Raw genomic sequence first — 56,798 nt, 5'->3', positions numbered from 1 at the left:
GAAGTACTGTGTGATACTGTTGACTCAGACTTCTACAAAGCTGTAAGTGAGAATTTTAACCCAATCCGGCTCATTACCTGTGTTTTTTATGAAGAATATGAATAAAGAATGTAAATTAAATAACGACGCGTCAGAATGCAGTCTAACGCTCTCACAATTTTATCATACATAGGGTTTTTCCCTGACTGTTTTTACTCCGGAGCTCTTGCAATATTCAGGCTTTTGTAATACTATCTGACAAACTTTTTACTTTACCATTTTACTTCATAGCTCAGCACTTCCCATTCTCTCTCATACCCTCTTACCCATTACATTTAAATGAAATACAACTAAATTTAGTTTGCGTGCCTGCATAATACTCTTTGGAAATTATAAGTGAGAATGTTCTTAGGTTTTGGCTCACTTCAAAATGAGAACCAATCGAACTGTCACAACATGAGAAAATGTATAACTAATAATTTGTTGGAACCGTAAGCAAATGCCAGCTGAAGGCGAGTAGGCAAGTGTGTTTAAAAGCATTAGATTATGCACGGAGATCGTACAGTTACTTGATAGATGATCTTTTCTCGAATATTGGTACTAGCAAAAGGGCTAGAAAAAGCAGCTATTATAATTCGTTAGGCATGCATAATGGCCCAATGAGTGTTACAAGAGAACTGGAGTAAGACAGGTCTTTCATTTTGTTTTGTCTCTCCTGATCGTTCGTAAGAAATGCTAATTCATGACCACCTTTTCCCAATTTGATTGGAGCATGCATTCATAATGGAAAATAGTTGACATAATAATCTATCCCCAGGCATTATCATACCAACATGTACTGATATATACATGTACTATATCTTTGTGAGACGTAGATATAAAATGTCTGAGGTTTTCGATTATAGTAATTTCGAGGAAATTTCTTTAATTTTTATCATATATTATGTAAACTTAAGGCTATTAGATTTTCATCCACTTACCTCTGTTCCTGTGAAAAAATGGAAGTGTCAACCTCAATGTCATCCACGAATCGCACGTACTCGGGCGGCCAGTGGAAAAAAAAAAAAAAAAAAAAAACACCGGTCACACGCGCCAAAGGCCATGGCATGCAGTGCCAATATAATAATAGCTCGCACAAATTGATACATAACATTTGTGTTTGTGTGCATGGGGACGATCCGATGGTTCATACAACAAAAGGGTTTCGTACAATTATTTTTAACATTGTTAAACGTACTCTTCCACATTTACGTAGCATATAATGTGTCTTTATATTTATTTGGATTGTTATCTTGAGAATTGCTAAAAACAGTTATTATGAAAAAGTGGACCTTTCAGAATTTAGGGGGGTGCGTACGCACCCGACGCACCCCCCCTGGCTACGGGCCTGCGTGGTACCATTCGCTCCATTCGCTCAATCATAAATATTGTTTAAAATACGTGATTTACTATCATATTGTTTCATCGCGTTCAACTGAATTTTTCTTTTGTGTACACGTCCTTTTAAGGTTACACTTATCTGAATTTGAAGGAAAATATGAGAAAGAGAGGACTCAAGCAGAATGAATAGTTGGAAGCTCATGTACGATCTCATAAAGAATGATTTAAGTGAATAGAGGATGTGAGAGAAGAAGATTCCGACAGGGAGATATGGAGAGAGAGAGGGAGAGGGAGAGGGCGAGAGAGAAAAAAACCTACAACACACCGGTACCGTTGAATGCATGAGAGGATGTACGCAGGATCGTCGCAGGTTGGTTGCTTGGGCAAACTAACCGTCTGACGACGACGGACTGCGCATGCGCCCTGTGCGAATATTTGGCTCGGCAAAAAGCGAGGAAGATGAGGGCTATACCGACCTGGGTAGATAAAGTTCAGGATAGGGACAGAGTCGAGCAGTGGTAAGTATTATCTCTACATGCATTTGTTGGATACTATCGAATGAATATCCGTCAGTCTATTTCTGCTTGTGCAAAGAATCATGTACGCTGAATCAAATAGTGAAATAGCCTTGAATCTACCAAGTGACATTTATAATAGTCCCATATATTGGAAACTGTGAGATGAAATTTCACTATTCAGTTTGTATGGTTGGACCTACTAACGTTACTCATCGACCGCCTTGTTTATTTGCTTGATAAGAATATTTAACACTGAAATTCACGTAAAAAACTTGACCTACGTGATTGAGAAAATCCAGCACTATCAAATGCCGTTGTTCCCTTTTTGATTCGAAGTTTCAGTGCAAAAATATCGCCGTCGAACTTGCGTGGCCTCGTTCCAGCTCCCCGCGGCTTGTGTTAAAGCGACCTTATTGAGATCGACCGCTGTTTTTGCATTACCATTGACAATGCACGCAAACCGAGTTGTATTGAACACCGTGTTGTACACTGGTTGTACAAAGCTTTCTAGAAACTTCCATAGACATTACATTACGATTTGGTGAAAATCGGTCACTTATCACTAGTCACCAGCCAGTAAGTTCAACTGTCACAACACACACAAATCACACTATTACTAATTCACATACTTGCACACTCATTCACAACAGGAAACTCCCTTAGCCCCCTCCAAAAATCCATCCAAAATCCCAAATTTTACCGTAAAAAGTGCAGAATCGGCGCTACTTTCTAAAAGCGCGCGCGGATAAGGCCCAGTTTTAAGAGTACGGGTCGCCGAAAAAGCGCTAAAAATCGAGAAATACGCCGTTCTCGCGGGATTTTTTGCTTATCGCAAGCTTGGAGTGTAATGGTATCCTCAAAAACGCAAAAGAAAAACAAAATGTCCGTACGTGCCGATACAGTGTCCCAGTGTACAAGGGTTGAATGCAAGTGCCGAGGCCCCAGTATTCGGTCACCAACGGTCGCCGCAACTTCCCCGGTGCAATTTTGCGCCAACAAGGTAGCGCGCGCGCTCGTTTTTCAGCTGCCTTGAACACGCATTGACTTTGAACGCGCACATCGCGTGACCGAATACTGGAGCCGATGACCGTATACTGGGGAATTTTCAAGGTGAAATATTTCGCGATTTTGTGCAATTCTGTGAGATATTTTACGAAATGAAAGTTGAGATTAAAGAAATTTGATATATTTCACATACATTGCTGTAGATATGATGTATGTATGTATTATTTTAGTTTAAAAAATATTGCAAAAAAGCTTAAGTGACCGCATACTGGGGATGTTACCCTAACGTTAATGACCAGTGAATTTTTGCGTTTTCCCACACTATCCTCATCAACGGTCAAAACCAATCCATTTTTATGTGCTCTGTGCGCAGTGAAGTGCGTACTAAGCGCTCTGTGCGCCAATGTATACGCAGTCGGTTTCAAAAAGGGTGGTCGATATGTAGTAGGGCTACCATACATTATCATTTGAGGTAACTAATTAACCAGTATGTTATCATGGTTATTATACACAGCCCACCGCTACTACAGCAGCGACTGGGCTGTGTATAGTTACATCATGGCATGGTTAATGCTGATGGAATCCCATATTAAAACGCATCTGTAGAATCACAGGGAATAATTTTTCAACTCGGATTTGATTAGCAATTTCAGCTGATGAACAGTATTTCAAATGGTATCCTGCTGTAACCCTAACACTTCCATGCACATGGAAGAAGACTGCTACTCAATAATGCTAACGTTAGGCCAACAGTAACTACACAAAAATTAGTTTGTGAATTGTGCAGGTCTACAGCGTTAACAAACCGGTTAGTACTAACCCACTAACAGTTAGTAATACTACTAGTAGCAGTGCCAGTGCAGTAGGGCCAAGTGGTGTAAAAATGCATAGAGTAAGATACCCCGTTTGCGGCAGTTTAAACTGTAAACAAATCAGGCAAATTATTTTAAACTAGCGTTCGTCATTCAGCACTAGATGGCGCTCTCGTGCATGTACAGTACATCGTTTTCTACACGCGCAGTGTGCTCAGTTCGCGACGATCGCTAGCTGTAGCAGTTATGCACTTGTCAATGTAATGACTCACCCCACTACCCCCAGACATGGGTGCGTCATTTCCTCGTTTGGTCCGTCAAATTTGTGACCCAGGTAGACCGGGGGCCCAGAGCATTTATTCAGCTGAAAAGGGTCACACTTTTTGATGGTCTCATCATATAAGGATGTGGCCAAGGGTCGATAAAATGAATTGCTGGCATGTCACATCCTGTACCGTAAGCCTAGGGACCACAAAAAGGGACCCCGAAAAATGGATTTATTCAGCCGAAGGGGGTCACGGACAAAAGTTGGTGGATATTGTTCCTTTGGGTGTACTTATCATGAAAACAGCAATGCCAGCTATTTTATCCTGTACGGGGCCCCAGACAGTAGCCCCAAAGGGCTCTACAAATATGGTGTTATTCAGCTGAAAAGGGTCACGGCTAATTTCTTTTGCAATGGAAGTAGTTCCCATCAGAGATATCCAAAACACCAATGCCAGCCATTTTGTCCTGTACGGGGCCCCAGACAGTAGCCCCAAAGGGCCCCACCCCCCCCCCCCCCATAGGCCCTACGTACAAACACACACAAACATTGATTTTATTCAGTTGAAAAGAGTCAGAATGGCTAATTTCTTTTGTAATGGAAGGAGAACCAATCAGACATATCCAAAACACCAAAGCCAGCTATTTTATCCTGTACGGGGCCCCAGGCAGTAGCCCCAAAGTGCCCTACCCCCTATAAGCCCTACGTATAAACACACACACACACACACATTAACTTTATTCAGCTGATAACAGTAATGGCTAATTTCATTTGCAGTTAAAGTAGTACCCATCAGAGATATACAAAACACCAAAGCCAGCTATTTTATCCTGTACGGGGCCCCAGACAGTAGCCCCAAAGTGCCCCACCCCCTATAAGCCCTACGTATAAACACACACACACACACACACACATTGACTTTATTCAGCTGATAACAGTAACGGCTAATTTCATTTGCAATGAAAGTAGTACCCATCAGAGATATACAAAACACCAAAGCCAGCTATTTTATCCTGTACGGGGCCCCAGACAGTAGCCCCAAGGTGCCCCCCCCCCCCCCCCCCCCCCGACACACATACTCACACAATAGTTTCATTCAGCTGAAAAGGGTCACGGCTAATAATTTCTTTTGCAATGGAAGTAGTACCCATCAGAGAAATCCAAAATACCAAAGCCAGTTATTTTATCCTGCACGGGGCCCCAGACAGTAGCCCCAAATTGCCCCCTTACCCCCTCCCCCCTCAACCCCCCCCCCCCCCCCCCCACACACACACACATTGATTTTATTCAGCTATAAAGGGTCACGGCTACTTTCTTTTGCAATCGGAAGAAGTATTCATCAGAGATATCCAAAGCACTAAAGTCAGTTATTTTATCCTGTATGGGACCCCAGACAGTAGCCCCAAAGTGCCCCCTACACACACACACACACACACACACACACACACGCACACACACACACATATTGGTTTCATTCAGCCGAAAAGGGTCACGGCTATTTTCTATTGCAATGGAAGTAGTACCCATCGGATATCCAAAATACCAAAGTCAGATATTTTATCCTGCACGGGGGCCCAGACAGTAGCTCCAAAGTGTTTTGCTTTATTCTCTTTATTGTTTGCATCTCTTCTTCTTCTTAGATATGCGTTCCTTCGTCTTCATTTTCGCGACAACGACAACGTCCTCCTCATCATCATCAGTTTTGCTGTTCTGGCAAACATTTTCGAGCGTATCGGCTACGTTTGATTTTAGAGCGGCGAGAGCGGAAGACATGCGTAATTGAGTCTGGGAAAGCATAGCGTAGGAACAGCATAGCTAAAGTGGCTAACAGCGTTATCGAAGCAGGAATGAAGCGTCGTAGGAACAGGCCTTGATTTTATACGAGAGTAGAGAACTTAGTGAGAGCGTCGTGCTTTGATCAAGAAAGCGGCGCAGCAGCGGGACCATGTCGTTGGTGTTTAGTTTAGACTACTTCCCGTTCTTGTGCCGCTGTTCCTACGGTCAGAAAAACCTGGAATTGTTACGCTCATCCCGCGGTATTTACACTGTCACTGCTCTCTCCCCGTTTGAGCTACGATTCAATATAGGTCAATCTTGATGGGGAGATGGGGAAGAAATTTTGAACCAGTTCAAAATTTCTTCCCGATCTGTAAAATTGCCAGATCCAACCCCATCACCCGAACACTGCTGCTACGATGCTCCTGGTCCCCGTACACTTTTGCCGCTCTCTCCCGATCTGACAGATTGAATAGATCGGGATGCAGATCTTGATAGTGGAATTACATGTGGGGACACTTTAGGAACACTCCGTGGGGCTATATAACTGGTTTCGGTGTTTTTGATACCTCGTTGAGTACTACTTCCATTGCAACAGAAATTATAGCAGTGATTCTTTTCACTTAGAATAAAATAATACGGGAGCACTTTCCAGCTACTGGCTGGGGGCCCCTTAAAGAATAAAAATAACTGGATGGGTTTGTGTTTTACGTATCTCAGCTGTTAATTCCACTGCCAAGGAAAATAGGCATGCATGACTCTTTTCACCTAAAAACGCTTAATTCATACGGGGTGGGAATACCTCGGGGCTATACCTGTCAAGGGCCCTGCATCTGGGTCAATTTCGCTCCTCTTTTAATCGAATTCTTTAATGTTGAATTAAATTTAGCAAACATTTCGCCTAGATGACATGGTAGTTCAATGTCATAATCTCTTCATTCAAATTCATTTTGAAACATTCACATGACCTCTAACCTTATTCTAAATAAAACTTTTTCAACTGAAATCCATATATAAGACAAGCACCATTCCACTATCCGTTCATTCATAAATTCATAGTGATATAGTCACGTGATCACATCCTGCGCTCATTCATTCAAATTGATTTCTGGCCATCTAATTTAACATGTTCTGTAGTCAATTAAACAGATATGTTCATGCTTGACCTCTTTCCTTATTTTCTTTCATCGTAGTTATTGTTTTGTAAGCATCATAACATTTCATGTTTTCGTATTCGTTTAAGAGACTTTGACACCAGTTTTTTTTTTTTTTTAACATGCTTTTTTAATCCGAAGAAGTAAGAAGCCACAAATTATCTGGCCGTTGCGAGCGCTTTATTACGAGCGGTCGGCCAGTTCCAGGAAGTCAAGGTTATGATCCTCAAATGTTTTTTTTTTAATAATTCTTTCTATGTCTTCTAGAGATATACGTCTGTATCTATTATGCTGTCATGACTATAAAAAATGAAGTTAATCTGCATTACTGGTACACGTATAGGCCTATAATGACATGTATATGAAAGAGAAGGAGCGTTACAGAACAACCAAATCCAGTTATACTAGATTAAAAAAAATATGATACTTTTACTGCTTTAAACGAAAGCACACATAGAAAGACACGTTAAAATGATCTGAAACAAAGAAATAGCATGATTTGAATTTGAATGAACATGTTTGGAATTTGACTGTCTTTCGCGAAATTTAATGACTGAAATACCCTTTTCGGCAAGTCAAGGCGAATTTGAATGAACGTAGGGTACTAGCCAATTTGAATACCCATTTTACGAATTTTACAAAAGTGCGAAATTGGCTGGGAAAACCTAACTGGCTTTGATGTTTTGGGTATCTATGATGTAAACTAAGGCCTACTTCGATTGTAAAAGAAAAACAACACTATGACTCTTTTCAGCTAAATGATATCATAATAATTATGTGGGGGAGGGGCACTTTATGGCTACTGTTCTAGGCCCAGTACAGGATGAAATGACTGGTTTTCGTAATATGGTCATCTCGGTTGCACACTATACAGAAGTATGTTTCCTTTGCAAATTTCTTGGGTGTTTTGCTACTGTAACCTATAGGACCCCGTATACAGGATAAGATGACTTGCTTTGGTGTTTGTGATATCTCTGTTCAGTAGGCCCTGATATTTACGTTACAAAAGAATTTGTAAGACCATTTTCAGCTGATTCACAGTACATGTATAATGGATGGGACACTGTGGAGCTACTGTCTGGGGCTCTGTACAGGATAAAATAACTGGCCTTTGTGTGTTGAATATCTCTGATAGGTAATTCTTCCAGTGCAAAAGAAATTACCCTTGTTTGGGGCTATACTGTCTGGGCCCCGTACAGGATAAAATAACTGGCTTTGGTATTTTGGATATCTCTGATGGGTACTACTTCTATTGCAAAAGAAATTAGCCGTGACCCTTTTCAGCTGAATGAAACTAATGTGTGTGTGTGTGTGTGTGTGTGTGTATGTGGAGAGGGTGGGGGACACTTCGGGGCTACTGTCTGGGGCCCCATACAGGATAAAATAACTGGCTTTGGTGCTTTGGATATCTCTGATGGGTACTATATACTTCCATTGCAAAAGAAATTAGCCGTGACCCTTTTTGGCTGAATGAAACTAGTGTGTGTGTGTGTGTGTGTGTGTGTGTGTGTGTGTGTAGGGGTGCACTTTGGGGCTACTGTCTGGGGCCCCGTACAGGATAAAATAACTGGCCTTAGTGTTTTGAATATCTCTGATGAGTATGCCTACTACTTCCGATTGCAAAAGAAAGTAGCCATGACCCTTTTCAGCTGAATAAAATCAATGTGTGTGTGTGGGGGGGGGGGGGGGGGAGGGAGCAATTTGGGGCTACTGACTTGGGGCCCCGTGCAGGATAAAATAGCTGGCTTTGGTATTTTGGATATCTCTGATGGGTACTACTTCCATTGCAAAAGAAATTAGCCATGACCCTTTTCAGCTGAATGAAACTAATGTGTGTGTGTGGGGGGGGGGGGCACTTTGGGGCTACTGTCTGGGGCCCCGTACAGGATAAAATAGCTGGCTTTGGTGTTTTGGATATCTCTGATGAGTACTACTTAAATTGCAAAAGAAATTAGCCGTGACCCTTTTCAGCTGAATAAAATCAATGTGTGTGTGTGTGTGGGGGGGGGGGAGGGGGCATTTTGGGCTACTGTCTGGGGCCCCGTGCAGGATAAAATAACTGGCTTTGGTATTTTGGATATCTCTGATGGGTACTACTTCCATTGCAAAAGAAATTAGCCGTAACCCCTTTTAGCTGAATGAAACTAATGTGTGTGTGTGTGCCGGGGGGGGGGGGGGGGGGGGCCTCCTTTGGGGCTACTGTCCGGGGCCCCGTATATACTGGATAAAATAGCTGGCTTTGGTGTTTTTTGATATCTCTGATGGGTACTCCTTCCATTGCAAAAGAAATTAGCCGTGACTCTTCTCAGCTGCACGAATAAAATCAATGTTTGTGTGTGTTTGTACGTATGGCCTATGGGGGTGGGGCACTTTGGGGCTACTGTCTGGGGCCCCGTACAGGATAAAATAGCTGGCTTTGGTGTTTTGGATATCTCTGATGGGAACTACTTCCATTGCAAAAGAAATTAGCCGTGACTCTTTTCAACTGAATAAAATCAATGTTTGTGTGTGTTTGTACGTAGGGCCTATGGGGGTGGGGCCCTTTGGGGCTACTGTCTGGGGCCCCGTACAGGATAAAATAGCTGGCATTGGTGTTTTGGATATCTCTGATGGGAACTACTTCCATTGCAAAAGAAATTAGCCGTGACCCTTTTCAGCTGAATAACACCATATTTGTGGGGCCCTTTGGGGCTACTGTCTGGGGCCCCGTACAGGATAAAATAGCTGGCATTGCTGTTTTCATGATAAGTACACCCAAAGGAACAATATCCACCAACTTTTGTCCGTGACCCCCTTCGGCTGAATAAATCCATTTTTCGGGGTCCCTTTTTGTGGCCCCTAGGCTTACGGTACAGGATGTGACTTGCCAGCAATTCATTTTATTGACCCTTGGCCACATCCTTATACGATGAGACCATTAAAAAGTGTGAACCTTTTCAGCTGAATAAATCTTCTGGGCCCCCGGTCTAAGGTGTTCATCATTTTACCAGCTTTGTCCGTCAAATTTTTGACCGAGGGGTGCGTCAAAATCACATCATTGTCGGTCAAATTTTTGACTGAGGGGTGCGTCATGGTACGTCACTTGGCTATGGAAAATAACACGCATGATTTTGAACCGAGGGGTGCGTCATGGTACATTACTTGGCTATGGAAAACCGCACACATTTTTATTGCACGCTACCAGTACCGGATACACGTACCGCGAGTGAAATTACAGTGAGCGCTTTCCCGCGGCAAGTGAAAATCAAAGTCGGGAAGCGTTTTGGAATAAGAGGGGAAAATGCTTGCCAGAATCTGGCAAGCAAATAATTTAAAAGCCACCCTTTCTCCTCACATTTTCCCTCCAACAAACCCATGAAATCATGCATACTCAATCTCAAACCAGGGACTGTTCAGCGATGTAACAATTTCAACCTTACTGTTGAACACTTAGTGCCTATTGCATATTGCGATGCAACACCAACACACATTGCTATCGAAGAAAGTTTGTTTATATTCCAATACAATGTGCATCTAAATAATGTTCTGTGGTGACAAAGGCGAATTTTTGACAGTAAAAGAAGCGGCAGCAGAAGAAACTGCCTGCCGCATGCCATTTTCTGCTCGCGGGATAGCCCGATCAGACGCGCGACGCTGTTATAGTACGCTGTGCGAATCTCTACGTACAGCGACTGGGCTGTACTGTATATACAGTAGTTACTCGTGGGAATGCCGTGGCGTGGTGTGTACCTGCGCTGCAGTATGCATCCACCGGACTAGCAATGGCCGCGCACACACAGCGCATCTGCACAAATGTGATTGTCATGTATGGATTGCATGCACAGAATACATGCTACTGTACGGAATATCGTAGCAGCAGCGTGATGTACGGTGAATGACGGTACGGTGCTTACAGGGCCAGGGTAAGGGAAACTCGCCGAAACTTTTACAAATTATGTTTACGAACCAAAAGAAAATGAAATTGCTTGAATAAAACGTATGCAAAAATCGTTTCAGTATTTTTGGGGGTCCGTCAAATGGGCCATCCCGTCAAATGTAACGAGGATATCCGTCAAAAAAGTGACCGATGTGTGCGTCACTTTCAACGTGTTGTCCGTCAAAAAAGTGACTGTGGTGTTCGTCACTTGCAGCGTTTTGTCCGTCAAGAAAGTGACTGTGGTGTCCGTCAAAAACCCCGTGTGGTCAGTCAAAAAATGACCATGACGCACCCATGTCCGGGGGTAGTGGGGTGCGTCATTACATTGACAAGTGCATTATGACAGGGGTGCATTGATATCATTCTTTTCAAAAGTAATACGGCCGTACTGCAAACAACATGTTCGAATCACAAACCTGAACTACTTTTGCCATCCTGTATGTGGGTTTGCGTCTGCTACATACCGCTAGTAGCCCGAGGAGGACGATCTGTTCGGCATGCTAAGTCGTGACCTTTGTCGTGACCTTGGGTGTATTTTTGTACTTAATCCACATTGCGCAAAATATGGCAGTATCGAAACTTCACTTTTTTCAAAATTGAAGTGTTTTCTGATTTTTTGAAAGGAAAATTTATCGACCTCACGTAGGCTCAGTATGTTACAACGGTACACGAAATGGACCTTGCAATGCCTGTTTCAGTGAAATTGGCTGGCCCGATCGGAGCCCATGAAGAGCTTTGCGGTTGCTGCCGCGGGAGTCGCTATGGGTGTTGTGTGATATACGACTGCCCGCGGACGCCGCGCGCTGGCTCAGCTCTCTACTTACGATGATTGGCAAATCAAAGCCACTAGGGCCGCTAGCGGCTGCTAGGGCGCTCACTACTACAATGGGAAAATCATAAACGTGAAAAGTTATTAAAATGCAAGATTTTTACAAGACAACGAAAAAAGCGGCTGATTTCAACACATTTCATGTGTATATTACGTATCAATCTACGGATAATTGATCTCATTTCATGGCTTGGTGTACATCTGATTTTTATATGAAAACCGCTACTTAAACCTTTTCACATATCATTTATAAACGCTATTGTTATCATTTAAAAAAAATTGACGAATGACAAATGCAGTTTTCATGATTTACCAGGGCAAAACCTGGCACAATTTTCACCGATATGCACTGTAGTAGCGTAGCTCTGCTTGCGACACAGTGTACAATTCCTATAGATGCAATACGTGCGTGCTCTGCGATCTTCAGCTGAATGCCTTCACATGTCTCGCAAACATTGCGTAAGCACCAATTCCCATTGCGAAAGCACGTGAAAATAGCAGGGGCACATGCGTGTACCGGTGGCAAACAGGGATTTCAATTCTTGCGATGTTGTTGATGTCTTTCTCATGTTTTTCTCATTTATTCTATGGAAACATCCACTTTCCGGAAAAAAATGGCGACCCACATCAGCTCACGAAAGTTCTATATTTCGTAAGGATATATTTTCAAAATCCATGAACATCAGGAAAACAAAAAAAAATCCACATTCTTAGACCCTTGTTTCTTAACTGTTATGTTAAGAAGTACCAAAAATAGAATTTTGGATGCGATATGTTGTCATTTAGGTGAGAAAATTTCACTTTTGTTGGAGATTGTGCCCATTTTATCGGTTGATTTTTATGCCTCCGCCACGAAGTGGTGCCGGAGGCATTATGTTTTCGGGTTGTCCGTCCGTCCGTCCGTCCGTCCTTCCGTCCGTCCGTCCGTCCGTCCTTCCGTCCTTCCGTCCGTCCGTCCGTCCTTCTGTCCGTCCGTAATGAATTTTGTGGACAAGGTAACTATCAAAACCTGTTGAGGTATCCTAATGAAACTTGGCATGTATGTGTATTAGGGGGTGAAGTTGTGCCTATCAACTTTTGGGTGCACATGCTCAAGGTCAAAGGTCAAAAGGTCAAGGTCAAATACATAAAATTTCACTATTTCCACCATATCTATTGAATGCCTGAAGATATTTTCTTGAAACTTATTGTATACATGTATTACCCAATTAAGATTCTCTGGTGAAAGTTTGCGTCATGAGGTCAAAGGTCAAAAGGTCAGGGTCAAATACATGAAATTTCACTATTTTCGCCATATCTATTGAATGCCTGAAGATATTTTCTTGAAACTTAGTGTATACATGTATTACCCAATTAAGATTTTCTGGTGAAAGTTTGGGTCATGAGGTCAAAGGTCAAAGGTCAAAAGGTCAAGTAAAAATATCAAAACTTCTTTTTTTTCTCCGTGCCTTGGAAAATTGTTCAAGGTATCTTCATGGAACATAGTATATACATGTACTGACTGGAAGTGATTATCTAGAGAATGTAGGGTTCATGGGGTCAAAGGTCAGGGGTCAAAGGTCAAGTGCAACACTTCAAAATTTTACTATTTCCCTCATATTTATGCAATGCCAGCAGGGTTATTATTTTTTTACACTTGGTGTATGCATGTGTAACCTAATAGAAATTCTCTGGAAAGTCTTTTTTTTCTTCTTTTTTTTGCCTCAAAGGTCAAAAGGTCAAAGATTAAGTGAAAGTGCTGAACTAACTTTTTCCTCCATATCTCGAAGTGGCTCAAGTTATCTTGAAACTTAGTACATATTATGCATGTTCTACCTGAAAGTGATTATCTTATGAATTTTAGGGTCAAGGGCCAGATGAAAATGGTAAGAATTTACTATTCAATTCAGAAATTGCACTTTTTCTCCACACCTGTACCTTGAAAATTACTCAATGCCTAAATGTATGAATGGGTCAAAGTCAAGTTAAAGTCCTTAAATCCCTAGATACATGCTCTCCTATTCATCCAATTAAACCTAGGTCAAGGAAGGTGAACATTCAACACATTTGTGACAAACTTGTCATTTCAGTATTTTGCCAATTTTGTGAAAATGTAATCACTCATTGTCCACATGTACTATCTAGACCTATTGGGAAAATCATGCATTATGGCGGAGGCATACCAGTCGCCAAAGCGACATTTCTAGTTGTTGATTGGTAGTGTGCTAGTACATGTGTAGTGTGCATGTACAGAGTGTGCCGCTGTGTTTAGCGGTATATTACTGAGTATGTTGTACCTGCCATGAATGGGCGCACGGCCGCATACTGCCACAGTTACTCTAGTATTAGTAAATTGAGATGCAATACCAGGAAAATTATTCCCTGGAATCATCCATTCTTAAAGATATATTCATTAAATTTTTACATAGAGTCTATAGACTAAAGTTCCACCCCACTCTCCCCAGACATGAGTGCATCATGGTTGTTTTTTGGACGACCATACAATGGTTTTTGATGCACCCCTCATGCTACCTCAGTTACTTTTTTGATGGACAAAAGTGCTGCACACCTCAGTCTCAAATATAAAGGCCATCCTTGGTGAGATGATACGCACCAGAGTCAAAATTTTGACGCACATCATCCGTAAATAAGGGAAATGATATTTTCATGCATTTTATTCAAGCATTTTCACTTTCTTTTTGGTTCGTAAACATAACTTCCTCTTTATATCCAAAATGCTGAAAGTGTTGATAAGTGTAAATCATTGAGACTGAAAACTTATCTATTTACTCAATCCTATCTTTTTTTTTATGCTGTATTTTAATTAAATATTTTTTTTTGTGTAATAATGCTCTTAGAAACATCATTGTTAAGCTCTACATTAATAAGTGTTATTTATTATTATTATTATTATTATTATTATTATTATTATTATTATTATTATTATTATTATTATTATCATTATTATTATTATTATTATTATTATTATTATTATTATTATTATCATTATTATTATTATTATTATTATTATTATTATTATTATTATTACTATTATTATTATTATTATCATACTCCCACCCCCACATAGTGTGTATGGGGGTATATAGGAATCATTATTATTATTATTATTATTAAACATAATTGTTAAAGTTCCAGTTTCCCTTAATGCCCTGCATGTACCGTAATAAGTCATTCTGCCACAATGACAACAATAATCCCTATTCTGTGTAATCCATATACATGTATGCCAGTGTGTGTGCTGATGTGCAAAAGGCATGCCTTTTGTGTGTTTCTTGCTAGGTTGAAAGCAATATGTTCGATGTTTATGGTCAACAAAACTGCATCTTTGGAGCAAATTTGGGGCAAAATTATCTCTCGTTAATGTTCTGAAAGATGGTATTGTACATGTATTGGGGGTAATGCACATTGAAAACAGAAGATAAAGCAACATCCCTGAAATGTAATCTTCTATTGTGGAAATGCCCACATCTTGCTCCGAAGACATAGTGCCTAGAGGTTGACTCATATGTTTTGGAGGAGGAGGATTAATGACAAAGGAGAGGCAGGTAAAGGGAAGCTGTAGAAACAATGTTCACAGGCAACCATTTTTTTGATATGCCTCCGCTAACGAAGTGGTGCCAGAGGCATTATGTTTTCGGGTTGTCCGTCCGTCCGTCCGTACATCTGTCCGTATGTCCGTCCGCATTTGTTTATGCGATAACTTGAGTAATATTGACTGGAATTTTACCAAACGTGGTCCAAGTATGAAGTATGATGGGGCAATTACTTGATTAGATTTTGGGTGAAATCGGCTAAAGGCCAAGGTCAAGGTCAAATCATGAAATTGTATTTGTTTACGCGATTACTCAGGACTGGATCAAGCAAATTTTACCAAACTTTGTCGGAGGATGATGTATGATGGGACAATTACTTGAATAGTTTTTTTAGTGAAATCGGACAGAGGTCAAAGGTCAAAGATCAAGGTCAAATCCTATGATTTAACTGTTTATGTGATAACTCAAAACTGGATGAAGCAACTTTCACCAAACTTGGTCAAAGGATAAAGTATGATGGGGCAATTAGTTGAGTAGTTTTTTAGTGAAATTGACAAGAGGTCAATGGTCAAAAGGTCAAGGTCAAATGCTAAAAATGTTGCTATTTCCTCCATGTCTATGCAATGCCCAAAGGTATTTTCTTGAAACTTAGTGTAGACATGTACTACTGTGTAATCATTCTCCAGAGAGAGTTTCATGTCATAAGGTAAAAGGTCAAAAGGTCAGAGGTCAGGTGAAAATGTTACAATTTCACTTTTCTCGCAAATGGTTCAATGTATCTTCATGGAACTTTGTACATACGCATGCATTGACTGGCAGGGCTTAGCTAGGGAATTCAGGGGTCATGGGGCAATAGTCAGGGTCAAAGGTCAAGGTCAACTCCTTAAATATTACACTTTTTCTTCATTATACCTTGATACTTAGTCAATGCATTAACTTAAAGTCAAGTAAAAATCCTCAATTCCCCAAATACTTGTACATGTACCTGTGCTCTTAGACAATTAAAGCAGACCTAGTTTAAGGAAAGTGAACATTCAAGACATTTCTGACAAACCTGTCATTTCATTGTTTTGCCAGTTATGTGAAACTGTCATCACACATTGTGAAGACATTTTACTATACACCTATTGGGCAAATCATGCATTATGGCGGAGGCATACCAGTCGCCATAGCGACATTTCTAGTTGTCTTTATTTTATCTGATAACTGATCGGTTAGTAATCATTGACAAATCACACAAGCTTGCAGTGTTGATGTGAATTTTCTGTTTCAGGACATTATCATGATTTGGAATCATTTCAAAACTATCTTAAATACTATTTTAATTGATTCACACTTGTAAGGTTTCAACTTCATGCATACAATGTATGAATGTGTAAAAAAAGGATTGCCACTTTTGGCATATAATCATAATCAATACTGGTCTTTTCCTTTCACAGTATATATGACCTCGCATTTAGACCTGATGGCTCACAGTTGATTGTTGCAGCAGGAAACAGAGTGCTAGTAAGTCAGCATTGTAATCTGCTTAATTTCTATGTTATTTGAGCTCACATACATGTACAATGTAGCTGCTGTGTGAAATTATGGAACAGACCATTTGATATTACAATATTTACTTTTGATACTTAATTATACCTAAGTGACAGTATACTGTAATAGATGTCTTTATCTTCGATTTTCCAAAATGTGACATAATGTATGTGTTAGAATGTTCATGTTCTGAAACTCAATAAGGGTGACATGCTGAAATGTAATAAAGGGGAGCTCTGACACGTTCTGTTGACCTTGTCTTATAGAACAAGAACCAAGTCAAAGAAACTAAACACCAAAAACTGGATAGAATCAGACAAACAGCAAAGAGGAAATTGGATTTTTATATTGAACATGTTTTGTTGTTGTTGTTTTTTTAAAGTGATATTCAATCCATCAAGATATATATACAAATAGGCAAGTCTGTGATATTATTCCCTCAAACTCTCCCTTTCGTGTAGTTCATTTATGTCCACTTTAAAACAAGATTAGATTTACCAAAAAAAAAAAAATATATATATATATATATACATAGAGTACAGTGTCAAGTATGATTTTGCCATCATTGAAAAATGATATGTAGACAAATGCCATAATGTAAAAACATGAAATTAATGATATTGATTTTGCAATTATTGTGAAAGAAGCATAAATTATACAGTAGGAGCATTGAATTCATAAGAAAAGAAAGGGAAACTCTCTCTCAGGCTATTTATCTATTTGTAACTTAATTACATCAATGAAGTGTTTATGTGATCATTTAGATTGCCTTAACTGCTCATAATAGTCTTGTGAGAATATTTCAAATTATTCCAGAAAACAGGAGCTTTATGAAATATAGAAGATTGCCTAAAAGATGTGCATTTTAGTGAGAGATGGACATTGCTGGTGTTATACAGTGTAGTTGTCAATGGAACTACGTAAAATAATAAAATGCTTAGTAATTCAGTAGGTCTCATTTTTTTCCCCTTCAAGAAATCATCTTTACTGAATTATTGCAAACCCAGAACAAATTTGATTTGAAGGATGATGCCACCTTGAATTCTTGCCCCCCCCCCCCTCCCCCCCCCCCAAAAAAAAAAGTAAAGATTTGTGTGTGAGAGTGTATTTAAGATCTGTTACATTATGAATGTAATTAATCATTATTTTCTGTGTGAATTATGCAAAAAGGAAAATTCTATAACTCACTTTTTTCTTCTTGGTCTTATCCTAATGAAACCTTTACTGGTCTGTTTATTTGATTCCACTTTATCTATTGAAATCAACTTAAACAAAGGAGTATTTTTTGTTGTAAGTTTGTTGTCTAATGTGGAAACATGCATGTCTTATGTATTATTTTGGTTGCCCGTGGTCGATTTTCACATCGATGCCACACTGCCTGAACAGAAAGTTGCAGCTTCGTAAAGGTCAGTAAGTTGCCAATGAGGTGCCCTTTGGGAAGTTGCCATTGAAAAGTAGTGTTCATTTGTATTCATTTGCTTCCGGGTTGATATGATTAATATAAATGACCTGTCTTTTCAAAGATGTGTTGTAACATAGAATTGATGTTTACTGTTTGTGACAGGTGTATGACACAAATGATGGAACCCTCATCCAGCCCCTGAAGGGACACAAGGACACAGTGTACTGTGTCAGCTATGCAAAAGATGGCAAGAGATTTGCTTCAGGCTCAGCAGACAAGAGTGTCATCATTTGGACCTCAAAGCTGGAGGGTATACTCAAATATACGTGAGTACCTAATTGCCTACAGGAAGAGGTAGCCGGCAGCCTATTTTACAGTACTTCTACTGTACATCACTACATAGTATTTCCTATTGAAGAAAATGAAACACTTACCCTAGTAACCATATGCAGCTTTCATGCACCTTGTGTACTGTCTGTCATAGCCAGGTGTCTAACTTCTAACTTCTATCCTCCAGTGACGAGTCGGATATTTCCAGCTAGCAGTACTGAAAGATAAATAACTTGTTATAAGCAAATGTCATGGTTCCATTCAATTCCCTTGCCTTGTCAGTGCAGTGAATTATGTTATCTTGCAATGAGATGTACTGATAACTTCATGTTTTGCAAGCGGCAGTGGGCTGTTTTGTTGACTAACGGGAATACCTATTTGGTACATGAAGGAGGACTTTGAGATATTCATACAGTGACTGTTTGACAATTACGTCTCAATCATGTACAAATGTTTACAAAACTTTTTGTTTCTATTTCACAGTTGTTGTTTTTTTTTTTCCTTCTCATAAAAATCAGCCTTCTTGCTATCCATGTCAATACCAATGTTGAACTTAGATGTTTGTCAGAAATAATCTTCAACATCTGTTCACATCTGTTCACATCTGTTATTTCAAAAGTCAGTTTAAATGTCATATTTTTGTTGGTTTGTTTTGTTTGTCTCCAAATCAGTCACAATGATCCCATCCAGTGTTTGTCATTCAACCCCATTACACATCAACTGGCAAGCTGTGCATTCAGTGACTTTGGTGAGTAATATAAAGTGCATCAGCCAGACATATTCTCTCAGTGTAGTTACTGCCTATTGCTACATATGCATAGCTTATGATCAGAAGCCGTGCAAATATCATCAGATGCCTACAACAGTGTAGAAGTGTCTTGTGTCCATTAAATAATGAAAAAGAAAAAAAAGGAACACACTATATGATTGATAGATCTGAAAATGAAAGACTTGCTTCATCCTTAGTTAGATGTGAGTGTGTGTGTGTGTAAACTTCTTTATGTTTGATAGCCCTAGGGTAGCTGTCATTTGTATTGATGATGGTACTGCCAAAGATATTGACTTCCTGCATCATATGTTGGCTGTGCTGGTCAGCACTGCGTATGGTAGTCACAATCACTGTGCAGTGTGATGACATCATTGAGATATTGTTTGCCTCATTCATTGACACTTGATATTATGCATGGGCCGTATAGTTTCTCATCTTCTCAAGAAAACATGTTCTGTTTCATGCATGCCATAAAACTTCAATGGCCTTCGATTGTGGCAATACAAATCTATACATGGTGATTAGACTCTTTCTATTTTCGAGCTGTAACATCAGCTGGTAAGAAGGGTAGAAGTGAAAAAGCAATTAGTTGCTTGATATGACAAGGGTGAACGTCAATGGTCAAGGTCAAAGGTCACCAAAATTTTTCCCGCCATAACTTAAACTATGTATGTCCTGTACAAATATTATTTGGCATTATACCACTATACCAGGTAGTCTCCCCAGTTAGTGGTCAAGATCAATGAGCTTTATCAAAATGTATTTGTGAGTGATCATGTATATGGCTAGATAATGATTGTGTGAGACACTCAAGTTGACAGTGCGCTGCAGTGGATATATTCTAGTTTACTGGCACAGAGAGAGAGAGAGAGAGAGAAGGATTAGAATATCAAAAATGTTAGATTGTGTTATACTGTGCTCTTGTACAAGTGTAGGTCATCATCGTTTGTGGATAAATCATTTGGCTAGAGACACATTGTATTCATTCAACATTACAGATTTAAGCAGTCATTATATGTCTTGTGTATTGTTACACATTAACACTTTCTTTAGGCATTGTTGAAATATACATTGAAATATTACCTCCCTTAATGCAAGTGCATTGAATATCGTAGCCAATGGGAAAATCGCCTATTTTTCTCTTGAATAATGATGATACTGCTTTCTCTTTCTATCATCGTGGTTCTAGATAGCAAATTTAACCCTTCCAAAATAGTTTTACAAGTTCAAATTCATGAAGAATTATACTAACAAAATATATGATGTATGCACGAGTGCTATTTCTATTTTTTTAAGCTATTAACAATTAATATGCTTTTCGAACAGGTCTGTGGTCCATGGAACAGAAATCTGTATCTAAACACAAGATGGCCAGCCGCATCACCTGCTGTTCCTGGACCAATGATGGTCAATACCTGGCACTTGGAATGTACAATGGCTGCATTAGCATCAGGACCAAGGTATGATGAACCATGGTCTTTTGCATCACCATAACCTCCATTCTTTGGGGGGTCTTTCTTTTTTTGTGTGTGTTTGTGTGGGGAGGGGGAAGGAAGGGGGAGTAAAAGGCCCAATGATGTGGATCACACTTTACTTTTAGAGAATTTTTACCTTCACTCTGTAGAGTAAGAACAACTTTAGGAGACTTATCAACCATCAACCCATTTACACTATTAAGCAGAAGTCGCGTTCTTAAACTTTCTTCAGCAGCCTTTCAGCTCAGTATTTATAAGTAGACAGAATACAGCAAAGGTGATCTGATCCAATCAGGTTCTGAAACTACCTACTGGGGGTGGTTCAGGTACAGTATGAATGCTACAGGTTATGAATTAGAAACAACTCTTTTGCAGACCCGGACGATATCACTGCAGGTCATTGCCTGCTAACATAAATAAACCAACCAACTCGACCAACTACCACCGATAAACATTGCACAGCGTGCACATTTTCACACTAATCAGTTTGTGACTGTGTAACAAGTAGTAGTCAAAAGTATACTCCATTTATTGAAGGTGAATTCTGTTACCATAAAAATGTAGCCAGTCAAGTCCTGCTTTGTCAAAATCAGAGCAGGTGGTGCAAGCATTCAATTTTTTGAAAGGGTACTGTGGTCAGAATTTCTCATTATCTATCAGTCTAGTACAGGTAATGTATTTTTTCAGAGACCCTTTTTATGCATACTCATGGTTATTTGTATTGCTCTGTGCATAGGTATTATCTAGTTCATGGCAAGGGGCACAACAGGGAAGTTATATCAAGGTAGAATCTATATTAATCTCATTTGGGCAACAGGGACTGTAGGGTCTTGTTTCTGTCTACAAAGATACCCGATTTGTTGTGATTTTGCTATAGTGACTTGAGAAGTGAATCAAACTATAAAGACTGTCTACAAGCGTATTTGATAAGTTGCAAAATATGCTATCTTGAACAATGTTGTGCAATCAATAAATACAATTGTCAGCATACAGATATCAATAATCTTTTCCTTGCCTTAACCTCCCTTCAGTTTTCCATTTACAGTACCAAATTTGTTCACTGGGGGAATGTATGTTTAGCTATTTGTGTGCACAACTGATTTCAGGTTAGAAAAAGACTTCTAGGTCAAACATCATTGGGCTTACAAAGTAAAAAGTATAAAGTCATATATTCATATTAAGTCATATTTTTGTGTGACCAAATTATGGTTTATTGTTTTGTGATTGATTTACACAGAATGGAGAAGAGAAAGTAAAGATTGAAAGACCTGGTGGTGGCCTTAGCCCAATCTGGAGTGTACAATGGAATCCATCAAAGTGAGTAAAAACAAGCAGGTGCTTGAATTTATGCTATAGGATCTCTCTCTCTCTCTCTCTCTCTCTCTGTCTCTTTTTGCCTTTCTATAGGTTTGTTTGTTTGTTTTAATTATTGTTTACAGTTAAGCACAGTAGCATGGCCGCAAAACATTACTGCAAAGTTCCAAAGCAGTGATTGCTAATGATGAGATGTTCTTCAGATCAAATTAGGACACTTCTTCTGGGGGTAATATGCCTCTTTCAATCCTGAAGAATCTGGCAGATATCCCCCATTCTTTGTTGTTTTTGTTTGGCCACAACAGCCACTCAATATCCACTCTTGTGGGTATTGTGTGTGGATGTGAAAAAGATATATATGCTAGTTTCTGAGGTAGCTCCATTGATGCAGTTAGCACTATCATCATTTTCTCAAAAGTACATTCTGATAAGCTTTGGCAGGATCGCCCTTGGGGGTAAGAAGTGCAAAGTTAAAGGGACTGTACAGTACAGGTTGATGTGAGGATTCAGCTTGTAACGTTTTGCGAGATGATTTTAGAAACCACTCTATATGTTAAAGAACATACAATTCTAAGGGGAATCAAAAGTTTATTTGATGAAAATTGGTTTTGAAATGACTGAGATATCTAAAAACAAGATAAAAGAAAGAGATCCTAATAAAAGTCATGGCCTGTCAATTTTATTACGGGATCGCTTTTTTGGATATCTCACCCATTTCAAGGCCAATTTTCATCAAATAAAAGTTGAATCCTTCTTGAAATTACATGCTCTTTCATATTTCATAAGCAGTTTCTCATTATCTCACAAAAAAAAAAAAAAAAAATGTTATAAACCTGAATCCTCACCTCAACCAGTACTGTACAATCCCTTTAAAAGTGTACATGTGGTCCTCATGGGGCAGGGCTATTGAGGGTCAAAACTTTGTAAAGTTCAATCATGATATCTCAGTCCAGTAGAACATGAATTTGTATTTTGTGTACAAACCCTTAACCCTATTCTAACTGGGGGGGGGGGGTCAAATTGACCCCCCCCTCGACGTTTCGCGCCACGATTTCGCAACGCGCAAAGATTTTGCCGCGTCGTTTCACGACTTTTTTCATTTGAGTCTCCCGCATATTTTGAGACCAAATTTGCAATGTCCGGATACACCGTTCTTAAGTTATGCGATGTTTTGCATATGCATGTCAACCCGAAAACCGCTCAAATTCATGATTTCGTGTGCAAATCCAATGCAAACTGTGGTTTTTTGTTTAATTGATATAAATTAGATTATTTCAACTTTTAGCCATTGAAATAAATCAATTCTAATGTAGATAAGCTTGAAAAAGTGCCTCCAACAAATTTTGGCAAAAAAACAATAGAAAACAAAAGATCGAAAAAACAATAAAATACATAAGAAATTAACAAAACAATAAAAAACAAAAGAAAATGATTTTGATTGCGCTATTTTTTTACAAGAAAATTGTTTGATGTGTCTTGAGGAACTTTGACACAAAAATTTAATAATCCTTCAGTCTTTCTGATGGAGTTATAGGTGAAAATATTATTTCATGTGTTAATTTGCATAATTAATTTATTAAAAAATATGAAATCAAAATTTTTCTATTGTATGACCATGTAATCTTGTAGTTGACATCCGGCTCTATGTTCAGGCAAAATTTTGCGGCGATCGCGCGATCGGCGGCCGAGATCTGAAGGGGGGGTCAAATTGACCCCCCCCCCAGTAAAAACTTGGTCTCAAATAGCCCAGTTAGAATAGGGTTAAGGTGAAGGGTGATACATAGTAATTGTTTTTATTACCTTGGAGATGTACAGCAATGATTTAGGTACATGTAATGGCATACCATCAAGGGGCATAACAGGGAAGTTTCATCAAGGGTGAATTACTGGTTCTGAAGCACAGATGTGCATCAAGCTACCATTGTTTTTATTTGTATACAAAATCAGTTTAGTTTGTCACATATGAAATCATTTATTTCTTAATATTCCTTCCTGAGGAGCAAATAGTATAGTAGGCACTAACACAAGCATTGTACAAGTATAACCTGTTATATGTGCATGCCTAAAAATATCAAACATATCATCACTGGAGCGACAAGACCTCGTTTCTACAAAATGTCAAATGCTCAGGAGAGCCAAGAAACATGGCGGCCAAAGCACTATAGCGAATGGGATAGCCTTTCCTTTGACAAGCTGTGGTGGCTTCATTTTTGGGGTATGATAGGTAAGATTCGGGCAGGACATCCCTTAACCGATTATTTGACCATTAATCAAAAAAAGTCATTTTCACCAAAATTTCATATACAAGGTCTTGTCACCCCAGCAACGATATGTACTTTACACATGCACTACTACATTATGTGAAATCACACTGATAGGCTGTAGACCCTTAATAGATACCTTCCGTTCTTGTGTGTATGTGAAGGTAATGTTTGTATTTGATACAAGAATCTGCATTATTGTGGTATTTAAATAATGACAACAAAATTGAACACAGCTTGTATCTAGTTCAAATGAACAGAATTGCATCTGTGAAGGAGAACAAGATGTGTGATTTGACATGATGATGATGCCAGATGATGAATAGCATTTATATAGCACCATTTATCTGTAGAACATTCAAAGGCAACATGATAAATGTTTTAATAAGCTGCTTTATAAGATATATTTATAAAGCGAATTCATGTATGTAATTGTAGAGAACGTTGCATGACACTTTTTTTTCATGGACTGAAATGGGTATCCAACTTTAAGAAGTAGAATTATTCCCTACATTATATATAAACTGTTTGAGAAATCTCTCTCTAGAAAGACTTATGAATCATGCTGATGCAATACACCTTGTTATGTTTTATAATAAGTATGTGCCAAGGTTTCATTGGGATGTCACAGTGGTGCATCATCATCATGTTGTAATTCTCTTTGGCAAACCTGAGTGCTGCAGAGAAAAATTGCTATCACTTAACAGAGTATTTGCTATCAGATAATAGAGTTTTTTATCTTCTCGTACAGGGAGGAAGCCTTTGATATCCTGGCTGTACTAGACTGGGGACAGAAATTATCCTTCTACTATCTCAGTGGAAAGCAGGTATGTACAATGAAGACTTGAGTTGAACTCACCTCGTTGTAGTACTCAATGATTATCAAGTTCTTCTGAACTGTATATAGTGGATGAAATATTTGTACCAGTATATAGCGGAGGTATTTCCAAGACTTTTGGGTCAATATTTACTGCGTACAAAAGTTGAGAACAAATGATTTAATATCTCATTGAGTGCAGTTTTGTATATTATGTGCATGAAAGCTATGAAATGACATGTAATAATTTTGGATTTTAAATGTTCTGGCATCTCATGGCCATTGATATTGGATATTGTAGATACAAGGTGTACAGTACTGAGGTACTTATCAAGTAGTGTTTCTTCTTCTCATTTTGATAATTGTGACCCGCTACAACAAAAGGATCCTAAAGTCGCTGACGGGTGACCAGAGAAAATCGAGTTTGAAGTCAGATCATCAAAATCCGTCGAAACATTTGGATTTCTGTTTTTGACATAATTTTGTAGTCTAATGTATCTTCTATCATCTGCTGAAATTTTGAAGCTAAATGATCAAAGGAAAGGCAAGAAAATAAAATTTTTCTGGGCCATGATTTTCCGATTTTCAACGGAACAGAAGCATGTCCGAAGATTTGGATTTAGTGCCGCAGCTAGACTCCGCTCCTAGCAACCAGGGAGTGATCTCATTGGTCAGTGCGTGGCATCCTGGTTACTGATTGGTTGTGCGTAGACCGCTGGCGCTAAGCTTGAATGAACATCGGGGAGGTTGCTAGGAGCGTACCTTCTATTGTCAAACGGTGAAAAATGTCTTGTTTCCCCTTGATCATGATAGCGTCGGAAGGAAAACTTTGAAGGCGGTTTTCTTGTTAGGCTGATTTCTTAAACCACTCGACATGCGCTAATAAAATCATCCATATCTCCACAACCGAATATTTTTATGAGTCATGTTATATGACATTCAAGTGGAAGAGTAAGGAAATAATGTCATGTCAATTGTCATTTTCAGAAAATTGTCCACCCCCGACTTTCGGATCGTTTTGTTGCAGCGGGTCACAATTATTATCAGTAGTTCTACATGTTAATATGAATGTCATATGATGGTATCAATGTTTGAACAAAGCAGAAGTAAATTGACAATTATCTGCCTGAACATATTGGTGATAGGTCAAAGGTCAAGGTTAAAGTCAATGAGCTTTTGTTAAATGTCATTCTCTAGCCTTATCTTTAGCTAGAAATGTCCATACATGATATTATTCAGTTGGAAGTGTATATATGAATGAGCACTTTATTGCTTGTAGTGGCAGTGGTGCAGGTTCAAAGGTAAAGTTCATAAGCCACCAAAAGTTTTATAACACTGTCAGTAATTCAGGATAGATGTCATGTTTGTGAATACAGATGTTCGAAAGCGCATTAAATGGGATGGCTAGTAACTGATCAGTGGGAATCAGTGGGAATGCTGGGGGATGATTGTTCCAATTCTTGTGGGATTCATTTAAGAGTACATTATGTATCTATTGTTGTGTGAAGGTTATTTGCTTCAGAACGGTCTCATATTCAAGTAATGTGCAGTTTAATGCCCCGTCACTGTACAGGCATGCTAGCCTGGAACCATTAAAATGCACATTACTTGAATATGAGACCATTCTGAAGCAAATAATTTTCACACAACAATAGATATATGATGTACTCTTAAATGAATCCCACAAGAATTGGAACAATCATCCCCCAGCATTCCCACTGATTCCCACTGATCAGTTACTAGCCATCCCCTTTAAAAGTATTTCATGTAAATAAACATGGATTTTACTTTTTTCCTATTGTTATATGTGTGTTTGTATGGGAGTGAATGCTTGTGTTTGTGATATCCATAGGCACAAAGCTCTTGCCTCTCAGTTTTTTATCGCTTCCCTGTGCTTTTAGTTGTTCTCATCTGTGATTTTGTTATTGTTTTTGCAAGGTTGGCAAAGAGCGCAACCTGAACTATGACCCTTGCTGCCTGTCCTACTTCTCCCGTGGGGAGTACCTGATCATAGGAGGGGCCAACAAGCAGGTGACATTGCATACAAAGGACGGTGTGCAGCTTGGAGTGGTGGGAGAGCAGAACTCATGGGTTTGGTGTGCCAAAGTCAGGCCTGATCAAAACCATGTCGTAAGTCATCTGTCCAGTTTTGCAACATTTAAGATAATCTCAGGTTACTTTGTTTTCTGACCTACTGTTGCCATGTTTGCTATTTTGAAATAGAACTGCAAATCCAGTGCCTGCTAGAATAATTCAAATTATTATATTGCTTAAGTGTTGAATCTATGCTAAGGATGGAAAGGATAAATGTTGTACTAAAGATTTTTGTAATCTTTTTTATTTTGTTCTGTTTTGCTTCTTTTATTCTACATGTAGGCTGTGGGCTGTCAAGACGGTACCATTGCACACTATCAACTCATCTTCAGCACTGTCCATGGCCTGTACCGGGATCGATATGCCTTCCGTGAGAACATGACTGACGTCATTATCCAACACTTGCTGACAGATCAAAAGGTCCGCATCAAATGCCGGGACCTTGTCAAGAAGATTGCGATATTCAAGCATCGCCTGGCTGTGAGTGAACAAGAATTGATATGCCATTTCTCATTGTTATGTCATATGCTGCCATATGCTTCTATGCTGGACTCTCTGTCCAGCATAGAATGTCCTGGATTGGTGATTAGGTACTTTTGCATCTCTTGATTGTGTATGGGGTACAACGCTCTGTAAAAGATATCTGGACTTTAGTTTTAGCCTCTGCATGTACAAATTGTGAAAAGTTTATGAAATGTTATCATCATTTAGTACCATGAATAAAGCATCAACTCATATTTGCTTCTCACACAAAGTTATGCCAATTGAATTAGTGAAATTCTTCCGTCGAGATGTTTTTTCTTTGCAACTGATTGACAAATTGCCCTACATCGATGTAAATAAGCACTGAATTGATCAGTCTTTTAGTAATAGCCATGATAAAAAAATGGACTGCACCAAGAATGTCACATGTTTTCATTGCAATTATGTGCAAATTCATGCTGAATTGCCAAGCTTAAAAGGCAGTTGTCAAGAATAATGTTACTATCTTTTAATTCATATGCTGCAACTACTGTGATGATGTAGATGTGGAAATCTTCCCTCATTTTGTGTCTGTACTGCATTTCTTGAATCTCTTTGCTGTGGCAGATGTGCAGTCAGAGGCAGTAACTGAATCATGGTGCTTGATAATGATTACATTCTCTCTCAGTCTTAATATTTATATGTGGAAACTGCCATTGACATTTACTGTTCAAGTCAAATGTAAGTGATAAGCGGACTTCATTGATGCATGCTTTCATAATACATCAGGTAGTATAGTTTAACCATAAATACTATCACATATTACTCTACTTCAATGTTACATTGTCTTATGTTGTCTGTCAGAAGTTTGTAAAAGGCTTCTTCTTCAGTACTTTGTGACCAAGTGTAGTCTTTCTTTTGTTTCAGAGGACAAGGGTTATGGTCTAAACATGGATCAAAGAAGTTTTGCCACCAATCTTGAATGTAGAACATGTACTACTCATGTTAATATTTATAAGTCAATTTATTGAAAAAAAAAAGATTAAAATCATATATTCAATTATAATTGAAAACAAACAAACATTAAATTCTCCAATAAGAAATCATCTGAGCATATTAACTTCCCCATTTATGTGTAGGAATTTATCTGAACTAATCTCACAGTCAGTCCTAACTGAGGAGCATGCATGGCAAGTCAGTAATTCCTGTCATTTCCCACATCCAGGTTCAACTCTCAGACAAGATTGTGGTGTATGAGTTGTACTCAGATGATGCCTCCGACATGCATTACAGGGTGAAGGAGAAGATCAACAAGAAGTTTGACTGCAACCTGCTGGTAGTCTGTGCAGACCACATCATCTTGTGTCAGGTAGGTTGACTCAGTGTCATTTCTGTCATTTCTGTCATTTCTGTCATTTCTTTGCTCTAGAATCAGCCCCACTGGACACATTATGATTGGCTGACAGTGCACCATCCCAAAACTGGTTTTACAATGATGATCATTGTGTCACTTGTTTGCCATTTGCAGCTGGTCAACACAGACTCAAATGAATGTGATATTTGCATATAAAGCTAGATATCCAAATACCACGGAACAGTGACTGTACATAACAAGAATACTCTCCAAACCATTCATAATGTCACTGCTATAGTGTTTTCATTTTGGATTTTACGGTACTTGAAAATCTTCATACTTATAGACAAGAGATATCGTGTCAGCTGCTGCTATCATGACGTGAGGTTTCAGCAATTTCTTGAGCATGAAAGTTGTGTGATGAATTAGTCTGAAGTTTCCTTGGGTAGCTAGAGGAGATTCTTTAGTTTGAAAGAGAAATATTGTAATATTTGCTGTGTAGGAGTAAATATTTTTGAGTTTATCTTTACCTATGCATCTTATGTCTTATCTCAGATTTTAATGATAGTTAGTAGTCAGGACTCAAGATTACTGTGATCATTAATATTATTTAGATCATTAACATGCATTTTGTTAACATGATTGTCGTGGATATCACCAATAGCATAAATGAGATTATGAGTTAAGCAATTTCTGATCCTGTTAACTTGTCAGAGCAAAAGATAGAAGCACAGGCAAAAAAGGTGTGTACATTTTAAACGAACTTCAAACAAATTAAAGCTGTGCTGTGATAACCTTGGTGCATCTGCTTGTAAGCATTCAGGAGTAATAAAATCAAGCCTTAACCTCTCTTTACTTACCAGGAGCGACGTCTGACGAGCCTGACCTTCTCTGGAGTCAAAGATCGTGAGTGGGTGATGGAAGCTCTGATCAGATACATCAAAGTGATTGGAGGAGCAGGTGGCAGGGAGGGACTGCTTGTTGGTCTCAAGAATGGCCAGGTGAGAAGAAATACCATTCCCAGCAGCTCATGTTTAATTTATATCATTCTTAATATTTATGAGGGTGTTATCTTCCTTGTAGACCAGTGGAAAAGCTATTCAAGTTTATTCAGCGACTTATGGCATTGCCTTGACAGATTTCCAAGGGCAGTTATTGTTCCATTTCTATGCCATATATGACCACACTTACTACCCTTTGCCAATGCATAAAGCTGGTTGAATGGGTAAAAGTGAAATGAGTGCAGTGTGGAGGGACCAGTGTATGCTTTTATGTAGACTTGCATTGCAAAGTCCCAAATGTTCTTGTGAGCAGTTTTGGTGTGTGTAGATGTCTTATGGTAGAGTTGGATGTTATTATCTTCTTCTTTTTTTCTTTTTTTTTGTTGTTGTTGTTAAATATTTCACAAAGTAAAAAAATTTCACATTGTCAAAGTTTTAGTTTTTACTTTTAGTTTCAAATATATATAAATTCTCATTTGTATTTCCAATATTAATAGTACTACTATGGTTAACCCTTTGATATGTTACTTGATAGACCAGGACAAAATTGCAAATCCATATGTTATATGATTTTTAAACTTCATCTTTTTGCCTTGCAGATTTTCAAGGTGTTTGTGGACAACCCATTTCCTATCCTGATCCTGAAGCAGCAAACATCAGTGAGGTGTCTGGATATAAGTGCCTCAAGGAAGAAACTAGCTGTAGTAGATGAACACAACACATGCCTTGTCTATGACATCAACACCAAAGAACTTTTGTTTCAGGTACCACATGCTATTGATGATTTTCAACTACATTGTATATTTATCAACTATATCACCATGGCTTTGTTTATGACCCCGTTTACAGTGCGAGGCTCGGCCGCGGCTCGGCCGCGGCCGTGCCCAGCCCCGCTTCAGTGTAAACGCGCAAAAGGCCAAATGCGAGGCCAAAATTGGCCTCGCATTTGGCCTCGCTCTGGAGGCCTTTTCTTGGTGTAAACGCAAACTGGGCCAAATGCGCGGCCAATTGCGCGGCCAATTTTAGTCTGGCTTCCAAACCCTCTGCATGTATCTTTCGCTATTCAGGATATTAACCCCCTCAACGTCGAAAACTAGTATAGTTTAAGGTGGTTTTGTCCTGCAAAGGATTCTTTCCTTCGGCAAAGGCCTTTGCCCGAACGGCGACTTCGTCGCCACGGAATTCATTTGGCAAAGGGTCTGAAAACCAGACAATACCAAATTGCATTTGTTTACAAGCAGAGCGCCACTACGACAAAATATTGAAAGGTTTGAATCAAAAGCGCGGCCGAGCCCGGCAGTGTAAACGGACAAAATTGCGGGGCCCGGCCTCGCAATTGAGGCTGGGCTCGGCCGCGGCTCGGCCCAGCCCCGCACTGTAAACGGGGTCTATGTGAATGCACAAGATTTGTCTAAGAGAATCTCATAAAATATGTTGTTTTCATGAAGTATGACATAGCAATGACATATACTTACTCAAGACTAAATTCTGATGTTCTGCCAGTTATAAAGTTCTTTGACAAACATTAGTAGAATGCCTACCTGCCATAATGTCTGATAACCCTTGATATATAGAAATATATATGTTTCCCCCTTAACAGGAACCAAATGCCAACAGTGTGGCATGGAACACACAATATGAGGATATGTTGTGCTTCTCTGGTAATGGCACACTGAACATCAAGGCCAGCAACTTCCCGGTGAAGCAGCAGAAGCTGCAGGGATTTGTTGTTGGATTCACTGGCTCCAAGATCTTTTGTCTCCACATCTATGCTATGACTACAGTGGAAGTACCCCAGTCTGCGGCCATGTATCAGTACCTGGAACGAAAGCAGTTTAAGTGAGCTCATTGCATGATCAGATTCAGTGCAGTTTAAACACCTGGGGGGGGGCATTTCATGAAGCGTTTTGGTCGGATATTTTTCTGACAAACTGTTACAAGCTACTGAAATTCTTGCATCTGATTGGCTGAGAGCAAATTTGTCCGACAACTTTGTCGGACAAAATGCTTCATGAAATGCCCTCCAGATTGTGACATGACGATACGTGATTTCCACCTACTTTTCAAAGTTACAACTATGAATATATTATAACTCAGTATAAGTACCGTGATTTAATCTCTGAAAGTTGTGTTTATTTCAATTACCTTTTATACACTCTATCAAGTACTACTAAGTGTAGAGACATATTGCATTTTGCTGATTTTAAGATTCAATGGAAGAGAGCTTACAATTCTTACTCAGATGAATCTTGTATTTTCTCTATTTTATATGCTGTGATTGACATCTTTTTTTTTAATAGGATGAGTAAAGACAATATTCATAGCAGTGACATTCATAGCATTTCAGTGAAAAAAAAAATGCTTCAAGGTGACAAGACGTATTCACAAGAATCTTGTAACTTCTTTATAACCTCCGCCAAGGGAGGAGGTTATGTTTTTGTTACCGTTGGTTTGTTTGTTTGTTTGTTTGTTTGTTTGTTTGTTTGTTTGTTTGTTTGTTAGTTTGTTAGTTAGTTTGTCCGTGTGCAAAATAACTCAAAAAGTAGTTAATGGATTCGGATGAAACTTGCAGGAAAGGTTTAGAATGATGCAAGTAACAGATGATTAAATTTTGGTAGTGATCCAAGAATTTGGGGGGAATTCATGAAGGATTTTTGATATTTTGGCAGGTAGGGTCAATGAACTTCGGAGTTCAGGCTGCGCGTATTTGAGGTTTACATGCGCGCACTAAAGTGCGTGCTCTAGTTTCTGCTAGGGCGAGGCGCGCCGTGCAGCTGAGGGTTTATGACGTAACAAAGGCTTCTATATTGGGAAATCGGGCGACTTTCAGCACACAATGCAATAAGTACGTACGGGTGGAAATCACTGATATCTCTATGGAAGAACAAGATCAGCGGTAGAAATGAGCTGCATATGCTTGGCAGAGGTCTGCGCTCTCAGAGTGCTTCTCTAGTTTTATATGCTGTGATTGACGTCTTGTAAGCAACAGTTTGTATACAAACGAGTATTGCACAAGCTCTATTATACTGATGTGATAAGACCAATCTTTTGAATGATGTAAGAGAAGATTTACTGAACTTGTCATTGATTAACTTTTTAATGGTGTGCCACATATTGCCAATTTACTTGTTTCTTTTGTTTCTCTGCTATTATGCAAAACAAGATTTATGTGCTGGTAATCGCATGTGAATGCAGAAAAAATAACAGATATTCCTGTTTTGCACATAAAATTGTTACAAGATCATCTGTTTTGTAGTAAGAAATTGCAAAACATAAATCTATTATAGTTTTATCTATTTGCAGTAGGAAATGACAAATATGTTTTACCAAGTTGCTGTTGTAAGCCCAAAGGTCATATCTGCAACACTGATGCATACCTTTTGCTGTACTGTGTAGTTATATGACTTAATAATCTGTACATCTCCTTCTAAAAATTGATCATAGCAGTTTGTTAGTGTAATTGTTATTCAAGCCATATTTTTTTTGTTCACTGGCAATTTCAGAGATGCATACAAAGTTTCATGTCTCGGGGTGACAGAGAAGGACTGGACAGCCCTAGCTCATGAGGCACTCCAGGGTCTTGACTTTGATACAGCCAAGAAGGCCTTCACACGAGTCAGAGATCTTAGATATCTAGAGCTCATTCACAGTATCGAGGTAAACCCTGCTTGCATGAGTTTATCTGTTCACATTCATGACATATATGTTATTGTTCTTCAGTGTTTTAATGTTAAAGTGACAAGTTCCCCCATCCCCATAAGAACTTGTGAACTTGAGAGTGGAGTTACTTTCATGCAGTGAATAGTGTGTCATTTGACAAAGTCATCATGTGAATACATTGTGGCTTGAGAAGTGACTGAAGGCTATTTGTGATCAGAAATAAGGGATGGGCAATTGAATTTAACAAACATTGAAATTGGTTCCTTGTAGGCCACACTAAATTCATTTTTTGTAATGTGGGCATGCCTGTGCACACATTGCGTATTGACTGAATGTCATACACTGTTCACATGCATGTTAGAGGTGTTCCATGTTGTGCTTTGATAGTGCTGAAACATTTTCAAGGTACATACTATCACAAGTGATGGTTGTATGCTTAATACTCAAGAACAACTAAAATACCATACTGGAGTAGACTGAAGGTTGTGATGCACATAATTGAATTTACTCCATGCTGCATGCTCAGATCATGCTAATGCCACTCCATGCTGCATGCTCAGATCATGCTAATGCCCCAGTCACATATAAACACGGATGCTCGAGGATCTACACGGTGATCCGAGGACGTCCGGGGATATCCGGGGAGATCCAGGATTTTGGTATGACTGTACACACGGTATCAACACGGCAGCTACATGGATAAGGCCGGAAGAGCGCGGCGTCTACACGGACAAACACGGCATCTACACGGATCAACACGGCAGCTACACGGCAGCCACACGGACCACCCCGGATTGCCAACACGGCAATCCCCCGATGACGCCGGATGTTTTTGACCTCCAGAAGTTGCCGTGTTGGCCTCCTGGCGTCAACACGGATCTCTCCCTGGATCAGATCCGGGGTGGTCCGGGATGATCCGGGATGTCTATGTGACTGGGGCATAATCTGAAGGAATTTGTTTTTGAGTGACAAAATTTGAAAGGGTTTAACTCTCTAAACTGGACAATACACTGTGAATACCAGTGGCTTCTGTAAAAGCAATTTTTAGAGTTCATATTTGGATAAAAACACAATGAAAGTCAAATGTCAAGGTTCGTGGCTGAATTTTGTTCCATTGTTTACAATAACTCAAGAAATCATTTGTTAAGATGCTATCACCAGACATAAACATTTGTAGTGTGCTATCAAAGTGAAATTCCACTTCATACCCAAATTGACTATGTGTGCAATGAGTACAAGGAAATCAAATGAAACTGCAGAAGTGTCACGAATACTGGACATAAATGTTTATTACAAAAACAGTAATATTGCTCAAAGTGATTTATGAAACTGAATTAGGTGGTGATGTTATTACCTCCCAAGTCATCCATTGACCTTTTACAAACATCTTTATTATTCTCTTGTTTCAAAGTATTTAAGATTTGTTATAAGTTTTCATTGTTGACCTTTGAAAATGAAATGGGTAATCATGTTGTCAGTGATACTCTATACCTCTGGGATATCTTTATTGATTCAAGTGACACTTTCTATATCAGGTCCAGGAGAATTGGATTTTAGATGACTTATTGCCAGTAAACCATACATGTTTGTGTTTCTTTGTCACAGGAGAGGAAGCGTCGAGGTGAGGTGGATGACCAACTGTTCCTGGCTGACATCTATGCTTACCAGGGCAAATTTGGAGAGGCAGCAAAGCTGTACAAGAGGGCTGGGCAAGAGCAGAGAGCCATGAATATGTATACAGACCTTCGTATGTTTGACCATGCTAAGGTAAGACACTCTCAGCTCACAAATACCCTCATGAGCCTTAAGGTAGTCCTATTGATGTTCATCTCAATGATATTTTGATATTTGTGGCACAGTGCGGAAACATTAAGTTTTGTATGCGTAGTGTTGGTAGAAAGAGTAAAATAGAAACAGTTTGCTTCCATGGCATACTTCTTTCATCCTTCATCAGGAATTCATTGGTTCAGGTGATCCTCAAGACAAGAAACTTCTCATCACGAAGCAGGCAGACTGGGCCAAAAATATCAATGAGCCCAGGGCAGCAGCTGAAATGTACCTGTCAGCTGGCGAGCATCTCAAGGCAATTGAGATCATTGGTGACCATGGCTGGGCAGACATGTGAGTAATGTACCATGATTGATGTGGCTTTGAGTGTCAGACAGTCTATCATTCTTTCTACACCAGGTTAAATGACATGAGACTGTAATCAAAAAGAGGTAAAGTTTAAGAAGAAAAAAAAAGTGTGCTTTATTCAAAAGTGGCAGTTATTGGTCACAAACAAAACTAGCAAAAAGGCAATTCCTTGCAATTTATGCATATATAAATGTGTAAAAATGACAAATATGTGAGTAAGAAATTTTAGTTGAGACTTTGGGAGACATCCTTCCCGGTTCTTTAATTGAACAAACAAGGCAATGCAGATTTGAGCTGTCAGGTTTTATTCAACTCACACAGTGTACACAGCTGAGACAGACAGTTGCAAAGAACTACAACCAAGATCAAGATTTAAAACACACAAGGAATCTGTGATATGTGTCAATAGTTAAATTATATACAGTTCTCAAAGAAAAATGCCTGACAGAAGTTATGGAATTCCATTGGGCAGAAACCAACAGAATTTTGTGGAAAGTGTTCACAAAAAACACATTTTTGTAAAACATGTCCAGCGTTAATCTGCAAATTCGTCAAGATAATTGAAAGTGCTTTTCCATTGAGATCATTAGATAGCTCTATCTTTGCCTTATATCTGAACATGGATGACCAAACAAGTCGAACAGGAGAAAGCTAAATCTTAAGTGGGAGAAAATACATCTTAGGCAGGAGGCACACAGCTAGAGGAGGAGAAATGTACAGGCAAGTGGTGGAGTGGGAGATGTTGAGAAAATTTCCTCAAAGCAGGAGAGTTAGATTTTCTGCAGAAAGTACTCTCTTTTATTAACACTTTGTCAACATCCTGGAACCAATTCATGGGGAAAGTCGAATACAGTGTGGGTCTCCATGGCACTAGATTATTATTCATTGATACTCATTGAAACGCACCATTAGTACAATGTTACTACTGTTAGCTGTAACTTGAGCATCAGTATTGGAGTATTTAATATAAAAATGCACTTTTAGTGATTGCACCATGTTATGTCTTGTAGCTCAAGAATGTAAAAGATACTTCATGTTGTGACAAGTGCAGAAAGGTATTTATAAATGTAAGTACAAATACACATCATGAAAGCTTTGGTATCAAACATTGTCACTAAGATGCATCTCTCTGAGTGATTATGATAATCACACTACTAGCAACAGGACATTCAATGTCAGGAATAGTGTTTACATTTAACAATTCTTTTCATATTGGTATCTCTCAGGTTGATTGATGTTGCACGAAAGTTGGACAAAGCAGAGAGGGAGCCTCTGGCAAAGTGTGCTCAGTACTTTAAGAAGATGGAACAGTTTGCCTATGCTGCTGAGACCTACACCAAGATGGGGGACACCAAGGCTCTTATCCTTCTTCACGTAGAATCCAGACATTGGGATGCTGCATTCACACTGGTGGAGAAACATCCAGATTTCAAGGTGACATCATGTTTTATAGCATACATACACTTTGTTAAGCCCCAATGCAATCACTGTGTATGTTTATGAATGCACTGTCACACAGTCTTATCCCGCTGAGGACGGACTGATTTTGCTACAACACGCATTTCCCATAGACACCTGCCCGAGTATACTCAGGACTCGTCCTCACCGGGTTAATAATGGTGAAAGAGAAAAGGTGATATGCAAAAAGTGAGACTGCTCTGACCGTGTGTGTGTGTGTGTGTGTCTGTCTGTCTGTCTGTACGCCTGTGTGTCTGTGTCTGTGTCTGTGTCTGTGTCTGTGTCTGTGTTAGTGACTGTTAGGCTGACAATAAGGCCTTCTCCCTAGCATACTGTGTGAGCCACAGCTTGCACACAAGTGTGCCTTAGACTTGTAGGATAAGTTGTGACAGCAGTCTTCTCTATTGTAGTCTAATGCATGTATGAATTTGTAATTGCAAAGAAATGCAAAGGAAACAAACTTTGAAGATGTTATCATCATGCTCCATGCATTCTGATATTCTGAATAACATTTTGGATAACACTTCATGCTTGTGCACCTTCCATGCCAAAGCATTGTTATGGTGATATGCGAGGTAAGGTAAAAGAGTTTGGACATGTCTTTCTTGCTTTGAAATGGGTAGTTTATGAATAACTATTATTTCCTGCCGATGGAAATACTTATATGTAGCTCTTTTATTGGATTACCATACCTCAAAGAGAAAAGAAACAATGGTAATCACATTGTGTATGGCTCCTCTTGGCCTCCAGCAATTCTCATTCCTAATTCCAGTCTTAGATTACCAGGGAACTATGTAAATTCAGATTGAATATAAAGTAGCAAGGACTGAAGTTTTAAATATTTCATGCAGAATGTTCATCATCATAAGCCCACTGCCTTGGCATGTTGTTGCACACTAATGACTGTCTGGAAAGTAATACAAGTATACTCAAATTGAGCATCAATGCTACTATATATGTAATTGATATGTTAATGTTTGTTTTGTTCATATTATTGTTTGTTCTTCAGGATGATGTCTATGTTCCATATGCCCAGTGGTTGGCTGAGAATGACAGATTTGAGGAAGCTCAGAGAGGTAAAACATGCTGCTTATATGAATGTAATGATAGCAAGTGGTTGCTGATTTCAAAGCCTCTAGAACTACATTATATTTATAATTTATGTCTACATGCAGATCTGTCATTTTGCAATGTCTCATGCATTCTCACTGACACCTACCCTCTAATGTCGACACACTTGTTTGCTTGCTTCTTTTTTTTTTCTTCTTCTTCTTTTTTTGGCATGCAGAGAAATGTATGGTGGTACACAACTACTAGAACAAGTATTATTTGGGATAATTCTTGTAGAAATTATATTGATGTAGATATTTTGGATAATTCTTTTAGAAATTGTTACATTCTCTGAGCTATGGGCATTATTTAGAACACCTGAATACCTTTCACAAGTATTGTCTTTCTGAACTATGATGACAGCCTTTGAGAGGGATGAATGATATCAACAGTTAACAGTTTTGATGCAAAAACTGATAGTAAGTAAGGGGTGTTTGTATAACAGATATTGTTGGTAAGCATGTCCTTGAACACAGGAGTTTGGATTTTGACAAAATTGTTTAAATTTTGTACAGACATTAGTAATTGTTTGCAAAAACTGGATTCCCTAAGTCAATAATTCTGCAAGAGTCAGAATGTCTTGACATTGACTATACAATCCTTGTTATTCTTAGTCATGTATTGTTTACTGGCACACTCACACAAACACACATACTATTATACTCTACCCAGCATTCCACAAGGCAGGAAGGCAAGATGAAGCTGTCAGGGTACTAGAGCAGCTCACCCACAATGCTGTGCTAGAGAGTCGCTTCAACGATGCTGGCTATTACTTCTGGATGCTGTCCATGCAGTGTCTTGAGATAGCAGGAGGTATGTTTTCGTTGAAGGAGTGAATCATCTTTTGTGTAGTCAATCAACCTGAACATTCTTAATTTTTTATTATTCTTTACATGATAACAGATGATAAATGTATTACAAATGTAGAAGAGGAAAATATAGAAAGTACTTGAGACATTCTCATGCAGTGGTGAATCAAATATGTACAAACTCGAAAGAGGAATTTGATGACAGACTTACACATGAGTCAGGGATAATGTAATTGCTCTAAACTCCTCTTGTCCTGTTCTGTTGTCATAATGCCAAGTGCAAAAAAAATACAATTTTGATTTTGCATCTTTCAAAGAAAGTCCAGTTCATTCTAACTTTGTGAGACACAGACAATCAGAAAGACAATGTCCACATAATATTTGCTTGCCAAGAGGTGAACATAAAGCTATGTTTCATGAGGAAGGTAATACAATGCTGGAGTGAAAATAATCTCGTCTAGAGGAGGGCAATAATTTATTTTTTTAAGACAGATCATGGCAACAACTTGTTGGAGGTAAGGCAGCTGATATCCATTATCAAACATGTAATATCGGTGCTCATGTTTGGGATACAGTAAAAGACAGAAGAGAGTGATCATGTACATGGTCTACAGCTGTGTTTCAATAGTAGTATAGAAATTGTTGCATAAAACGTCAGTGTTTCAAACTAACCTGCTTGCATTCCTGAATATCATGTCTCATTTCTATGTTCTATTTTTTCTGCTTAATGCATATTTCTCTCACATTCCTTGAAGATGACCGTGATAAAAGTGAAGAGATGTTGCGCAAGTTTCAGGAGTTCCAAGCCAAGGCTGAAATGTACTATGTCTACCACTCCATTCAGCGCTACACTGATGAGCCATTCACCTCACATCTTCCAGATGCCTTGTTTAACATGGCCCGGTACCTTTGGCATACCATCCTGAATGACATTCCTTATGGTATCAGCAAAGTGTATCCTTTCTAACAAAAAAGGATTTCTTTATCAATGCTCCACTTTTGAATGTAAAGAGTAAAAGAAGTTGCATGAATGAAACAGCAAATGCAGCAAGTATAAGGTAGAAACTTTAAAGGATACTCCTGTTCTGTTGGCAGTGCAGTCCACTTTTGTAAATTCATTTCAGATGATAAGGCTTTGCAAAGGTGATATTGCAAATGCTGGTTACTAACACGACTGCTCAACATGCGAGTACTATCTTGATGATACTTTTGACTTGTTAGCTATCTCAAATCGATCCACAAGCTCAAGAAAAACTTAGAGATACAAGTGTTCCTTGCAGCTTGAATAACAATATATGTTTAATAGAAATAAATTTTGCTAAAATTTGAATAGTAGGAAGCATTCCTGAAAGTCATTATCATGGTTCAATGATTTACCTTTGAAGAACCCAATATGATTTGCAGACTACTCACTGAAATATATAATGTATGATTAAAAAAAAAAAACCCAAAACAGTGCTACATATTTTTAGTTAAGTAAGTTTCCTGGAGACGGAGCAATTATGTGTTTTCACTCATTTGCTTTCTTACATACATATTTAAGTGAATTAAACATATAATTGGTACAGCATGGTAGCTTTCATCACAATGTCTATAAGAATAAAATGTATGTTCCCCTGTGTTGTCATTCTATTCCTTAATGGAGTGAATTCTGACCACACAGTAACACCCTGTATGCCCTGGCCAAACAGAGCCGCAATCTGGGGGCTTACAAGCTAGCTCGCTTTGCTTTTGAGAAGCTCCAGTCTCTGCGTATCCCACCCAGGTTCCAGGAGTCCATTGACCTGGGCAGCATCACCATCAGGTCCAAGCCCTTCCATGATGCCGAGGTCAGCCTCACACATTTCATTTCATTACCTCCGGCATGGGAGGAGGTTATGTTTTCGTTACCGTTTGTTTGTTTGTTTGTTTGTCCGTGTGCAAAATAACTCAAAAAATAGTTGACGGATTTGGATGAAACTTACAGGAAAGGTTGAGAATGACACAAGTAACAAATGATTAAATTTTGGTAGGGATCCGAGAATTTGGGGGAATTTATGAAGGATTTTTGATATTTTGACAGGTAGGGTCAATGAACTTGGGAGTTCAAGCTGTGCATTGTTGAGGTTTTCAAAAGCGCACTAAAGTGCATGCTCTGGTTTCTACTAGGGCGAGGTGCAGCTGAGGCGCAGCTGAGGGTTTATGACGTAACAAAGGCTTCTATATTGGGAAATCGAGCGATTTTTCACCATGTTTATCTATGGGTGGAAATCACTGATCTCTATGGAAGAGCCCAAAGAGCTTTTCCCCAGTGGTGGAGGGGAGAAAAATCTCTTTGGGAAGAGCAAGATCATCGGTGGAAAGTAGCTGCTTGGCGGAGGTCTGCGCTCTCAGAGTGCTTTTCTAGTTTCATTTATTTCCACATTAAAAAAATACAGTCAACCTCGCTTACCTCGACGTCAGATTAGCCGAATATCACTTACCTCTGGGGCAAAATGAAAGTCCTGATTGTTCCTATGGAGTTTCCGTGTATTAAAACTCGCGTAGCTTGAAAAAACTAACTCTAAGTTTGGTTACCTCGAAGGGAAATCTAATGTCCCGATCTTAATTAACTTATTTTTTTTCCCAGCATGTTACTCAAATCGAAATTGCAAACATCACTCAGCATTTCCGATTAAGTGCGCATGGACTGCAAAGACATGTCACAAATCTTTTCACACTTGATCGTGCGACCAAAGAAATACCTGGTACACAGCTGACTAGAAAAATCCCCAACACCTGCCTACACACGTACAGGGTATGCTTATAGCACCCGTGCCAATGGAGTGCTTACGAAAGCACTACGCTCTGCCCCATCATCTTCTTTTCTTTAACCACTGTGTTCTGATTTGCGATCATGATAGTCGTGCCATGCGCATAGATTTCCTTTTTTTTTCACCATCGTGGCGCACCTGCTTAGGTGTTTACAGTTATATCTTTGGCATTAATAACGGTCCACTGTCCAAACATCATTCTCCTGCTTCTTGTTTCCTTTCACAAATTTTGTTTCATTAATTCTCCCCCGAGAACGCAAGCACTGAATACTTTTATTGTTTTTTTCAGCAATGCGATTATGAAAATAGTGTGGTATACCCTAGCATAATAAAGAATAGTATAGATATGATTTAACAACAGTTTATTCTGATAAATTTAGATGTTACAGAATGACACGCTGTACGATTTTCAGACAGAAAAAAAAAAACATTATTTACTTTACCCCTCTTTTGACTTGAATGTTATTTGAGTTTTCGGTAATCTATTTTTTTTTTTCTTTTCCAGCACAATCGTATAGGCCCCCTATTGTTTCTCCTTTTTTATGTGAACAGTCCTCTCCGGTAAATGTTTATGATTACAGTAATAGCACTGTACTCAGAAGCCGTAGCCCGAATCTGATATTGCAATATTACTCACTACTGTTTTTTGGCAGCCAAGTAGCCCATCCTTCATGTGCTGCACTTATTCAGGGCTCGACACTAACCATGGCCCGGTGGCCCAGGGCCACAAAAAAAGGCACGTCGGGCCACCAAAAAAAGTTGGATGTTTGCCTTTACTTTTGGAGATGAACAGCGGTAACAATTGGCTCCGCATGATGCTAAAATAAATGTCAGATGTTTGCTTTTAATTTTGGAAATGAATAACGGTGATATTCGACTCCGTATGTTACTAAAATAAACGTCGGATGTTTGCTTATACTTTTGGAAATGAATAACGGTAAGATTCAGCTCTGTACGGTGCTTGAATTAATGTAAGATATTTAATTTTGCGTTCAGAAATGAATAAGGATAACTCCAGAAGATGCTGAAATAAATGTCGAATGTTTGCTTTGACGTTCGGAAATTAATAATAATAATATTCAACTCCGTATACGATGATAAAGATAAATGCCAGATGTTTGCTTTTACGTTTGAAAGTAAATTGCAATAACATTCGGCTCCGGAATATGCTAAAATAAATGTCGAATAATCCCTTAGGCGTTCGGAAATGAATAACAATAATATTTAACTCCGTATGATGATAAGATAAATGTCTGATGTTTGCTTTTATATTCGAAAGTAAATAGCAATAACATTCAGCTCCGAAAGATACTAAAGTAAATGTTGAATGTTTGCTTTGACGTTTGGAAATGAGTAACAATGATATTCAACTCCGTACGATGATAAAATAAATGCCGGATGTTTGCTTTTACGTTCGAAAGTAAATAGCAATAACATTCAGCTCTGGAAGATGCTAAAATAAATGTCGAATGATCCCTTTGACGTTCGGAAATGAATAACAATAATATTCAACTCCGTACTATGATTAAATAAATGTCGGATGTTTGCTTTTACTTTCAAAAGTAAATAGCAATAACATTTGGCTCCATATGATGCTAAAATAAATGTCGGATATTTGCTATTACATTTCAAAATGAATAACAGTAACATTCAGCTGCATTTGATGTTAAAATAAATGTCTGATGTCTGCCTTGACGTTCAAAAATGAAAAACAGTAACATTCGGCTCCGTACGATGCTATAATAATTGTCAGATGATTCATTTCACTTTTGGAAGTGGACAGCGCAGTAACATTCGGCTCTGTATGATAGTAAAATAAATGTCGGATATTTGCTATTACATTTCAAAATGAATAACAGTATCATTCAGCTGCATTTGATGGTAAAATAAATGTCTGATGTCTGCCTTGACGTTCAAAAATGAAAAACAGTAACATTCAGCTCCGTACGATGCTGTAATAATTGTCAGATGATTCATTTCACTTTTGGAAGTGGACAGCGCAGTAACATTCGGCTCCGTATGATAGTAAAATAAATGTCGGATGCTTGCTTTTACATTTGGAAATGAATAACGGTAATATTCTGCTCCGTACGATGCTAAAATAAATAACAGACTGTTGCGTTTACGTTTGGAAATGATTAACGGTATCAATCGGCTGACTGTGAGTGCTGCTGGTAGACACACGGAAGACCAGTGCGTAGCGGTGCGACATTGCCGTCACTCCCTGTAGCTCTAGATTTTCTTGGTGAGCTACATGTACACCCATAGTTGTGTGAAATATTAATAGTTTGCAAAGCTAAGAATGTGATTCTTGTGATTCTTGTGTAACTGTGTGCTTGGTAAATTTAGTTTGTGTTTCGACGGGTTTCTCCACATGACGTGTGCGAGTATTACGCAAATGCATACACAGTATTCCGTAGACACACCACGGTCATCCACACGCAATGTACATTCAGCACGCATGTTCTGCAACCCCGTCTTGCACTCGATTACGTAGCGGTATTATCTTTTTGTTTTTATGGTGATAAGTGATTTAATTGTCCACCAGAAAACAGTGTTGAAAGAAGAACATCGATTTTCATTCAATTCATTCATATTTAAGTCGATTCAAATCCAAGTGACAAGCATGCAAACAATCAGTAGGCACTATAACAGATACCATGTTGAACATCGATAAACGTCGGATAAGTCGAAAAAAATTTGACATACGCGGACCTCGAAGTTTGCGTACCTCGAACCATTTTCTTCAGTCCCGACTAATTCGAGGTATGCGAGGTTGACTGTACAAATGTATGTCAAATACATAGTAAAATTTACATTGGTTACAGTGAGGGACCAATAGAAGCCAGGAGGCTTGTTTAAAAAGACCCATGTACAATGTACCCCAAAATGCTCTGATTGATAGAATACACATGAGTAAGCATGTAATAAAACATACTGTGCAAGTATGATATAATAATGGTTATTTAGAGGAAGCATGATCGATGAGAGAGAGAGAAAGAGTGGAGAGGAAGAGAAAGGAAGATGGGTTGAAAGAAGAAAACATAGCAAGAATTGTGTACACAATTAGACTTTTAGCTTAGACTGTGGCTTACTTTTACTAAAGATGAGACTTTAAATTAATTTTTAGTTTTTTCTGTGATTTAAGCTTTAAAATCAATGATCAATTGTTCCATTGTACCATTACCCTGGTAAAAAAAAAATTGATGCTTTAGAAATTACTGTTCTCAAAAGAGGTGGATGGAAAATACAAGTACTTGTTCTCCTTGTGTTTGGACATTTGAATTCAGTTCAAAATTATCCTGAACAGAAACTTGAATTAAGCCAATATAACAAGTATGCATGAAAATACCAGTTTGGAAAAAAAAAAAATTATGGTTGTATATACAGGCAAAAATGCTCAATAATGGAAACACTTTGACAATAGTCCCTGTATGAGTTTGTATTCAAAACTAGAATAAACATAATACTTCCATAATACTGCCAGTGGAGAACTTGAAGAGGTTTGATTCTGAACAGATGTGTCTTGGCAGACATAGCTCTTACTCTTCATTTTCATCTTTATAGCACCACATGTAAGTATGTATTGCACTTATAGCACTGAGTTTGACCTTGCCAGAAGTCGTTATCATGAAGCATAGTGAGAATGTCCCTGTGTACGCCATGTGCTTTCAGGTGGCTTACAATACACATACAGTACCAATCTCTTGAGTGCCGGGACTGTTTCCTTGAACACTGCCCCTTTTAATTAACTATTTCTTTGTGTCTCATTCAGGATGTTCTGCCAATGTGCTACCGCTGCTCCACAACAAACCCCTTACTCAACAACCAAGGCAATCAGTGTATCAACTGCAGTCAACCATTTATCCATTCTTTTGCCTCATTTGGTGAGTATTCAACTCTTTATATTTGCCATGCATTACATGCCCCTTGTAAGTTTTATTGGTAATAATGATGAAATTAAATGCACTCATATGGAGCATGGAAATTCAAACAAATTGCACTGTCCTTGTGCATCACGCCCATAATCTCTTTATTCCATCAATGGCAGTTGGTAATTAGGAAGCATTTAAGAAGTTTCAGTTTCTGTGCCTTCTATTTTTTAAGGTGTGCTCCTTTGTCATGTAGTTGTCTTAAGCTAAAGGGCCTTATTTTGTGAGATAATGGTTTATTAATGATCATGACTTCAGTGCTGTGATACCTCTAGCACAGGAATTGTGGATTTACACATTTTCAGAATATTGTTTAAACAGATTTACAAGGCTGTCCAGTTTCTTTTGAAATGTTGCCAAAGACGGCATTTGGCATCAGTGCAGTAGTTGTTGGTATGCAGATTGCACTTCTCTTCAGTTTAGAAAGAAGATATGAAACTGACCAGAAATTTCATTTGTACTTCTTTGATCCTCAGATTTTCTTTTAAGACTATATGACTAAAGAAGTTCAATTCTTATGTCACCAAATAGTGAACCTAATTATGTTAAATAGGGTTAAGTGATACACTGCCATTATTGCACTGTAGAACAAGAGTATCTGAATCTTAGCACAGCTGCAACTTGTTCTATGTTTTAACTACTTGACCTACTCCACCATTACAATCCAGAGGTTCTGCCATTGGTAGAATTCCACTTGGAAGAAGGCATCAGTGACGAGGAGGCAGTACAGCTCATTGAGATGGAGCCCCTGAAAAAGGGACGTAACCAGGGAGACAAGTGGCGAGAGTCCAACTCGGGCAACATCCAATCCATGAGACTTGATGACTATGGCACAGATGATAATGATGTGCAGGATGACCCTTTCATGGCTCGGCTTCTGAGTTTTGAGGTAAGTCAAACTGTTTCTCATCCGTCAAGTCATTTATTCAGTGAGTCATGACATCAATCAGCTCAGTTGTTAGTACCTAGAGTTTTCTCACATGTTTGTCAGTAATTCATATCTCTCATTTACCCATTTCACTCTGCTCTCATGAATGTAGTCAAACAGTATTGCGTGGGAACTTCAACTTAATTTGAAGATGAATTAAGATATGTCACTCTTTTGAATACATTTTGAATCAACCAGCAAGTGATTTAATGATGCATCTAGCAAAGATTGCAGATCAAGGTTCAATTGCATTATGAGGGAGCAAATCATGACATGGTATTTAGTGACTTGATTTATGCTACACCTTGCATTGATCAAAGACCATGGAAATCTGAAGTTTATCTCCAGAGAAATATTAGACTTGATTCATTCCAGTTTGCCACATGAATAAGTTATACAGGAATGTGTACTCAATCAGCATTGAAAGAAGGTTTTCATGTCCCTGTATGAGAAATTATCATCAGATCAAGATATTTACAACCGAAGTAAGTGGTAGACTGCAAAAAGCCATTTTATATCACCTGCAGTTTGTTTTCTTTTCTTTGATCATGATGCTAGTGAAATCACTGAGATTACTACTGCTTAGTCCTTGTGTCCTTGAATTAATACCACTCATTTGGATTCACTTGCAAGTAAGATGCACATTTTGAGATTATGACGAAGAACATTGTTGCTGTAGAGGATGTGACTAGAAAATAGTTCTCTTTGTCAATACCACAGCAAGGAGGCAGTGAGTACATCCCTGTAGTGGTCAACAGGTCAGTCTTGAAATCACTGGACAGGAGTCATGTTGTGATCAAGAGATGGCCATCCCCTCTCCATTACCAATACTTCAAGTCCATCATGCCTGATGTATCAGTCACTGTGTGTCCTTCATGCAACCAGGTAAGAATCCACTAAAAATTCCCAATGGTTGCATTTTTTTATGAATCCGCCAACGAAGTGGCCGGAGGCATTATGTTTTCGGGTCGTCCGTCCGTCTGTACGTCCGTCCCGTTTTGTTTTTGTCGATATCTCAAGAACCATGAGGTGGTTTTGCATCAAACTTGGTATGAGGGTATATCCTGGGGGGATAATACTTTGTTTGGATTTTAGGGTCACGGGGTCAAAGGTCAAAGGTCACAGGTTATTTTGTGAAAAAAAGATTGAAATTTCATGTTTTTCTCCATATCTCGCAAATGGTTCAAGGTATCTTCATGGAACTTAGTATATATGCATGTACCGATGGGCAGTGATTATCTAGGGAAGTTGGGGGTCATGGGTCAAAGGTCAAGGTCAACTCCTCAAAATATCACTGCTTTCCTTATGTTTATGCAATGCCTGAAGGATTTTTTTTTACTTGATGTATGCATGTATAACCCAATATATATTCTGTGGGAAGTTTCTTGCCAAAAGGTCAAAGGTCAAAGGTCAAGTGAAAGTGCTAAATTGCACTTCTTCCTCCATATCTCAAAAGTAACTCAGGTATTATCATGAAACTTACATATTTATGCGTGTTCTACCTAACAGTGATTCTCTTTGGAACTGTGAGGTCAAAGGTCAAAGGCCAGGTTAAGATAATACTATTTTACCATTTGATACTGAAATTATACTTTTCTCAATACCTTGAAAATTACTCAATGCATAAACTTATAAAAGGGTCAAAAGTCAAGTAAAAAAATAATCAGTTCCCCCAAATACCTGCACTCTGACGTTTTAATCATTCATCCAATTAAACCTATATAGTTCTAGGAAAGTGAACATTCAGCACATTTGTGGCAAACCTGTCATTTTAATATTTTGCCACTTGTGTGAAACTTTCATCACACATTGTCAAGACATTGTACTATAGACCTATTAGGAGAACCATGCATTATGGCGGAGGCATACACCAGTCGCCGTAGCGACATTTCTAGTTTAAAACTTAGTATATTGTATGAAAACTGTTGCAATTGTTTGTCTTTTATTATCTAAAATAGATTATCTTGAATGTAAATTTACAGGTGATCTGGTGATTGTCCCTAGAACATGCGGCAGTGATGTCATTATTGAAACAGTGTATGCATGATGCTGCAGTATCACACTCAAATTTGTCAGTGTATTTCAATGTCTGTTCTTGTTTTCAGTTGTTTCACACTGATGAATACGAGATTCAAGTGCTTCAGAAGAATCACTGCCCTTTCTGCCGCAAAACATCCTCAGAAGCATGAACATCCATCAACACACAAGATGAAGATTGATGGCATGGCTCCCACAGTGTAACCTGCTTTTTGTGTAAGCTTGTGTACAGAGACAATCATGTTACCAACATATACTTTGCTGCCGCATGTGTGTAGAAGACCCTTCGTCAGCCAGTACAAGAGTGTTTTCATCAATTAAGGATTGTTCAAAGTCTGAAGTTAATTGAAATGAATATCATCAAAGCAAAATACATATCTTCAATTTGAATACACATATTGTTTTTGATATTTTATTGTTTTGTAGCTTTCTATTGGTGTAGTATCAACTCTACCAGATGTATGCAGTTCTTTTTTGTCAGTGTGAAGAATCTTTTGATATCTTCAATTTCTGCACGTCTAAAGAGTTACTACAACCTCACATAGTCTGGTAGTGAATGTCCGAGACTATGTTGAGTGTTTTCACCACTTATTCAAGTTTGTAGCATGTTTGTACCACCAAGGATTCCCATGACCAAGACCAGAGCTTGCATGAGGTGTCCTTGATGTACTTTCAGGATAGATCCCGGATGCAATTACTGCCACGCAATATTCTATCTTATGGATATGTATTTGGCTTATTGGGCCGAGTATACTCGGGCAGGTGTCTATGGGAAATGCGTGTTATAGCAAAATCAAACCGTCCTCAACGGGTTAAAAGGTGACTTTAGCTGTACTTTACCTTGTTATTAGAAGAAATTAATCTATGCTACCCATGACTATTGAACCACAATATACTTGGTCCAATCATTACACTACATTTATGACATGATTCATGTATCCAAGCAAATTTTGCAGTTGTTTATGTGCATAATGATGTGAGACCCTAGCAGCTGTCAGTATGTCAAATGTAATAACATCAAATTAATACATTTTTGAAAAGGAAATTGTACCATAAAATTCTAATGATAAAATGAGTAAAAGGCTGTTCTACAAATGTATGTTTTTACACTCTGTATCATGCCTTAACACTCACTCTCAACAGAGACATAAAAATATTTCATCATTCATGTAGTTCTGGATGGAATCTAAAAGTTCAAGACATTATTTTGGTAAGATGCTGGAGCTACCCGTTATGTGAGTTTGTTAGGTGTTAATCAATGTCATGTATCAAGGATTGATTTAACAAATGATATCCACACCTTTCTATTTCATGTTTATATATCTATCAGTCATACATGCCACAACAGAAACTTGTTAACTATTCAAGAATGTTTCTTTGCTGTAATGGTCAGAAAAATGAGGGACTCTCTTAAATTATTATTCATTGCTTTAAACTTGCACTTTACAGAAGAACACTGCTGCTGTCGGGGAAAGAAACAAGTAATCATACTTGGGCAAAGAATGATTTCCCACGTTAATTGAGAAGTCTCACGAATCCAGGCTTTATAACAAGTTAATTGAGAAGTCTCACGAATCCAGGCTTTATAACAAGTAGAGCTGAGATACAGAAGTAAACAAGTATTTCTTTCTCCTTTTTTTTTTTCTTTAGTTGGGATGCACAACAGCACACTGTTGAGGCACTATGGCTTCTGGAGTGTGCATTGAAAACAGTCTGATTTGTCCTTTTTCTCCAAAGACCTCATTTTCATTATCAAGAAGAACAAGTCATCCAGTTGGTACAGACATTTTACATGTAACTGGGAACTTAGAGTGGCATGGGCAAAAATCAAAGTTTGCAAATTGTGTTGTATCACGTGAGTGCCTCAAAATGGCTAACTGCTAGTCAACTGTACAGCCACATGACACTGCATGTTGATGCTGCTCCAATGGATGTAGATTCTATTTAATGAAAGATGTGTACAATTACATTGTCTCAAGGCATGCTTATTCAAGGACTTAAAACTTGCTATTCTTTTTTCAGTTTTGTTTTTTACTAAATGAGTCTTATGTTGATTTGAGTTTGTAAAATGTGATTTACTATCACACTTGTCAATTTTATTGGAACCGGTAATGTGTTGTTAGTTTGTCTTACAAATCTGAACATTGCACAATAACCCAAGTAAAAGTCCAAAAGACTGTTTTTGGAAAAACACGGCTTCTTAAAATGTCTGCTATCACTCCAGCTCTGTAACCTTGCAAAAATCAAGTGCAGTGCCTTCAGTCTGCAATGACAACTGCTCCTCTCTGAATTTCTACAGAGGCATTGTTCCCAATCAGCAAATTTCACTATTCATTCTGTGTATTCACACTGCAACACTTGTCAATATTGGTGAGTGCATGTTGTCACATAGGCATCAATTGTATTCATGTTGTGATCAGTTGTACAGACAAAGTCAATTTACCTGTGTGTACATTTGTATGGCCAAGATTGTATAATTGTTTATTTACCTGTAAATAAAATCAGTGACACCTTGAATGTATTCTTTACATTATTTTCTACAGAAATCTTTATTAATCATTTTGTAGAATGTTGATATAAAGTAAGTATATGGAGAGAAATGTTAGGTTTGTCCTGAACATTTGCTATCAAAGTGAGTGATAACAAACTTCAAAACCACTTCCATAACCATTTGTACATAGCACTAATTTTTGAGACACAGAATGTGACTAAGCTGATAGTTGAATATGTCATTCAAATACTCTTCAAGCCAGTCTTCAAGTCCTCTACGAAAATTACAATTTTCAAATCAGATGCCTCAACTCATCTGATGTAAAAGGAATTATAGGTTTTGTTTTGCTTAAGTCATGCATGATACCCCATTAACCTTTTGGTCGTGGTTGCTGAGAGAGCAAGTGTGTGTTCTTTTTCAGAGGCAAGGGGTTTTAGGTGGAACTACACTTGTCTCTGCAATCCAACAATCAGCAACACTCTCTTATTCCTGGTATAAGGGCATTGTTTTTGTGGGGAGTAGCAAGTAAAGATGTGTCAAAAGCTTACTGCAAAAATTCACTGAGCAATAGGGATGTATTGTCATGAGGTGATGGGAACAGGGAGCTGGTATTCTCTGTAAGCTGTTACCTTTGCGAATGAGGAGGTCACAGACATTTTTGCGCAGTGTTTTCGCGAATTGACACCAAAGCTATCGTAAGTGCACTAATACCCCAACTAGGGCAGGGCAAAATTTTTGTGTGTTGTTAAATTCGAGGTCCAACAGTGATTTGAGAAATTTGTGAAAGTTAAACCCTCGCAAAATAACAGCTTATACAGTAGATGGGAAGCTCACTGTTATGTGAGTGTGTGTGTGTGTGTGTGTGTGTGTGTGTATGTATATATTGTGTATCTATTTGATGTGTTTGTCTCTTTTCTTTTTTTACATACAAAATTCTTTCTTTTTCATTCGTAATATTGACAATGTGGAATTCATATTGTAATGAAATTTGTGTTATTTTGTCATGAATGAATTTGTATATTGTTTACATGAAAAAGAAAGAAAAGTGACAGACTGACAAAAACAAAAAGTATAATTTATGTAGAAAAGTGTAAGGTGATACAACATCCAGTCACAGGACAAGAGGACAGACACAATAGCCAAGAACAGGCACGTCTACAGCCGTAAATAAATTGTGCGATTGGCAAGCTACAACTGTGCATCACTGGATGCATTCTACTTCATCCGTACACGTTTGTACAATGACATCATTGCCCAAACTACTGTGCTAATTAAAGGATCAGAATCACTATGCAGTGAAAACATGAGTCCCTGTAAAATGTCATAACTTGATTTCAATGTTCCAATTTTGTTGAAACAACTAACCATTCTGTATCTTTGCTTTTCCTCTGTTTACTTAAGTCACCCTGAACGTGGTGTGGCACTATACTTATAATTATTCCTTGTCTGATTTTAATGAAAGTTATAATTTCTGTCAGTTGGATTTTCTTTCCTTGATTACCCTTTAGAGAGTACCCTTGATTACCCTTTAGAGAGCACTTTCTTTCCTTGATTACCCTTTAGAGAGTACCCTTTAACATGGTGTTGAATTCCATACTACCTTTGCCCATCTGCTTTCCATTATCAGTGCAAATGATATACAGATACTGTAAACATCAACATTTTCGCGCGATTGATTCTTCGTGCTGAGCGGCTCAAATATATATTCCTGTTTCATCAATCCATGCTACACAATTGCTTTATACTCGTATATTTTCATCCATTCACAGAAAAGATTGTGCTGCCTGAACCATTCAAATGTACAGCCTGCACAGAAACTACAAATAATGGTGCATGGTACTGCACACGCTCACAAGCTCAGATAAATAAATTGCGCGCACACACACACACACACACACACACACACACTTGTACCAGGGAGGCACCAGTGATGAAGCCCACGATTCGACTCGATCAAAATGTGCAGAAAAAATTGTACAGATATTTTTGTGTGTTCTACAATTCATGCTAGCCAAAAGTACTGCAAAATATGTACATGAAAATTATTTTACCGCAAAATATTTTGTGTTTACTGTAGGGCTTTGACATCAACTACAATGCACACACAGTAAATGACGAAGGCCCTGTACCTATCAGAGCAAATGAGGTGACCTTATTGTTTTGTGTGATCTGCACTCTTGATTGATTAGGATGTTACATACTTCATCAACTCTCGATCGCCTAGCGTCTTCTAAACCTGACAAAATGCACATGGTTATTTATCTTTCAATCATGAACAATAGGGGGCAACACCAGCAGCAACTTTTTATCTCTCCTTGTCAGTTAATAAAGGGCTGAGCATTCAATTAAAACTCAGTTTATAACAGTAATCTGAAAATACTGTCGCTTCTTGCTGATAATACAAAGTTTATTTTATGGTTATTTCACTCGATCATGATGTTCTCTTATATTTCTCGAGACAAAAGTCTAACCCTTTCCTTTACATGACCACTTTTTGCACCCACTTCCTGTTGTTGTACATTCTCCTCTCAAGCAAGGAGGTATCACACACAAGTAATATGAGACATGTAACCAAGGAGATTTACACAGTGCCATTGCATGGCACACACACGTACATGTATTACTGAGTGTTACAAGATGCTGGTTGCTGACTAAATTCTATGGGCTATAGGTATGGAAGTCTGTGTGTTTGTACAGCATGTGTGTACTGTGTGATTGTGCAAAGCTTCCTGCCCATACGACAAAGTACATTTTATCTTCTTTACACTGGGGTAACAATGTGGCAGCCATGGGTTGTGGAAGGGGCCATCTCAACCTGACCAAGAAGAAAATAACACAAAATGTGCAAAGTGACAATCCTAATCTGGCTTCTTTATCACAGCTTGCCGATTGTGTCAAACATGACAGGTCCGCCAATCTAACATAAGCAGCCTTGTGCAACACACATAAAGAACAGGCATGCATTTACATTGGTTATCCCAATGATATGCAAGTTGAAACTGTCAATAACTTTCCACTTTCCTGTTATGTGACTGGGGCCTCTGAAGGACACGCAAGGCCGAAAATAGAAGCTCAATGAATAATACAGAAGCACTGAAATGTTGCATGACAGACCTTACCCACATGATTATTACAAGCCTTGGGTTGTTTGAAATTCTCTAGTACCCTCAAAATCAAGAGGGATAGTAGACAATAGATGCAACAAAGGTACATTGTGTATGACCACTTGAATGACTAGGTCAGTTGTTATTCTTTGGGCAACTGAAATTGCAGCATTGTTCATTGTGTAGTGCCATCTGCAGAAAATTCCCCCTGCTTGCCTGTCATTTTGGCTGAAGCTGAATTTTCTTCAAGAATACAGTTGTATGTGTGATAAATTATCATCATATACAAAGGCCATTACTTCAAACTGATAACAGAAAAAAAGTAGTTCAAGTCTGCATTTCACTTTGTTTTTGTCATGTAAAAAGCAGACATCATGCAGTCATGAAATCACAATTCAATACCCATTTGTCACACCACAGAAGAGCTCATGCTTTGATGAATGAAATGAACTGCTGCCACTAAATGTTACAAGTCATATTTCAGAGATAATAGCTGAAGCTTTACTGCAAATGGTGGCTAACAAAAGCGGGACTAACTCTCCCACTATCTATATCACCCCTCCCCCAACATTTTGAACACGTGTACTTGGAGTGGTATTCTGACTATGAAAGGAGCACACTAAACAGGACTGAAGAAAGTATCAGAACTTGTATGAGTTTTGACTTGCATGAGAGTCAGTGTCTTTCTGAGTCACAAGTTTTTCACCTTTTTTTTTTCAGCTTGTATGCACTGTTATTGACATGTACACATGTGTATGTAATAGCTGTTTAGGCATGTTTCTGTATGGATTTTGTCCATGAATTGTATAATTACACTTCACATCGAGTTGGATTGATGGTATATTTTACATGGAAATACACTGCACTAATATTCCAGAAAGCAACAGTGGACACAATTGAAGTCATGCATTTATCTTTGTGTGTGCCATCGCTAATCATTGCTGTTTCACAAGCAAATACTCAGTTTAGACAGCAGGGCTAAACATAACTAGGCAATCCTCATCATCCACCAGCGATCACCAGAGCCATCCAAACTTCATTGTCTTCACGATTAAAATACAGCATGTAAAATAATTACATGTCAACATGAGGGAAAATACCAAATGCACTACAGTTGTTACACTGACTTTACTTATCTACACCACGCATTTTACACCATGGCAAATGAACACACACTAACACACATACATACTGTAGAACATGATAAATTCGCAGCATGAAATTTTCACAAATTGGAGCCGACGGCCTTTCTCATGGCAAATTTTCGTAAATTGCCACTGGTGTTCTATGCATGTAGTGTACACAAGAATTTTCGCATGCATTTTAATTTTGCGAATCTTGGCTTTGCGAAATTTGCGAAATTAAAATGCATGCGAACATTCCTCATTTTACAGCATGTGTACTCCTTTGGCTTACTATCAGGACTGACTCGTCACACTGGGTTACTACTGACATGTGCTTATGCAGAAAACAAGGAGAACACATTGGAGTTGTATGTAGATGAGTGCTTGATGCTTTGTCATTAGGAATAATGTAAACAGGGTCTAGAAGTAAAACAGAATTAAAATGAAGGACAATATGTAGACTGTACAGAAAAGCATTTATTAAATGTTCAGGCTCCTATTCAAAAAAAAAAAAAAAAAAAAAAGATAGAGGGAGAGAAAAAGCCCTTGCGACTGACGTAATTCATATACACAGACAGCATTACATTACTTGACACTGAACAAAGAAATAACCCACAATCTACAGACTTACAAATGCATTCATTATACACATCTTCCAATTATCCTGAAATTGGACAGAAAAAGTTTTTTCCCCTTATTCCTTCATATTCCTCCCGTTACAACGAAGTGCATGTATTGTTTCTAGATTATTATCTAATATTCTTTACTCTGTTGGAGAGAACATACCAGACTTTTTTTCTTTTTTTTAAAATCTTCAAAGAAAGTATAACTTGTGAGGTTTTAATAGTCCAGTTTACAAATTATTTCAAAATGTTCATCCATGCCTTTCTCACAATGGTTCTTCTCAACAACCTGAAAGCTTGCCTACGGTATGCCTGATGTAGTAACAACTTATGTATGCAAACTGGATTCCCAGGAGTAAGTGTATTTGAGGTGCAGGTTAATGCAACAGCTTTTTACTCCATCGGACGGAAGAAACATCCATAAAGTTGAAAATGGTAGTAAACTAGTGTATTGTGCAAAGAATGAATGACACTTCAAATTGAGCGTAAGTGCTGATGTTTCACAAAAAAAAAGAAGCCATATTACATACTTTTTCACTGCTGTATTTCTGCATTGTTTTCTCCTTATATGATAATTTGTACATTGTTTTGTGTTGTACCATGACTTTTACTTCT

General features: G+C 38.5%; 1 protein-coding gene across 1 annotated transcript; it reads left to right on the top strand.

Annotated features, from left to right (window-relative positions):
- Nucleotides 1-1,786: 1,786 nt before the first annotated feature.
- Nucleotides 1,787-51,358, top strand: LOC140246211 (intraflagellar transport protein 122 homolog). The gene is made up of 25 exons (XM_072325661.1): nt 1,787-1,877; nt 16,607-16,673; nt 18,265-18,428; nt 19,104-19,180; nt 20,528-20,661; nt 21,914-21,993; nt 25,003-25,078; nt 27,007-27,198; nt 27,445-27,642; nt 28,850-28,993; nt 29,842-29,979; nt 30,579-30,743; nt 31,580-31,818; nt 33,483-33,636; nt 35,245-35,406; nt 35,594-35,760; nt 37,002-37,209; nt 38,243-38,309; nt 39,016-39,156; nt 39,908-40,106; nt 40,816-40,981; nt 45,720-45,831; nt 46,545-46,765; nt 47,525-47,689; nt 48,910-51,358. Exons 1-25 carry the CDS (start codon nt 1,819-1,821, stop codon nt 48,991-48,993), a joined length of 3,579 nt encoding a protein of 1,192 aa, XP_072181762.1. The 5' UTR covers nt 1,787-1,818; the 3' UTR covers nt 48,994-51,358.
- The last annotated feature ends 5,440 nt before the right edge of the window (nt 51,359-56,798 follow it).

Source organism: Diadema setosum, chromosome 2 (assembly GCF_964275005.1).
Source record: "Diadema setosum chromosome 2, eeDiaSeto1, whole genome shotgun sequence".
Classification (NCBI taxonomy): domain Eukaryota; kingdom Metazoa; phylum Echinodermata; class Echinoidea; order Diadematoida; family Diadematidae; genus Diadema; species Diadema setosum.
The sequence above is the reverse complement of the archived record's forward strand: the minus strand, read 5'-3'. Positions and strand labels throughout refer to the sequence as shown.

Bases quoted from the DNA above. Each gene is read 5' to 3' on its own strand.
- LOC140246211 (XM_072325661.1), top strand. From the start codon at position 1,819: ATGAGGGCTATACCGACCTGGGTAGATAAAGTTCAGGATAGGGACAGA. The intron at 1,878-16,606 runs GTAAGTATTATC...TTCCTTTCACAG, and splicing joins AGGGACAGAGTCGAGCAGTG to TATATATGACCTCGCATTTA. The intron at 20,662-21,913 runs GTATGATGAACC...TGATTTACACAG, and splicing joins GCATTAGCATCAGGACCAAG to AATGGAGAAGAGAAAGTAAA.